The sequence below is a fragment of the Cherax quadricarinatus genome, chromosome 51, assembly GCF_038502225.1.
Source record: "Cherax quadricarinatus isolate ZL_2023a chromosome 51, ASM3850222v1, whole genome shotgun sequence".
Taxonomy (NCBI): Eukaryota; Metazoa; Arthropoda; class Malacostraca; order Decapoda; family Parastacidae; genus Cherax; species Cherax quadricarinatus.
Genome location: NC_091342.1, coordinates 11339933 through 11406828, shown reverse-complemented (window position 1 = coordinate 11406828; position 66896 = coordinate 11339933). Strand labels below are relative to the sequence as shown.

At 42.9% G+C, this 66896-nt stretch overlaps 2 protein-coding genes across 5 annotated transcripts; both read right to left on the bottom strand.

Annotated features, from left to right (window-relative positions):
- Window positions 1–42857: 42857 nt before the first annotated feature.
- On the bottom strand, window positions 42858–50474 carry LOC128694645 (transcription elongation factor A N-terminal and central domain-containing protein 2). 4 transcript variants are annotated; one of them, XM_053784811.2, is made up of 4 exons: window positions 50341–50474; window positions 48138–48313; window positions 45087–45228; window positions 42858–43754 (listed from the first exon to the last, which is right to left on the bottom strand). In XM_053784811.2, exons 2-4 carry the CDS (start codon window positions 48234–48236, stop codon window positions 43243–43245), a joined length of 753 nt encoding a protein of 250 aa, XP_053640786.1. In that variant the 5' UTR covers window positions 48237–48313; window positions 50341–50474; the 3' UTR covers window positions 42858–43242. The 4 variants fall into 4 exon arrangements, with proteins under 4 accessions (XP_053640786.1, XP_053640788.1, XP_053640787.1 ...); XM_053784813.1 differs by having other exon boundaries at window positions 50347–50438; XM_053784812.2 differs by having other exon boundaries at window positions 50266–50399.
- Window positions 50475–53587: 3113 nt separating this feature from the next.
- LOC138854162 (uncharacterized) lies at window positions 53588–66047 on the bottom strand. The gene is made up of 6 exons (XM_070095625.1): window positions 65539–66047; window positions 58225–58518; window positions 57422–57641; window positions 55672–55870; window positions 54163–54320; window positions 53588–53940 (listed from the first exon to the last, which is right to left on the bottom strand). The coding sequence occupies exons 1-6, from the start codon at window positions 66045–66047 to the stop codon at window positions 53653–53655; spliced, it is 1668 nt and encodes a 555-aa protein (XP_069951726.1). The 3' UTR covers window positions 53588–53652.
- Window positions 66048–66896: the final 849 nt, after the last annotated feature.

Genomic DNA, 66896 nt, shown 5'->3' with positions numbered 1-66896 from the left:
ACAAGACCCACACACGTACCAAACAGGATCAATACACGTATCATTCCTGTATCAGGCCAGGCATGTCACCACCAGCACCACAACACACACATAACGAACGTATTGTTTACAACGATTTAAATAGCCTGCAAACACTCTCGCTTGTTGCCAGGTGTCGCCTGCCTCTCTAACTTGCTTATCGCGATTAATTGTAGGTGACTACCGATACCTATCGATTATTATAGATAATTTAAATAATTACAGGTTGATTTATTTTTCTTTCATGTTAATGGGAGTAAAATGTTGATGCAGTTTCTTGTGGCCCACACGGGTTTACCGCTTTTAATATAATAATAATAATTACCAATAATAATAATAATAATTTAAAATAATTATAATAATAATAATTATAATAATTAACAATAATAATAATAATAATAATTAAAAATAATAATAACTATTATTATTATTATTATTATTATAATAATTAACAATAATAATAGCAATAATTAACAATAATAATAATAATTAACAACAACAACACCAACAATAATAATAATAATAATAATAATAATAATAATAATAATAATAATAATAATAATAATAATAATAATAATAATAATAATAATAATAATAATAATAACAATAATAATAATAATAATAATAATAATAATAATAATAATAATAATAATAATAATAATAATAATAATAATAATAATAACAATAATAATAATAATAATAATAATAATAATAATAATAATAATAATAATAATAATAATAATAATAATAATAATAATGAAAGAACTGAACCTCTTAAAATTACCTCCCCACATCGACTGTCTTAGATCACCTTCGCACAGGACTGACGAAGACGACGGCGCTGGACGTCTCAGCAGATAAAGGTGAGTCACTAGTGACCCACGTTCACCTGATCCATCAGGTGTTTTTTGTCTTCAAACTTTACAACTTAATTACCAAAACCTATTATAATAATTATTAACTTGGTTGCAAGGTATCGTTGCAGACTATTGCTGCAAGGTATCGTGTTGCAATATATAATTATCCTTTAAATAAATCCCGGTAAACTCTGGTTATGAGTCGTTCATTACTGCGTCTCACTACAGTAACAGACACGTTCATTACTGCGTCTCACTACAGTAACAGACACGTTCAGTACTGCGTCTCACTACAGTAACAGACACGTTCAGTACTGCGTCTCACTACAGTAACAGACACGTTCAGTACTGCGTCTCACTACAGTAACAGACACGTTCAGTACTGCGTCTCACTACAGTAACAGACACTTTCAGTACTGCGTCTCACTACAGTAACAGACACGTTCAGTACTGCGTCTCACTACAGTAACAGACACGTTCAGTACTGCGTCTCACTACAGTAACAGACACGTTCAGTACTGCGTCTCACTACAGTAACAGACACGTTCATTACTGCGTCTCACTACAGTAACAGACACGTTCATTACTGCGTCTCACTGCAGTAACAGACACGTTCAGTACTGCGTCTCACTACAGTAACAGACACGTTCAGTACTGCGTCTCACTACAGTAACAGACACGTTCAGTACTGCGTCTCACTACAGTAACAGACACGTTCAGTACTGCGTCTCACTACAGTAACAGACACGTTCAGTACTGCGTCTCACTACAGTAACAGACACGTTCATTACTGCGTCTCACTACAGTAACAGACACGTTCATTACTGCGTCTCACTGCAGTAACAGACACGTTCAGTACTGCGTCTCACTACAGTAACAGACACGTTCAGTACTGCGTCTCACTACAGTAACAGACACGTTCAGTACTGCGTCTCACTACAGTAGCAGACACGTTCAGTACTGCGTCTCACTACAGTAACAGACACGTTCAGTACTGCGTCTCACTACAGTAACAGACACGTTCAGTACTGCGTCTCACTACAGTAACAGACACGTTCAGTACTGCGTCTCACTACAGTAACAGACACGTTCAGTACTGCGTCTCACTACAGTAACAGACACGTTCAGTACTGCGTCTCACTACAGTAACAGACACGTTCATTACTGCGTCTCACTACAGTAACAGACACGTTCATTACTGCGTCTCACTGCAGTAACAGACACGTTCAGTACTGCGTCTCACTACAGTAACAGACACGTTCAGTACTGCGTCTCACTACAGTAACAGACACGTTCAGTACTGCGTCTCACTACAGTAACAGACACGTTCAGTACTGCGTCTCACTACAGTAACAGACACGTTCAGTACTGCGTCTCACTACAGTAACAGACACGTTCATTACTGCGTCTCACTACAGTAACAGACACGTTCATTACTGCGTCTCACTGCAGTAACAGACACGTTCAGTACTGCGTCTCACTACAGTAACAGACACGTTCAGTACTGCGTCTCACTACAGTAACAGACACGTTCAGTACTGCGTCTCACTACAGTAGCAGACACGTTCAGTACTGCGTCTCACTACAGTAACAGACACGTTCAGTACTGCGTCTCACTACAGTAACAGACACGTTCAGTACTGCGTCTCACTACAGTAACAGACACGTTCAGTACTGCGTCTCACTACAGTAACAGACACGTTCAGTACTGCGTCTCACATCAGTAACAGACACGTTCAGTACTGCGTCTCACTACAGTAACAGACACGTTCAGTACTGCGTCTCACTGCAGTAACAGACACGTTTAGTACTGCGTCTCACTACAGTAACAGACACGTTCAGTACTGCTTCTCACTACAGTAACAGACACGTTCAGTACTGCGTCTCACATCAGTAACAGACACATTCAGTACTGCGTCTCACTACAGTAACAGACACGTTCAGTACTGCGTCTCACATCAGTAACAGACACGTTCAGTACTGCGTCTCACTACAGTAACAGACACGTTCAGTACTGCGTCTCACTACAGTAACAGACAGGTTCAGTACTGCGTCTCACTACAGTAGCAGACACGTTCAGTACTGCGTCTCACTACAGTAACAGACACGTTCAGTACTGCGTCTCACTACAGTAACAGACACGTTCAGTACTGCGTCTCACTACAGTAACAGACACGTTCAGTACTGCGTCTCACTACAGTAACAGACACGTTCAGTACTGCGTCTCACATCAGTAACAGACACGTTCAGTACTGCGTCTCACTACAGTAACAGACACGTTCAGTACTGCGTCTCACTGCAGTAACAGACACGTTTAGTACTGCGTCTCACTACAGTAACAGACACGTTCAGTACTGCTTCTCACTACAGTAACAGACACGTTCAGTACTGCGTCTCACATCAGTAACAAACACGTTCAGTACTGCGTCTCACTACAGTAACAGACACGTTCAGTACTGCGTCTCACATCAGTAACAGACACGTTCAGTACTGCGTCTCACTACAGTAACAGACACGTTCAGTACTGCGTCTCACTACAGTAACAGACAGGTTCAGTACTGCGTCTCACATCAGTAACAGACACGTTCAGTACTGCGTCTTACATCAGTAACAGACACGTTCAGTACTGCGTCTCACATCAGTAACAAACACGTTCAGTACTACGTCTCACTACAGTAACAGACACGTTCAGTACTGCGTCACACTGCAGTAACAGACACGTTCAGCAGTGCGTCTCATTTCAGTAACAGACACGTTCAGTACTGCGCCTCACTACAGTAACAGACACGTTCAGTACTGCGTCTCACATCAGTAACAGACACGTTCAGTACTGCGTCTCACTTCATTAACAGACACGTTCAGTATTGCGTCTAACATCAGTAACAGACACGTTCATTATTGCGTCTCACATCAGTAAGAGGCACGTTCAGTGCTGCGTCTCACTTCAGTAACAGACACGTTCAGTATTGCGTCTCACATCGGTAACAGACACTTTCAGAACTGCGTCTCACATCAGTAAGAGGCACGTTCAGTGCTGCGTCTCACTACAGTAACAGACAAGTTCAGTACAGCGTCCCACTACAGTAACAGACACGTTCAGTGCTGCGTCTCACTACAGTAACAGACACGTTCAGTGCTGTGTCTCACTACAGTAACAGACACGTTCAGTACTGCGTCTCACTACAGTAACAGACACGTTCAGTGCTGTTTCTCACTACAGCAACAGACATGTTCAGTAGTGCGTCTCACTACAGTAACAGACACGTTCAGTGTTGCGTCTCACTACAGTAACAGACACGTTCAGTACTGCGTCTCACTACAGTAACAGACACGTTCAGTACTGCGTCTCACATCAGTAACAGACACGTTCAGTACTGCGTCTCACATCAGCAACAGACACGATCAGTACTGCGTATCACATCAGTAACAGACACGTTCAGTACTGCGTATCACATCAGTAACAGACACGTTCAGTACTGCGTATCACATCAGTAACAGACACGTTCAGTACTGCGTCTCACATCAGTAACAGACACGTTCAGTACTGCGTATCACATCAGTAACAGACACGTTCAGTACTGCGTATCACATCAGTAACAGACACGTTCAGTACTGCGTCTCACATCAGTAACAGACACGTTCAGTACTGCGTATCACATCAGTAACAGACACGTTCAGTACTGCGTATCACATCAGTAACAGACACGTTCAGTACTGCGTATCACATCAGTAACAGACACGTTCAGTACTGCGTATCACATCAGTAACAGACACGTTCAGTACTGCGTATCACATCAGTAACAGACACGTTCAGTACTGCGTATCACATCAGTAACAGACACGTTCAGTACTGCGTATCACATCAGTAACAGACACGTTCAGTACTGCGTATCACATCAGTAACAGACACGTTCAGTACTGCGTCTCACATCAGTAACAGACACGTTCAGTACTGCGTATCACATCAGTAACAGACACGTTCAGTACTGCGTATCACATCAGTAACAGACACGTTCAGTACTGCGTATCACATCAGTAACAGACACGTTCAGTACTGCGTATCACATCAGTAACAGACACGTTCAGTACTGCGTATCACATCAGTAACAGACACGTTCAGTACTGCGTATCACATCAGTAACAGACACGTTCAGTACTGCGTATCACATCAGTAACAGACACGTTCAGTACTGCGTATCACATCAGTAACAGACACGTTCAGTACTGCGTATCACATCAGTAACAGACACGTTCAGTACTGCGTATCACATCAGTAACAGACACGTTCAGTACTGCGTATCACATCGGTAACAGACACGTTCAGTACTGCGTATCACATCAGTAACAGACACGTTCAGTACTGCGTATCACATCGGTAACAGACACGTTCAGTACTGCGTATCACATCAGTAACAGACACGTTCAGTACTGCGTATCACATCGGTAACAGACACGTTCAGTACTGCGTCTCACATCGGTAACAGACACGTTCAGTACTGCGTATCACATCAGTAACAGACACGTTCAGTACTGCGTCTCACTACAGTAACAGACACGTTCAGTACTGCGTATCACATCAGTAACAGACACGTTCAGTACTGCGTCTCACTACAGTAATAGACACGTTCAGTACTGCGTATCACATCAGTAACAGACACGTTCAGTACTGCGTATCACATCAGTAACAGACACGTTCAGTACTGCGTATCACATCAGTAACAGACACGTTCAGTACTGCGTCTCACATCGGTAACAGACACGTTCAGTACTGCGTATCACATCAGTAACAGACACGTTCAGTACTGCGTATCACATCAGTAACAGACACGTTCAGTACTGCGTCTCACATCGGTAACAGACACGTTCAGTACTGCGTATCACATCGGTAACAGACACGTTCAGTACTGCGTATCACATCGGTAACAGACACGTTCAGTACTGCGTATCACATCAGTAACAGACACGTTCAGTACTGCGTATCACATCAGTAACAGACACGTTCAGTACTGCGTCTCACATCGGTAACAGACACGTTCAGTACTGCGTCTCACATCACTAACAGACACGTTCAGTACTGCGTCTCACATCACTAACAGACACGTTCATTATTTTACCTAGTTTATTTAAGTAGTTCATTTAACCTAGTAGATTTAAACTGGTGTTTCCCGTGACTGTGTTACCACACAGTCACGGTGTTACCACACAGTCACGGTGTTACAACACACTCACGGTGTTACAACACACTCACGGTGTTACCACACAGTCACGGTGTTACAACACACTCACGGTGTTACCACACAGTCACGGTCTTACAACACAGTCACGGTGTTACAACACAGTCACGGTGTTACAACACAGTCACGGTGTTACAACACACTCACGGTGTTACCACACAGTCACGATCTTACAACACAGTCACGGTGTTACAACACAGTCACGGTGTTACCACACAGTCACGGTGTTACCACACAGTCACGGTGTTACAACACAGTAACGGTGTTACCACACAGTCACAGTGTTACCACACAGTCACGGTGTTACCACACAGTCACGGTGTTACAACACAGTCACGGTGTTACAACACACTCACGGTGTTACCACACAGTCACGGTGTTACCACACAGTCACGGTGTTACAACACAGTCACGGTTTTACCACACAGTCACGGTGTTACAACACACTCACGGTGTTACCACACAGTCACGGTGTTACAACACAGTCACGGTGTTACAACACAGTCACGGTGTTACCACACAGTCACGGTGTTACAACACAGTCACGGTGTTACCACACAGTCACGGTGTTACAACACAGTCACGGTGTTACAACACACTCACGGTGTTACCACACAGTCACGGTGTTACCACACAGTCACGGTGTTACAACACAGTCACGGTGTTACAACACAGTCACGGTGTTACAACACAGTCACGGTGTTACAACACAGTCACGGTGTTACCACACAATCACGGTGTTACAACACACTCACGGTGTTACCACACAGTCACGGTGTTACAACACAGTCACGGTGTTACAACACAGTCACGGTGTTACCACACAGTCACGGTGTTACAACACAGTCACGGTGTTACCACACAGTCACGGTGTTACAACACAGTCACGGTGTTACAACACACTCACGGTGTTACCACACAGTCACGGTGTTACCACACAGTCACGGTGTTACAACACAGTCACGGTGTTACAACACAGTCACGGTGTTACAACACAGTCACGGTGTTACAACACAGTCACGGTGTTACAACACAGTCACGGTGTTACAACACACTCACGGTGTTACCACACAGTCACGGTGTTACCACACAGTCACGGTGTTACAACACAGTCACGGTGTTACCACACAGTCACGGTGTTACAACACAGTCACGGTGTTACAACACAGTCACGGTGTTACAACACAGTCACGGTGTTACAACACAGTCACGGTGTTACCACACAGTCACGGTGTTACAACACAGTCACGGTGTTACCACACAGTCACGGTGTTACAACACAGTCACGGTGTTACCACACAGTCACGGTGTTACCACACAGTCACGGTGTTACAACACACTCACGGTGTTACCACACAGTCACGGTGTTACAACACAGTCACGGTGTTACAACACAGTCACGGTGTTACAACACAGTCACGGTGTTACAACACAGTCACGGTGTTACAACACAGTCACGGTGTTACAACACACTCACGGTGTTACCACACAGTCACGGTGTTACCACACAGTCACGGTGTTACAACACAGTCACGGTGTTACCACACAGTCACGGTGTTACAACACAGTCACGGTGTTACAACACAGTCACGGTGTTACAACACAGTCACGGTGTTACAACACAGTCACGGTGTTACAACACAGTCACGGTGTTACAACACAGTCACGGTGTTACAACACAGTCACGGTGATAACACAACTAATTGTTGTAACTTTTCAATTCTTGCATCGGGAATCAATTACTTGCGGCAGCTGAATGAATTTGTTAAGTGAGTCAGTGTGAGTTATGTGGCTGAGTGGAAATGTGAGTTGTTGGATATTTCTCCATCTGGATGACCTGGATGACTTGGATGACCTGGATGACCTCGATGACCTCGATGACCTCGATGACTGGATGACCTGGATGACTTGGATGACCTGGATGACCTGGATGGGTCACTTAGTAAGCTATGAGGAACATATTACTGGTTGTAGTTGTGGTAGCAGTGGTTGTAGTTGTGGTTGCAGTGGTGGTAGTTGTGGTAACAGTGGCTGTAGTTGTGGTAGCAGTGGTGGTAGTTGTGGTTGCAGTGGTGGTAGTTGTGGTTGCAGTGGTGGTAGTTGTGGTAGCAGTGGTGGTTGTTGTGGTAGCAGTGGTTGTAGTTGTGGTAGCAGTGGTGGTAGTTGTGGTAGCAGTGGTTGTAGTTGTGGTAACAGTGGTAGTAGTTGTGGTAGCAGTGGTTGTAGTTGTGGTAGCAGTGATGGTAGTTGTGGTAGCAGTGGTGGTAGTTGTGGTTGCATTGGTGGCAGTTATGGCAGCAGTGGTTGTAGTTGTGGTAGCAGTGGTGGTAGTTTTGGTAGCAGTGGTGGTAGTTGTAGTAGCAGTGGTGGTAGTTGTGATACCAGTGGTTGTAGTTGTGGTAGCAGTGGTGGTAGTTGTGGTAGCAGTGGTGGTAGTTGTGGTTGCATTGGTGGTAGTTGTGGCAACAGTGGTGGTAGTTGTGGTTGCATTGGTGGTAGTTGATGTATCAGTGGTGGTAGTTGTGGTAGCAGTGATTGTAATTGTCGTAGAAATAGTTGTAGTTGTGGTAGCAGTGGTGGTAGTTGTGGCAGCAGTGGTGGTAGCTGTGGTTGCATTAGTGGTAGTTGATGTAGCAGTGGTGGTAGTTGTGGTAGCAGTGGTTGTAATTGTGGTAGCAATAGTAGTTTTGGTAGCAGTGGTGGTAGTTGTGGTAGCAGTGGTGGTAGTTGTGGTAGCAGTGGTGGTAGTTGTGGTAGCAATGATTGTAGTTGTGGTAGCAGTGGTTGTAGTTGTGGTAGCAGCGGTTGTAGTTGTGGTAGCAGTGGTGATAGTTGTGGTAGCAGTGGTGGTAGTTGTGGCAACAGTGGTGGTAGTTGTGGTTGCATTGGTGGTAGTTGATGTAGCAGTGGTGGTAGTTGTGGTAGCAGTGGTTGTAATTGTGGTAGCAATAGTTGTAGTTGTGGTAGCAGTGGTGGTAGTTGTGGTAGCAGTGGTGGTAGTTGTGGTAGCAGTGGTGGTAGTTGTGGTAGCAATGATTGTAGTTGTGGTAGCAGTGGTTGTAGTTGTGGTAGCAGTGGTTGTAGTTGTGGTAGCAGTGGTGGTAGTTGTGGTTGCAGTAGTGATAGTTGATGTAGCAGTGGTGATAGTTGTGGTAGCAGTGTTGGTAGTTGTGATAGCAGTGGTGGAAGTTGTGGTTGCAGTAGTGATAGTTGATGTAGCAGTGGTGATAGTTGTGGTAGCAGTGTTGGTAGTTGTGATAGCAGTGGTGGTAGTTGTGGTTGCAGTGGTGGTAGTTGATGTAGCAGTGGTGATAGTTGTGGTAGCAGTGCTGGTGGTGATGGTGATGGTGGCGGTGGTGGCGTTACTGGTGATGGTTGAGGTGGTAGTTGTGGTGGTGGTGGTTGTGGTGATGGTGGTGGTAGTTGTGGTAGTAGGGGTGGTGGTTGTGGTGATGGTGTTGGTAGTTGTGGTAGTAGGGGTGGTGGTTGTGATGGTGGTAGTTATGGATGCAGTGGTGATAATGGGGTGGTGGTAGTAGTAGCAGAAGTATTAGTAGTAGTGACAGTAATAGTTGTGTGAGACACAACCAGGATAGTAGACAGCTGTAGTCTACCTCACAACAGTAAACAAGTGTAGTCTACCTCACAACAGTAAACAAGTGTAGTCTACCTCACAACAGTAAACAAGTGTAGTCTACCTCACAACAGTAAACAAGTGTACTCTACCTCACAATAGTAAACAAGTGTAGTCTACCTCACAACAGTAAACAAGTGTAGTCTACCTCACAACAGTAAACAAGTGTACTCTACCTCACAACAGTAAACAAGTGTAGTCTACCTCACAACAGTAAACAAGTGTAGTCTACCTCACAACAGTAAACAAGTGTAGTCTACCTCACAACAGTAAACAAGTGTAGTCTACCTCACAACAGTAAACAAGTGTAGTCTACCTCACAACAGTAAACAAGTGTAGTCTACCTCACAACAGTAAACAAGTGTAGTCTACCTCACAACAGTAAACAAGTGTAGTCTACCTCACAACAGTAAACAAGTGTAGTCTACCTCACAACAACAGTAAACAAGTGTAGTCTACCTCACAACAACAGTAAACAAGTGTAGTCTACCTCACAACAACAGTAAACAAGTGTAGTCTACCTCACAACAACAGTAAACAAGTGTAGTCTACCTCACAACAACAGTAAACAAGTGTAGTCTACCTCACAACAACAGTAAACAAGTGTAGTCTACCTCACAACAACAGTAAACAAGTGTAGTCTACCTCACTCACTGTCTGCCTCTAATTAATTAAGGACAAATTAACAATTATTTCACGTTAATGACATATTTTAATTAAGTTTATTAACTAAGCAAGTGATAGAACAACAACAACAACAACAACAACAACAACAACAACAACAACAACAACAACAACAACAACAACGAAGGGAATTAACTTGGTTAATTGAGTCGAATTATAGTTAATTTAGCTCTTATTATTATTATTATTATTATTGTTGTTGTTGTTGCTATTATTACTACTACTCCTTCAGTAACTACTACTTCTACTACTACGATTACTACTATTACTATTATTTTCACTACTACTACTACTCCTACTGCTGATATTACTACTACTACTATTACTACTGCTACTACTACTATTACTACTGCTACTACTATTATTACTACTGCTACTACTACTATTACTACTGCTACTACTATTATTACTACTGCTACTACTACTATTACTACTGCTACTACTATTATTACTACTGCTACTACTACTATTACAACAATTGCATCTACTACTACCACGACTACTATTACTATTTTTACTGCTACTTCTACTACTACTACTATTACTATTACAACTACATCTACTACTACTACTATTATTACTACTACGACTTCTATTTACTACCACTACTATTATTGCTACTGCTACTACTAGTCGACCGAGACTATTGTACTATGTAAACTTTTTGACGCTATTCCAAATCTACTTTATAGTCATCATCTACCACATATAGTTTACAGTCATCATCTACCACATAGTTTACAGTCATCATCTACCACATATAGTTTACAGTCATCATCTACCACATATAGTTTACAGTCATCATCTACCTCATATAGTTTACAGTCATCATCTACCACATAGTTTACAGTCATCATCTACCACATATAGTTTACAGTCATCATCTACCTCATATAGTTTACAGTCATCATCTACCACATAGTTTACAGTCATCATCTACCACATATAGTTTACAGTCATCATCTACCACATATAGTTTACAGTCATCATCTACCACATAGTTTACAGTCATCATCTACCACATATAGTTTACAGTCATCATCTACCACATATAGTTTACAGTCATCATCTACCTCATATAGTTTACAGTCATCATCTACCACATATAGTTTACAGTCATCATCTACCACATAGTTTACAGTCATCATCTACCACATATAGTTTACAGTCATCATCTACCACATATAGTTTACAGTCATCATCTACCACATATAGTTTACAGTCATCATCTACCACATATAGTTTACAGTTATCATCTACCACATAGTTTACAGTCATCATCTACCACATATAGTTTACAGTCATCATCTACCACATAGTTTACAGTCATCATCTACCACATAGTTTACAGTCATCATCTACCACATATAGTTTACAGTTATCATCTACCACATAGTTTACAGTCATCATCTACCACATAGTTTACAGTCATCATCTACCACATACAGTTTACAGTCATCATCTACCACATACAGTTTACAGTCATCATCTACCACATATAGTTTACAGTCATCATCTACCACATATAGTTTACAGTTATCATCTACCACATAGTTTACAGTCATCATCTACCACATAGTTTACAGTCATCATCTACCACATATAGTTTACAGTCATCATCTACCACATATAGTTTACAGTCATCATCTACCACATATAGTTTACAGTCATCATCTACCACATAGTTTACAGTCATCATCTACCACATATAGTTTACAGTCATCATCTACCACATAGTTTACAGTCATCATCTACCACATATAGTTTACAGTCATCATCTACCACATATAGTTTACAGTCATCATCTACCACATATAGTTTACAGTCATCATCTACCACATATAGTTTACAGTCATCATCTACCACATAGTTTACAGTCATCATCTACCACATAGTTTACAGTCATCATCTACCACATATAGTTTACAGTCATCATCTACCACATATAGTTTACAGTCATCATCTACCACATAGTTTACAGTCATCATCTACCACATATAGTTTACAGTCATCATCTACCACATATAGTTTACAGTCATCATCTACCACATATAGTTTGCAGTCATCATCTACCACATATAGTTTACAGTCATCATCTACCACATATAGTTTGCAGTCATCATCTACCACATAGTTTACAGTCATCATCTACCACATATAGTTTACAGTCATCATCTACCACATATAGTTTACAGTCATCATCTACCACATATAGTTTGCAGTCATCATCTACCACATAGTTTACAGTCATCATCTACCACATATAGTTTACAGTCATCATCTACCACATATAGTTTACAGTCATCATCTACCACATATAGTTTACAGTCATCATCTACCTCATATAGTTTACAGTCATCATCTACCACATAGTTTACAGTCATCATCTACCACATAGTTTACAGTCATCATCTACCACATAGTTTACAGTTATCATCTACCACATAGTTTACAGTCATCATCTACCACATATAGTTTACAGTCATCATCTACCTCATATAGTTTACAGTCATCATCTACCACATAGTTTACAGTCATCATCTACCACATAGTTTACAGTCATCATCTACCACATAGTTTACAGTCATCATCTACCACATAGTTTACAGTTATCATCTACCACATAGTTTACAGTCATCATCTACCACATAGTTTACAGTTATCATCTACCACATAGTTTACAGTTATCATCTACCACATAGTTTACAGTCATCATCTACCACATAGTTTACAGTCATCATCTACCACATAGTTTACAGTCATCATCTACCACATAGTTTACAGTCATCATCTACCACATAGTTTACAGTCATCATCTACCACATAGTTTACAGTTATCATCTACCACATAGTTTACAGTCATCATCTACCACATAGTTTACAGTTATCATCTACCACATAGTTTACAGTCATCATCTACCACATACAGTTTACATATATTTTCCTGATCTTCTACAAACAAGGTTAGTAACTTTTAATCTGTGTTATGCTATAAGTCGGTTCAGTAAATAAGGTGGACCTTCAAACGAGGTCTTCTACCGATGGGGTCCTTCCCGACTTGTCGGTTGCGTCGTCGGCCTCCGGAAATAATGTAATGATCGATATTTTTGTGCTGAGGCCTACGTCAAGTGACGTTTCACACTATGCAACACTTGGGTATCTTTACTGTGGAGACGCTTCGCCACACTGTCTTCAACAGTCCACTACAAAGAAGAATGCTGAAGATCAAAAGGAGACTGAGGTTATCAGTCCCAGCTGACCCACTGACACACTATGTGTCCTTCTGGTTGTTCTGGGGCAGTTGGAGTGGCTTGGTTTTAGGACCGACGTGAAAAGACCGGCTTAGTGGGTTTTCAGTCTATAGAGACAAAGCCCCTTGTGGCTGAGTAGTGACGTGGAGTCCACCTGACTCTCGCTGACAAGGTTGTCAGTCAGGTATAATTCTGACTCAGATTTCGGCGTCTAAGTGGAGAGTGACGATGTTTTGTTGGCCTCCGAACGACTTTTAAGGCCTAAGAAGGCCTCTACCGGCCCGTTAATAGCGCAAATTGGAAGAATGAGCACTGACTGACAGTTACTAGATTAGTGAAGCGTAGAATGACCTTTAACTGAGTCACTCCCATGGTTTGTGGAATGACAGTAAGAAAGCAGACTGCTGCTGGATGGCAGACTGCTGCTGGATGGCAGACTACTGCTAGATGGAAGACTGCTGCAGGATGGCAGACTACGGCTGGATGGTAGACTACTGCAGGATGGCAGACTGCTGCAGGATGGCGGACTACTGCTAGATGGCAGACTGCTGCAGGATGGCAGACTGCTGCAGGATGACGGACTACTGCTAGATGGCAGACTGCTGCAGAATGGCGGACTACTGCTAGATGGCAGACTGCTGCAGGATGGCGAACTACTGCTAGATGGCAGACTGCTGCAGGATGGCAGACTGCTGCTGGATGGCAGACTACTGCTAGATGGCAGACTGCTGCAGGATGGCAGACTACGGCTGGATGGTAGACTACTGCAGGATGGCAGACTGCTGCAGGATAGCGGACTACTGCTAGATGGCAGACTGCTGCAGGATGGCAGACTGCTGCAGGATGGCAGACTGCTGCAGGATGGCAGACTACGGCTGGATGGTAGACCACTGCAGGATGGCAGACTGCTGCAGGATAGCGGACTACTGCTAGATGGCAGACTACTGCTAGATGGCAGACTGCTGCAGGATGGCGGACTACTGCTAGATGGCAGACTGCTGCAGGATGGCAGACTGCTGCAGGATGGCAGACTGCTGCAGGATGGCAGACTACGGCTGGATGGTAGACCACTGCAGGATGGCAGACTGCTGCAGGATGGCGGACTACTGCTAGATGGCAGACTGCTGCAGGATGGCGGACTACTGCTAGATGGCAGACTGCTGCAGGATGGCGGACTACTGCTAGATGGCAGACTGCTGCAGAATGGCAGACTGCTGCGGGATGGCGGACTACTGCTAGATGGCAGACTGCTGCAGGATGGCGGACTACTGCTAGATGGCAGACTGCTGCAGGATGGCGGACTACTGCTAGATGGCAGACTGCTGCAGGATGGCGGACTACTGCTAGACGGCAGACTGCTGCAGAATGGCAGACTGCTGCAGGATGGCAGACTACTGCTGGATGGCAGACTGCTGCAGAATGGCAGACTGCTGCAGGATGGCAGACTGCTGCAGGATGGCAGACTGCTGCAGGATGGCGGACTACTGCTAGATGGCAGACTGCTGCAGAATGGCAGACTGCTGCGGGATGGCGGACTACTGCTAGATGGCAGACTGCTGCAGGATGGCGGACTACTGCTAGATGGCAGACTGCTGCAGGATGGCGGACTACTGCTAGACGGCAGACTGCTGCAGAATGGCAGACTGCTGCAGGATGGCAGACTACTGCTGGATGGCAGACTGCTGCAGAATGGCAGACTGCTGCAGGATGGCGGACTACTGCTAGATGGCAGACTGCTGCAGGATGGCGGACTACTGCTAGATGGCAGACTGCTGCAGGATGGCGGACTACTGCTAGATGGCAGGCTGCTGCAGGATGGCGGACTACTGCTAGATGGCAGATTACTATGTCGCGCCGAATAGATAAAATTGATCAATTAGAAAGAACTCATTTAAAATTAAGTCTTTTCTAAAATTTTCTCTTACACGTTTAAAGATATATTTTTTTCATTTATGTTAATATAAAAATTAATAATTTTTTACCAAAAGAACCTTAGAAAACTTACCTAACCTTATTATAACAAGCGCAATTTAATTAAATAAATTTTAGATAAGTTTTCAATAATTTACTAATAAGCAAACACAATGAAATATATATTTTCGTTAGGCTCAGAATAATTTTTGCGAAATTATTGCATACACAAATTTTCTCTTGGCTTATTCGGCAAGAAGAGCGTTGCTATTTAAGCCAAAATCGCAAGTTTTATCTATTCGGCACAGCATGTATATATATATATATATATATATATATATATATATATATATATATATATATATATATATATATATATATATATATATATATATATATATATATATATATATATATATATATATATATATATATATATATATATATATATATATATATATATGGATAAGTAAAGTATAATGCACGGTTACAACCCACATGGAGAGAGAAACACACAAGGTTAATTGATCTGTATATTTCAATCCCCTTCTGGGATCCTCTTCAGCAGATACGTAAGTGAAATGAGAACAAGAATATATAGGGAAGGTTGCACCTCACCCCGTACAGATGAGTGGAGGGACGTGTCAAGTAGTGGCTGGGTGAGAAGACAGGTACTGAAGTACAGATGAGTGGAGGGACGTGTCAAGTAGTGGCTGGGTGAGAAGACAGGTACTGAAGTACACATGAGTGGAGGGACATGTCAAGTAGTGGCTGGGTGAGAAGACAGGTACTGAAGTGCAGATGAGTGGAGGGACGTGTCAAGTAGTGGCTGGGTGAGAAGACAGGTACTGAAGTACAGATGAGTGGAGGGACGTGTCAAGTAGTGGCTGGGTGAGAAGACAGGTACTGAAGTACAGATGAGTGGAGGGACGTGTCAAGTAGTGGCCGGGTGAGAAGACAGATACTGAAGTACAAATGAGTAGAGGGACGTGTCAAGTAGTGGCCAGGTGAGAAGACAGGTACTGAAGTACAAATGAGTAGAGGGACGTGTCAGGTAGTGGCCAGGTGAGAAGACAGGTACTGAAGTACAGATGAGTGGAGGGACGTGTCAAGCAGCGGCTGGGTGAGAAGACAGGTACTGAAGTACAGATGAGTGGAGGGACGTGTCAAGCAGCGGCTGGGTGAGAAGACAGGTACTGAAGTACAGATGAGTGGAGGGACGTGTCAAGTAGTGGCTGGGTGAGAAGACAGGTACTGAAGTACAGATGAGTGGAGGGACGTGTCAAGCAGCGGCTGGGTGAGAAGACAGGTACTGAAGTACACATGAGTGGAGGGACATGTCAAGTAGTGGCTGGGTGAGAAGACAGGTACTGAAGTGCAGATGAGTGGAGGGACGTGTCAAGTAGTGGCTGGGTGAGAAGACAGGTACTGAAGTACACATGAGTGGAGGGACGTGTCAAGCAGCGGCTGGGTGAGAAGACAGGTACTGAAGTACAGATAAGTGGAGGGACGTGTCAAGCAGCGGCTGGGTGAGAAGACAGGTACTGAAGTACAGATGAGTGGAGGGACGTGTCAAGCAGCGGCTGGGTGAGAAGACAGGTACTGAAGTACAGATGAGTGGAGGGACGTGTCAAGCAGCGGCTGGGTGAGAAGACAGGTACTGAAGTACACATGAGTGGAGGGACATGTCAAGTAGTGGCTGGGTGAGAAGACAGGTACTGAAGTGCAGATGAGTGGAGGGACGTGTCAAGTAGTGGCTGGGTGAGAAGACAGGTACTGAAGTACAGATGAGTGGAGGGACGTGTCAAGTAGTGGCTGGGTGAGAAGACAGGTACTGAAGTACAGATGAGTGGAGGGACGTGTCAAGTAGTGGCCGGGTGAGAAGACAGATACTGAAGTACAAATGAGTAGAGGGACGTGTCAAGTAGTGGCCAGGTGAGAAGACAGGTACTGAAGTACAAATGAGTAGAGGGACGTGTCAGGTAGTGGCCAGGTGAGAAGACAGGTACTGAAGTACAGATGAGTGGAGGGACGTGTCAAGCAGCGGCTGGGTGAGAAGACAGGTACTGAAGTACAGATGAGTGGAGGGACGTGTCAAGCAGCGGCTGGGTGAGAAGACAGGTACTGAAGTACAGATGAGTGGAGGGACGTGTCAAGCAGCGGCTGGGTGAGAAGACAGGTACTGAAGTACAGATGAGTGGAGGGACGTGTCAAGCAGCGGCTGGGTGAGAAGACAGGTACTGAAGTACAGATGAGTGGAGGGACGTGTCAAGCAGCGGCTGGGTGAGAAGACAGGTACTGAAGTGAAACTATAAATTTGGGTGGGAAGTTCCTTTGTGCTATGTAATCCCTGATGTTGTGCCGGAGTTCTGTGTTAGATTGGGAGCTGTTATGTACCTCTTGACGGCGAATTTTGAAATAACGTCTGGTGTCCACTGTCCTTATGAGATGTTGAAATTTGGATTGGTAACTATGAGGGTAGATTCTATAATTTCGCGTTTGTAGCTGAAGTGTGATTTTCTGTTTGATGGTGCCAGCTTCTCAATCAACATTGTGATTGTTGATGCTGACATGTTGAAAAATGGCTGAATTATCCTGTGCATAACGTATTGCTCTCTGGTGTTCAATGATTTTTGTAGATGGTTTTCAACCTGTTTTCTTTATGTATACTTAGTTGCATGCTTTACATGGTATCCAGTAAACTCCTGGTGTGTCTTGAGCTGCTCAATGTTTGTGTTTCTTGGAAAAGAGATTCCCAAGTTTGTAGGGATAGAACGTGATTATGTTGGTCACTTTGTTGAGACGATTGTATGTACCTTGGTGGCAGGGTACCATCAGTTGTGAGTCCTGGATGGGGTGGAGTTTTTGTTTAATAAAGCAGTCAGGGTTTCATACACAAATAACACGCACATAGAAGAAAGGAGCTTACGACGACGTTTCGGTCCGACTTGGACCATTTACAACATCAGTCAGAGTCTCCTAATTTGCAGAATTGTCTTCTAAGGACTTCTATTTCATGGTCTAACTTTGAGGGGCTGCATATCCTGAGTGCAAGAAAGAACAAGCTTCAGATGCTACTCTTCTTAATCTAGATTGAATAGTTGAGTAGGCTTCCTCTAAACTGAGAATTCAACCTGACTGTTACTTCTGGTGATCACAGCATCAAGAAATAGAAGTTGATTGTTTCCCATTCAACCCCAAACTGTATAGAAGGAACAAGATTGTTAAGATTCTCAACAAATATGTCAGAAAGTGCCCGAGGTGTTGTCTCATATGGTACAGACATGATCAACGTACCTGTACCAGGTCATGTCTGGTGGCATGATGCTGGGCAAGACGCCAGTATCAGTGTTCCATGTATAGATTAGCGAGTACCAGAGACAGTGCACTTCCCATACTGCAACCAACATTCAATCCAGATTAAGAACACCATCTCGAGGCTGTTTTTAGAGATTTATGGGCAGTTTAAGACTTTGAAGCGCAGTTTAAGAGGTTTATGGGCAGTCTAAAAGCCTAAGGCGCAGTTTAAGAGCTTTATGGATAGTTTAAGAGCTTGAAACACAGTTTAAGCGCTGCGCAGTTAACTTACACAGTAATGCACACTTATATATACGTAAATAAGTGAATTAATTGTGTTTTTACCTATTAAAATGTAAATGTTTCTTGCGAGGTGTTATTTACAGCATCTGGTTAATACTGTTATTTACAGCAGCTGGTTAATACTGTTATTTACAGCAGCTGGTTAATACTGTTATTTACAGCAGCTGGTTAATACTGTTATTTACAGCAGCTGGTTAATACTGTTATTTACAGCAGCTGGTTAATACTGTTATTTACAGCAGCTGGTTAATACTGTTATTTACAGCAGCTGGTTAATACTGTTATTTACAGCAGCTGGTTAATACTGTTATTTACAGCTGCTGGTTAATACTGTTATTTACAGCAGCTGGTTAATACTGTTATTTACAGCTGCTGGTTAATACTGTTATTTACAGCTGCTGGTTAATACTGTTATTTACAGCAGCTGGTTAATACTGTTATTTACAGCTGCTGGTTAATACTGTTATTTACAGCAGCTGGTTAACACTGTTATTTACAGCAACTGGTTAATACTGTTATTTACAGCAGCTGGTTAATACTGTTATTTACAGCTGCTGATTAATACTGTTATTTACAGCAGCTGGTTAACATTGTTATTTACAGCAGTTGGTTAATACTGTTATTTACAGCAGCTGGTTAATACTGTTATTTACAGCAGCTGGTTAATACTGTTATTTACAGCAGCTGGTTAATACTGTTATTTACAGCAGCTGGTTAACATTGTTATTTACAGCAGCTCGTTAACATTATTATTTACAACAGCTGGTTAACATTGTTATTTACAGCAGCTGGTTAACACTGTTATTTACAGCAGCTGGTCTCAGTAGTAGTAACCAGTTACCAGTAACCAGTGTACCAGTAGTTGACTCACTACCAACCGTCTCTGCCTGAGTCACTGTCTGTATTCATATTGTGCTGACCACAGCAGTATTCAAAGACCCCCTCACATATGGGTACTGTGGGCGGTCAGTTAGTTATACGAGAGAGAGCAGAGAGATAGGTACGGCTGTAAGGGCGCTCCCCACATTATTCGTAATTATACGTACTACCAGCCTACGTGAGTATTACTTTACCCTATCCACGTATCGAACTCCCATATGATACTGGTTAATACTGTTATTTACAGCAGCTGGTTAATACTGTTATTTACAGCAGCTGGTTAATGCTGTTATTTACAGCAGCTGGTTAATACTGTTATTTACAGCAGCTCGTTAACATTGTTATTTACAGCAGCTGGTTAACACTGTTATTTACAGCAGCTGGTTAACACTGTTATTTACAGCAGCTGGTTAACATTGTTATTTACAGCAGCTGGTTAACACTGTTATTTACAGCAGCTGGTTAATACTGTTATTTACAGCAGCTAGTTAACATTGTTATTTACAGCAGCTGGTTAATACTGTTATTTACAGCAGCTGGTTAATACTGTTATTTACAGCAGCTGGTTAACACTGTTATTTACAGCAACTGGTTAACACTGTTATTTACAGCAGCTGGTTAATACTGTTATTTACAGCAGCTGGTCAACACTGTTATTTACAGCAGCTGGTTAATACTGTTATTTACAGCAGCTGGTTAACACTGTTATTTACAGCAGCTGGTTAATACTGTTATTTACAGCAGCTGGTTAATGCTGTTATTTACAGCAGCTGGTTAACACTGTTACTTACAGCAGCTGGTTAACATTGTTATTTACAGCAGCTGGTTAACATTGTTATTTACAGCAGCTGGTTAACATTGTTATTTACAGCAGCTGGTTAACATTGTTATTTACAGCAGCTGGTTAACATTGTTATTTACAGCAGCTGGTTAACATTGTTATTTACAGCAGCTGGTTAACATTGTTATTTACAGCAGCTGGTTAACATTGTTATTTACAGCAGCTGGTTAACATTGTTATTTACAGCAGTTGGTTAACATTGTTATTTACAGCAGCTGGTTAACACTGTTATTTACAGCAGCTGGTTAACACTGTTATTTACAGCAGCTTTTTAACATTGTTATTTACAGCAGCTGGTTAACACTGTTATTTACAGCAGCTGGTTAACACTGTTATTTACAGCAGCTGGTTAACACTGTTATTTACAGCAGCTGGTTAACACTGTTATTTACAGCAGCTGGTTAATACTGTTATTTACAGCAGCTGGTTAATACTGTTATTTACAGCAGCTGGTTAATACTGTTATTTACAGCAGCTGGTTAATACTGTTATTTACAGCAGCTGGTTAATACTGTTATTTACAGCAGCTGGTTAATACTGTTATTTACAGCAGCTGGTTAATACTGTTATTTACAGCAGCTGGTTAATACTGTTATTTACAGCAGCTGGTTAATACTGTTATTTACAGCAGCTGGTTAATACTGTTATTTACAGCAGCTGGTTAATACTGTTATTTACAGCAGCTGGTTAATACTGTTATTTACAGCAGCTGGTTAATACTGTTATTTACAGCAGCTGGTTAATACTGTTATTTACATCAGCTGGTTAATACTGTTATTTACAGCACCTGGTTAATACTGTTATTTACAGCAGCTGGTTAATACTGTTATTTACAGCAGCTGGTTAATACTGTTATTTACAGCAGCTGGTTAATACTGTTATTTACAGCAGCTGGTTAATACTGTTATTTACAGCAGCTGGTTAATACTGTTATTTACAGCAGCTGGTTAATACTGTTATTTACAGCAGCTGGTTAATACTGTTATTTACAGCAGCTGGTTAATACTGTTATTTACATCAGCTGGTTAATACTGTTATTTACAGCACCTGGTTAATACTGTTATTTACAGCAGCTGGTTAATACTGTTATTTACAGCAGCTGGTTAATACTGTTATTTACAGCAGCTGGTTAATACTGTTATTTACAGCAGCTGGTTAATACTGTTATTTACAGCCACTGTAAATAGATATACCTGGCGGTGTATATACACTGATATACCTGGCGGTGTATATACACTGATATACCTGGCGGTGTATATACACTGATATACCTGGCGGTGTATATACACTGATATACCTGGCGGTGTATATACACTGATATACCTGGCGGTGTATATACACTGATATACCTGGCGGTGTATATACACTGATATACCTGGCGGTGTATATACACTGATATACCTGGCGGTGTATATACACTGATATACCTGGCGGTGTATATACACTGATATACCTGGCGGTGTATATACACTGAGATGTATGACTTGATAAAAGCTCTATACAGAGTGAATCAAAACATGACAAAGCTCTACGTAGAGCGAAACGTGATTTAATAAGCTCTGCAGTGAGAGGTGACCTGATGAAGCTCCACACAGTGAGAGGTGACCTGATAAAGCTCTAGACAGTGAGAGGTGACCTGATAAAGCTTTACACAGTGAGAGGTGACCTGATAAAACTCTACACAGTGAGAGGCTACCTGATAAAGCTCTACACAGTGAGAGGCTACCTGATAAAGCTCCACACAGTGAGAGGTGACCTGATAAAGCTCCACACAGTGAGAGGTGACCCGATAAAGCTCTACACAGTGAGAGGTGACCTGATAAAGCTCCACACAGTGAGAGGTGACCTGATAAAGCTCTACACAGTGAGAGGTGACCTGATAATGCTCTACACAGTGAGAGGTGACCTGATGAAGCTCCACACAGTGAGAGGTGACCTGATAAAGCTCTACACAGTGAGAGGTGACCTGATAAAGCTCTACACAGTGAGAGGCTACCTGATAAAGCTCCACACAGTGAGAGGTTACCTGATAAAGCTCTACACAGTGAGAGGTGACCCGATAAAGCTCTACACAGTGAGAGGTGACCTGATAAAGCTCCACACAGTGAGAGGTGACCTGATAAAGCTCTACACAGTGAGAGGTGACCTGATAAAGCTCTACACAGTGAGAGGCTACCTGATAAAGCTCTACAAAGTGAGAGGTTACCTGATAAAGCTCTACACAGTGAGAGGTGACCTGATAAAGCTCTACACAGTGAGAGGTGACCTGGTAAAGCTCTACACAGTGAGAGGTGACCTGGTAAAGCTCTACACAGTGAGAGGTGACCTGGTAAAGCTCTACACAGTGAGAGGTGACCTGGTAAAGCTCTACACAGTGAGAGGTGACCTGGTAAAGCTCTACACAGTGAGAGGTGACCTGGTAAAGCTCTACACAGTGAGAGGTGACCTGGTAAAGCTCTACACAGTGAGAGGTGACCTGGTAAAGCTCTACACAGTGAGAGGTGACCTGGTAAAGCTCTACACAGTGAGAGGTGACCTGGTAAAGCTCTACACAGTGAGAGGTGACCTGGTAAAGCTCTACACAGTGAGAGGTGACCTGGTAAAGCTCTACACAGTGAGAGGTGACCTGGTAAAGCTCTACACAGTGAGAGGTGACCTGGTAAAGCTCTACACAGTGAGAGGTGACCTGGTAAAGCTCTACACAGTGAGAGGTGACCTGGTAAAGCTCTACACAGTGAGAGGTGACCTGGTAAAGCTCTACACAGTGAGAGGTGACCTGGTAAAGCTCTACACAGTGAGAGGTGACCTGGTAAATCTAACATTCCTCTCATCTAACACTGTCTCAGCTTGTTGCAACAGTCGTTGCAACGTTGTTGTGCGTCGCTGTACGTCACCGTACGTCGTTGTACATCCCTGTACGCCACTATACGTTGTTGTAGGTCCCACACGTCCCTCCTGGTCGTTGTACGTCCCTGTACGTCAATATACGTCCCTGGACGTCGCTGTAAGTCCCCTTACGTCCCCGTACGTCACTGTACGTTGCTGTACGTTCTTGTATGTCACTGTACCTCGCTGTATGTCCCCTGTACGTCACTGGACGTCCCTGAACGCCGCTGTACGTCCCCTTTACGTCCCTGTAAGTTGCTGTACATCCCATGTACGTCCCTGTACATCACTGTACGTCCCTTGCACGTCCCTGTAACTCGAGAATGTAAATACCGCTGGCACTCGTGTATTATATTAACCCAGTTAATACACTGGTTGTTTACACAAAACGCGAAGAGGACCTGTTATTTAGGTTAAGGAATAAAGTACAGCCAAGACAGCAGTGTCTAAATGTACGTAACGAGACAAAGAGATTACTGGGTCTTAAAGCTTGAAGTATAAGCAACTGGAGTCTGTTCGCTAGATTAATATCTTCATTATGCACCCCATACCCATCCCGTGGGCGGTAGTCAAAGGATCACAGAGGTACAGAATGGCCCCAGAGACTGGGCCCCAAACTTGTGATAGCTGTGTAAGTCACAAAAGTAATGAACTATTTGCGTGTTTATATCTGGTCAGTTACAAATGGATAGGAAAAACAGTATTGTAGTTACCTTTGTGTGGGAGTAATGATGGTCGAGGTAGCCGCTGTAGAGGTATGTACCAGAGCCTGGCGGGCACTGGGTATACTGGTATACCTGTGTGCTCATATACCTGTGTGCTGGTATACCTATGTGCTGATAAGCCTGTATGTTGGTATACCTGTGTGTTGGTATACCTGTGTGATGTATACCTGTCTGCTGGTATACCTGTCTGCTGGTATACCTGTCTGCTGGTATACCTGTGTGCTGGTATACTAGTATACGTAGTGAGGATACCCACCCTCAGGAGGGTGTACAGTTTTTGTGTTGTATGTCTGTACACTTTCTCGTTATATCTCTCGCTCGCTTTTTCGATGTGTGTATTTACACCTGCGTATGTGCATCGTGGTCCTCCGGTTAACGGGAGGGAGGGAGAGATGGTAGACTAGAGGGAGTGAGAGAGAGAGAGGGAGGAAGGGAGAGAGAGAGGGGAGTATGTTGATGGTATACAGGGTGTGTGTCGTGAGGGAGTAGTAGTGTGGCACTGGCACTCTGAACGGCACTCCCACGCTGTATGAGGCACTCTCCTCTACTGGACCTCTTCCCCCTCCCTTTATTTCACCCCTCCTCCCCTTCCTTCACCCCCTCCCCATCCTCCTTCTCTTCCCATTGGTGGAGAAACTCCGCCCCCTGCCACCCACGCACACCCGCCCCGCCCACTCTCACCCACCCCTTCAACCGCTCCCTGCCGCTCATCCGCCCCCTGTCACCCTCTTCACTTGCCAACTCCGTCCCCTGCTACTACCACAGATGTTTGGGTAGGTCTCCTAGCACCTGTTACCCCCTGTTCTACTAGTATTAAATAGGTACCTCGGCGCTAGTCTCGTGGCACCTGCTACTACTGTTCTTCTAGTAGGAATAAGTAAGTAAGTTTATTCAGGTATACACAAATACAGTTACATAGAATTATCATACATAGCAGCATATGTGTAGAGAACCTAGGATAACCCAAAAAAGTCAGACAGAGTGACTTATTTCCATTGGGGTCACAGTCACCTTGTTGTTAGTCTCCTAGCACCTGCTACCCTTGTTCTTCTAGTAGTAGTCACCTTGGTGCTAGTCTCCTAGCACCTGCTACCCTTGTTCTTCTAGCAGAAGTCACCTTGGTGCTAGTCTCCTAGCACCTGCTACCCTTGTTCTTCTAGCAGAAGTCACCTTGGTGCTAGTCTCATAGCACCTGCTACCCTTGTTCTTCTAGCAGAAGTCACCTTGGTGCTAGTCTCCTAGCACCTGCTACCCTTGTTCTTCTAGCAGCAGTCACCTTGGTGTTAGTCTACTAAGTTTATTTAGGTACAGGTCCACATAAGTACAATTAACATACACAGTAACATATGTGTAAATTACCCAGAATAACCCAAAAAAGGTCAGACAGAGGGACTTATATCCACTGGGTTCCTTGTGGTATTATTTTAAGCCTAGCTGTAAGATATAGTAGAAACCAGCGGTAATAATAACCTAAAAAGTTAAAACAACTAAGTAACTGAACAGTAAAATGAAGTACAACATGAATATTGTGAAGTGAGTTATTTACATGGACATTAAGAGGATCAACTTGAAGTAATAGTTACACCAGTGTTAACTAGACGAGGAATAACTCTCATCTGTTTCTGTAGATTCGGTCATTAGGTTGTGTGATATACAGGGAGACAAGGACCACCAAGATTATGCTTGCGTGATACAGTGCAACAAGGACCACCAAGATTATGCTTGCGTGATACAGTGAAACAAGGACAACCAAGATTATGCTTGCGTGATACAGTGCAACAAGGACCACCAAGATTATGTTTGCGTGATACAGTGCAACAAGGACCACCAAGATTATGCTTGCGTGATACAGTGCAACAAGGACCACCAAGATTATGCTTGCGTGATACAGTGCAACAAGGACCACCAAGATTATGTTTGCGTGATACAGTGCAACAAGGACCACCAAGATTATGCTTGCGTGATACAGTGCAACAAGGACCACCAAGATTATGCTTGCGTGATACAGTGAAACAAGGACCACCAAGATTATGCTTGCGTGACACAGTGCAACAAGGACCACCAAGATTATGCTTGCGTGATACAGTGCAACAAGGACAACCAATATTATGCTTGCGTGATACAGTGAAACAAGGACAACCAAGATTATGCTTGCGTGATACAGTGCAACAAGGACCACCAAGATTATGCTTGCGTGATACAGTGCAACAAGGACAATCAAGATTATGCTTGCGTGATACAGTGAAACAAGGACAACCAAGATTATGCTTGCGTGATACAGTGAAACAAGGACAACCAAGATTATGCTTGCGTGATACAGTGAAACAAGGACAACCAAGATTATGCTTGCGTGATACAGTGAAACAAGGACCACCAAGATTATGCTTGCGTGATACAGTGAAACAAGGACAACCAAGATTATGCTTGCGTGATACAGTGAAACAAGGACAACCAAGATTATGCTTGCGTGATACAGTGAAACAAGGACAACCAAGATTATGCTTGCGTGATACAGTGAAACAAGGACCACCAAGATTATGCTTGCGTGATACAGTGAAACAAGGACAACCAAGATTATGCTTGCGTGATACAGTGAAACAAGGACAACCAAGATTATGCTTGCGTGATACAGTGAAACAAGGACAACCAAGATTATGCTTGCGTGATACAGTGAAACAAGGACAACCAAGATTATGCTTGCGTGATACAGTGAAACAAGGACAACCAAGATTATGCTTGCGTGATACAGTGAAACAAGGACCACCAAGATTATGCTTGCGTGATACAGTGAAACAAGGAGAGACATGTGTTTCCCTGGAGTGAGGCTCAGTTTACCATCACTGAAGCTTCAGCTTAACATCACTGAAGCTTCAGCATACCATCATTGAAGCTTCAGCTTAACATCACTGAAGCTCAGTTTAGTAGACAGCAGTGCCTGACAGCATCTTCAATGGTAGTAACCAGCACAATGGTACAGAAAGAATGAACTTGTATCTCCACCCCAACTTACATTGGTCACACTTCCCTCCTCCTAACCCCCCCCACCTCACAGGGTCATTGGGTGACCTAACTTCCCCTCCTACTTAACCTAACACTTCAACCTGACATAACCTCACTTGACCCACGTTTAATCTGAAATATATAAACCGTGTTGTTCGTGGCCATCGTCTAAGAGGCGTCAACAAGGTCACTCACAGAAATGTTTACCAATGACCAGGTTTAAGTGCTTGCTAAAATATGTTTTGGTTTTGGTTTAATAAACATAAAGTTGACTTGAGTCCAGATGATACACACACACACACACACACACACACACACACACACACACACACACACACACACACACACACACACACACACGCACACGCACACGCACACGCACACGCACACACACACACACACCTGACGACACTGGAGGACAGGAGGGATGGGGAGACATGATAACGACATACATAATACTGCGTGGAATAGACAGGGTGAACAGAGACAGGATGTTCCAGAGAGGGGACACAGAAACAAGAGATCACAGTTGGAAGTTGAAGACGCAGATGAGTCAAAGGGATGTTAGGAAGTACTTCTTCAGTCATAGAGTAGTCAGGAAGTGGAATATAGTCTAGCAAGTGAGGTAGTGGAGGCAGGAACCATACATAGCTTTAAGATGAGGTATGATAAAGCTCATGGAGCAGAGAGAGAAAGGACCTAGTAGCACTCGGTGAAGAGGCGGAGGCAGGAGCTGAGTCTCGACCCCTGCAACCACAATTAGGTGAGTACAGTACAATTAGGTGAGTACACATACACACACACACACACACACTCACACACACACACACCAGACCCAGGAAGAAGATCAAATACAGCCTCCCTCACAACTTCCTATAGAAGCCTCCCAACCAGGTCAACCCCAGTGCAACCAAATACTCTAAATCAAAACACCCATGCCACATCCAATGCCCCCACCCACTACATTACAAACTCCACCACTACAGCAACAACCCATAGTTCCTTACCAGGTCTCCCACTTCCCCAACCCCAATACACCTCCCAGACCAGTCTTAGAAAAGAAGTTGAGGGTGTGGTATACAAATGCAGATGGAATAACAAACAAGTATGAGGAGTGGCACGAAAGAATCAAGGAGACATCCCCAGACATAATAGCACTCACAGAAACTAAACTCACCAGAATAATAACAGATTCAATCTTTCCATCCGGATATCAAATCCTCAGAAAAGACAGAGGGGGAGGAGGAGTTGCACTGTTCATTAAAAACCAGTGGGGTTTTGAGAAAATGGAAGGAATGGATGGCACGGGCGAAAGGGACTACTTAGTAGGAACAATCCAGTCTGAGGGACATAAGGTGATAATTGCAGTAATGTACAACCCACCACAGAACTGCAAGAGGCCAAGAGAAGAATACCATGAGAGCAACAGAGCAATGATCGACACACTAGCCGAGGTGGCCAGGAGAGCACACATGGGGGAGCAAAGTTACTAGTTATGGGTGATTTCAATCACAAGGAGATTGACTGGGAAAACCTGGAGCCCCATGGGGGTCCCGAAACATGGAGAGCCAAGATGATGGATGTGGTACTGGAAAACCTCATGCATCAACATGTTAGAGACACTACCAGAGAGAGAGGAGAGGATGAACCAGCAAGGCTGGACATTGTATTCACCTTGAGTAGTTCGGACATCGAGGGTATCATGTATGAAAGGCCCCTGGGAGCTAGTGATCATGTGGTTCTGTGCTTCGACTACATAGTTGAGCTCCAAGTGGAGAGAGTAGCAGGAATAGGCTGGGAAAAACCAAACTACAAAAGGGGGAACTACTCAGGCATGAGGAACTTCCTTCAAGACATTCAGTGGGAGAGGGAACTCACAGGAAAACCAGTACAAGAAATGATGGACTATGTGGCAACAAAATGCGAGGCAGAGGAGAGGTTTGTTCCCAAGGGAAACAGAAATAATGGGAAGAACAGAACGAGTCCTTCGTTCACCCAAAGGTGTAGGGAGGCAAAAACTAGGTGTACTAGAGAATGGAAAAGGTACAGAAGACAGAGAACTCAGGAAAATAAAGAAATCAGCCAAGAGCCTAAACGAATATGCACAGATAAGAAGGGAGGCTCAGAGACAATATGAAAATGACATAGCATCAAAAGTAAAGACTGACCCGAAGCTGTTGTACAGCCACATCAGGAGGAAAACAACAGTCAAGGACCAGGTAATCAGACTGAGGAAGGGTGATGGGGAATTCACAAGAAACGACCAAGAGGTATGTCAGGAGCTCAACACAAGATTTAAAGAAGTATTTACAGTGGAAACCAGTAGGACTCCAGGAAATCGGAACAGGGGGGCACACCAGCAAGTGCTGGATGAGGTACATATAACCAAGGAGGAGGTGAAGAAGCTGCTATGCGAACTTGACACCTCAAAGGCGGTGGGACCAGACAACATCTCTCCGTGGGTCTTTAAAGAGGGAGCAGAGATATTGTGCGAGCCATTAACAAAGATCTTCAACACATCATTTGAAACTGGGCAACTCCCTGAGGTATGGAAAATGGCAAATGTAGTCCCAATTTTTAAAAAGGGAGACAGACATGAGGCACTAAACTACAGACCTGTATCACTAACGTGTATAGTATGCAAGGTCATGGAGAAGATCATCAGGAGGAAAGAAACAAGTGTATAATTGACAACCAGCACGGTTTCAGGGAAGGAAAATCCTGTGTCACAAACCTACTAGAGTTTTATGACAAGGTGACAGAAGTAAGACAAGAGAGAGAGGGGTGGATCGACTGCATATTTTTGGACTGCAAGAAGGCCTTCGACACAGTTCCTCACAGGAGGTTACTGCAAAAGCTAGAGGATCAGGCACACATAACAGGAAAGGCACTGCAATGGATCAGAGAATATCTGACAGGGAGGCAACAACGAGTCATGGTACGCGACGAGGTGTCAGAGTGGGCGCCTGTGACAAGCGGGGTTCCACAGGGGTCAGTCCTAGGACCTGTGCTGTTCTTGGTATATGTGAACGACATAACGGAAGGGATAGACTCAAAAGTGTCCTTGTTTGCAGATGATGCGAAGTTAATGAGAAGAATCAAATCGGATGAGGATCAGGCAGGACTACAAAGAGACCTGGACAGGCTACAAGCCTGGTCCAGCAACTGGCTCCTTGAATTTAACCCTGCCAAATGCAAAATCATGAAGATTGGGGAAGGGCAAAGAAGACCGCAGACACAATATAGTTTAGATGGCCAAAGACTGCAAACCTCACTCAGGGAAAAAGATCTGGGGGTGAGTATAACACCGAGCATATCTCCTGAGGCGCACATCAATCAGATAACTGCTGCAGCATACGGGCGCCTGGCAAACCTACGGATAGCGTTCCGATACCTCAGTAAGGATTCGTTTAAGACTCTGTATACCATTTACATCAGGCCCATACTGGAGTATGCAGCACCAGTTTGGAATCCACACCTAGTCAAGCACGTCAAGAAATTAGAGAAAGTGCAAAGGTTTGCAACAAGACTAGTCCCAGAGCTACGGGGATTGTCCTACGAAGAAAGGTTGAGGGAAATCGGCCTGACGACACTGGAGGACAGGAGGGTCAGGGAAGACATGATAACGACATATAAAATACTGCGCGGAATAGACAAGGTGGACAAAGACGGGATGTTCCAGAGAAGGGACACAGACACAAGAGGTCACAATTGGAAGTTGAAGACTCAGATGAATCAAAGGGATGTTAGGAAGTATTTCTTCAGTCATAGAGTAGTCAGGCCGTGGAATAGCCTAGAAAGTGATGTAGTGGAGGCAGGAACCATACATAGTTTTTTAAGGCGAGGTATGATAGAGCTCATGGGGCAGGGAGAGAGAGGACCTAGTAGCAATCAGCGAAGAGGCGGGGCCAGGAGCTGTGACTCGACCCCTGCAACCACAAATAGGTGAGTACAAATAGGTGTGTACAGACACACACATACACACATACACACACACACACACACAGGAGCTAGGGATCGATCCCTGCAACCTCAACTAGGTGAGTACACACAGGGTGCAGTAGGTGGAAGGTTACGTGGGAAGATGTGGGACTGGTCAAGATGGTGACGAGATAAATCATCTCTCAGTTAAATATGGTTGTTTCCTGAGGTGATGGTCTCCGCGGCCAGGTTACCAGCCAATTCTCTCAGTTGCTACTTTTGTTGACCAGATTATTGGTGGTAACTGCACCAAACTTAACATAGGCATCACAACCCGGTTGTTCAGGAACTGCCATGTGAAGTTATAAAGTTCCATCTTGAAGAGAGCTAAGGGGATATATTGTTAATTTTCCATATGCACGAAGGAAGCTTACCGAAAAGTCTTGGGCTCCTTGCACTGAGTTTTTTCTTAGTACACTTAGCGTATCCTTGCTTTTCATTAGAAGTGTTTGACATTTTGCGAAGCCTCTAGCTTTCACAGGGAACAATTCAGATTTGGCATCAATCCCTCCATAATTTTCCAAATGCAAATTATGCTATACCTTTCTCGCCTACGTTCCAAGGAGTATTACAGGGGACTTCCGGCATTTTCAGTAGCCCAAACACTTGACTGAGCTTATATGAGCAGCGAAGGCTCTCTGTACATTTTGTCAGTTCTGCAATTTCTCCAGAACTGAAGGAGCCGCTGTAACCATATCACAAATTCTACGTTACAGAAAAAGAAGGTAGCAAATTATGAGACGTGAGAAAAGTTCCGGCTTACGAGATCACTAACATGAACAGACAAAACATATTATCACGCCAAATTACCTAAAAAATATTAGATGTGTAAGGTTAAAGAGAGGCTGTTCCAAACACTGCCAGAGGCGCTTCTACAGAGAAAGTTGATAAACACCAACAAGACCGGAATGCTGTACGAGAATTGATATGTTTATATGAACCTGATAATAAACACTGAGTTTCTTTATCTCTCCAGAAACTTGTCATTACCGAGTGTTTGAGTTTTTTAAAAGGCAGACTATCGTCCAAGCAATATATACCAAGGAGGAGACCAAGACTGTGGTACACGCTACCAAGAGTGTGATACACGCTACCAAGAGTGTGGTACACGCTACCAACAGTGTGATACACGCTACCAAGAGTGTGGTACACGCTACCAAGAGTGTGATACACGCTACCAAGAGTGTGGTACACGCTACCAAGAGTGTGGTACACGCTACCAAGAGTGTGGTACACGCTACCAAGAGTGTGGTACACGTTACCAAGTGTGACACACGCTACCATGAGTGTGGTACACGCTACCAAGAGTGTGGTACACGCTACCAAGAGTGTGGTACACGCTACCAAGAGTGTGGTACACGCTACCAAAAGTGTGTTACACGCTAGCAAGAGTGTGGTACATGTTACCAAGTGTGGCACACGCTACCAAGAGTGTGGTACACGTTACCAAGAGTGTGGTACACGCTACCAAGTGTGGCACACGCTAACATGAGTGTGGTACACGCTACCAAGAGTGAGGTACATGCTACCAAGTGTGGTACACGCTAGCAAGAGTGTGGTACACGTTACCAAGTGTGGCACACGCTACCATGAGTGTGGTACACGCTACCAAGAGTGAGGTACACGTTACCAAGTGTGGTACACGCTACCAAGAGTGTGGTACACGCTAGCAAAAGTGTGGTACACGTTACCAAGTGTGGCACACGCTACCATGAGTGTGGTATACGCTACCAAGTGTAGCACACGCTACCAAGAGTGTGGTACACGCTACCAAGAGTGTGGTACACGCTACCAAGAGTGCGGTACACGCTACCAGGAGTGTGGGACACGTTAACAAGTGTGGTACACGCTACCAAGAGTGCGGTACACGCTACCAAGAGTGTGCTACACGCTACCAACAGTGTGGTACACGTTACCAAGTGTGGCACACGCTACCATGAGTGTGGTAAACGCTACCAAGAGTGTGGTACACGCTACCAAGAGTGTGGTACACGTTACCAAGTGTGGCACACGCTACCAAGAGTGTGGTACACGTTACCAAGAGTGTGGTACACGCTACCAAGTGTGGTACACGCTACCATGAGTGAGGTACACGCTACCATGAGTGTGGTACACGCTACCAAGAGTGTGGTACACGCTACCAAGAGTGTGGTACACGCTAACAAGAGTGTGGTACACGCTACCAAGAGTGTGGTACACGCTACCAAGAGTGTGGTACACGTTAACAAGTGTGGTGCACGCTACCGAGAGTGCGGTACACGCTACCAAGAGTGTGCTACACGCTACCAAGAGTGTGGCACACGTTACCAAGTGTGGCACACGCTACCAAGAGTGTGCTACACGCTACCAAGAGTGTGGTACACGCTACCAAGAGTGTGGTACACGTTACCAAGTGTGGCACACGCTACCAAGAGTGTGCTACACGTTAGCAAGAGTGTGGTACACGTTAACAAGTGTGGCACACGCTACCAAGAGTGTGGTACACGCTACCAAGTGTGTCAAACGCTACCATGAGTGTGGTACACACTACCAAGAGTGTGGTACACGCTACCAAGAGTGTGGTACACGCTACCAAGTGTGGTACACGCTAGCAAGAGTGTGGTACACGTTACCAAGTGTGGCAAACGCTACCATGAGTGTGGTACACGCTACCAAGAGTGTGGTACACGTTAGCAAGAGTGTGGTACACGTTACCAAGTGTGGCACACGCTACCAAGTGTGGTACACGCTACAAAGTGTGTGGTACACACTACCAAGTGTGGTACACGCTACCAAGTGTGGCACACGCTACCATGAGTGTGGTATACGCTACCAAGTGTGGTACACGTTACAAAGAGTGTGGTACACCCTACCAAGAGTGTGGTATACGCTCCCAAGAGTCTGGTGCACGATACCAAGATTGTGGTACACGCTACCAAGAGTGTGGTACACGCTATCAAGTGTGGTACACGCTACCAAGAGTGTGGTAAACACTAACAAGTGTGGTACACGCTATCAAGTGTGGTACACGCTACCAAGAGTGTGGTATACGCTACCAAGAGTGTGGTACACGCTACCAAGATTGTGGTACACGCTACCAAGAGTGTGGTACACGCTACCAAGATTATGGTACACGCTACCAAGAGTGTGGTATACGCTCTCAAGAGTGTGGTACACGCCACCAAGAGTGTGGTACACGCTACCAAGAGTGTGGTACACGTTACCAAGAGTGTGGTACACGTTACCAAGTGTGTGGTACACGCTTCCAAGAGCGTGGTACACGCTACCAAGTGACCAAGAGTGTGGTACACGATACTAAGAGTGTGGTACACGCTACAATGAGAGTGGTACACGCTACCAAGAGTGTGGTACACGCTACCAAGAGTGTGATACACGCTGCTAAGAGTGCGGTACACGTTAACAAGTGTGGTACACACTACCAAGAGCGTGCTACACGCTACCAAGAGTGTGGTACACGCTACCAAGAGTGTGCTACACGCTACCAAGAGTGTGGCACACGTTATCAAGAGTGTGCTACACGTTAGCAAGAGTGTGGTACACGTTACCAAGTGTGGCACACACTACCATGAGTGTGGTATACGCTACCAAGAGCGTAGTACACGCTACCAAGATTGTGGTACACGCTACCAAGAGTGTGGTACACGCAACCAAGATTATGGTACACGCTACCAAGAGTGTGGTATACGCTCTCAAGAGTGTGGTACACGCCACCAAGAGTGTGGTACACGCTACCAAGATTGTGGTACACGCTACCAAGAGTGTGGTACACGTTAGCAAGAGTGTGGTACACGTTACCAAGTGTGGCACACGCTACCAAGTGTGGTACACGCTACCAAGAGTGTGGTACACACTACCAAGTGTGGTACACGCTACCAAGAGTGTGGTAAACACTAACAAGTGTGGTACACGCTATCAAGTGTGGTACACGCTACCATGAGTGTGGTATACGCTACCAAGAGCGTGGTACACGCTATCAAGATTGTGGTACACGCTACCAAGAGTGTGGTACACGCTACCAAGATTATGGTACACGCTACCAAGAGTGTGGTATATGCTCTCAAGAGTGTGGTACACGCCACCAAGAGTGTGGCACACGCTACCAAGAGTGTGGTACACGTTACCAAGAGTGTGGTACACTTTACCAAGAGTGTGGTACACGCTTCCAAGAGTGTGGTACACGCTACCAAGTGACCAAGAGTGTGGTACACGATACTAAGAGTGTGGTACACGCTACAATGAGTGGTACACGCTACCAAGAGTGTGGTACACGCTACCAAGAGTGCGGTTCACGTTAACAAGTGTGGTACACGCTACCAAGAGTGCTACACGCTACCAAGAGTGTGGTACACGCTACCAAGAGTGTGCTACACGCTACCAAGAGTGTGGCACACGCTATCAAGAGTGTGCTACACGTTAGCAAGAGTGTGGTACACGTTACCAAGTGTGGCACACGCTACCATGAGTGTGGTACACGCTACCAAGAGTGTGGTACACGCTACCGAGAGTGTGGTACACGCTACCGAGAGTGTGGTACACGTTAGCAAGAGTGTGGTACACGTTACCAAGTGTGGCACACGCTACCAAGTGTGTTACACGCTACCAAGAGTGTGGTACACACTACCAAGTGTGGTACACGCTACCATGAGTGTGGTATACGCTACCAAGTGTGGTACACGTTACCAAGAGTGTGGTACACGCTACTAAGAGTGTGGTATACGCTCCCTAGAGTGTGGTACACGCTACCAAGATTGTGGTACACGCTACCAAGAGTGTGGTACACACTACTAAGTGTTGTACACGCTACCAAGTGTGGTACACCCTACCATGTGTGTGGTATACGCTGCCAAGTGTGGTACGCGTTACCAAGAGTGTGGTACACGCTACCAAGAGTGTGGTATACGCTCCCAAGAGTGTGGTACACGCTACCAAGATTGTGGTACACGCTACCAAGAGTGTGGTACACGCTACCAAGATTATGGTACACGCTACCAAGAGTGTGGTATACGCTCTCAAGAGTGTGGTACACGCCACCAAGAGTGTGGTACACGCTACCAAGAGTGTGGTACATGTTACCAAGAGTGTGGTACACGTTACCAAGAGTGTGGTACACGTTACTAAGAGTGTGGTACACGTTGCCAAGAGTGTGGTACACGCCAGCAAGAGTATGGTACACGCCAGGAAGAGTGTGGTACACGTTACCAAAAGTGTAGTACACGCTACCAAAAGTGTGGTACACGCTTCCAAGAGTGTGGTACACGCTACAAAATGACCAAGAGTGTGGTACACGATACTAAGAGTGTGGTACACGCTACAATGAGAGTGGTACACGCTACCAAGAGTGTGGTACACGCTACCAAGAGTGTGGTACACGCTACCAAGAGTGTGGTACACGCTTCCAAGAGTGCGGTACACGATACTAAGTGTGGTACGCGCTACCATGAGCGTGGTACACGCTACCAAGAGTGTGGTACGCGCTACCATGAGCGTGGTACACGCTACCAAGAGTGTGATACACGCTACCATGAGCGTGGTACACGCTACCAAGAGTGTGGTACGCGCTACCATGAGCGTGGTACACGCTACCAAGAGTGTGGTACACGCTACCAAGAGTGTGATACACGCTACCATGAGCGTGGTGCACGCTACCAAGAGTGTGGTACGCGCTACCATGAGCTTGGTACACGCTACCAAGAGTGTGGTACACGCTACCAAGAGTGTGATACACGCTACCATGAGCGTGGTACACGCTACCAAGAGTGTGCTACACGTTACCACCTACTGAACAATTTATCCTGGCGCCCACCTTGTACGAGAACAGCAGTGCAAAATACCACACTGAGGCAACAGCCTAGTAGTTCCTTATAGGAAACACAATTAGGTTATAGAGTGAATAGAGGGGTAAAGCAAGGGGACCGTCTTTCATATATCCTCTTTGATATTGTATTAAATGGAGCATTATTGGCTTTAAGTTTTCTGAATTCTAAACCTCGTCACCCACTAGTGTTACCTCGCCACCAACTAGTGTTACCTCACCACCCACTAATGTTACCTAGCTACCCACCAGTGTTTCCTTGTCACCCACTAGTGTTATTTTGCCACCCACTAGTGTTACCTTGCCACCCAATAGTGTTATCTTGCCACCCACTAGTGTTACCTTGCCACCAACTGTTACCTTGCCACACACGAATGTTACCTTGCCACCCACTTGTGTTACCTTGCCAACCACAAGTGTTACCTTGCCACCCATTAGTGTTACCTTGCCACCCACTAGTGTTACCTTGCCACCCACTACCTGGAGTTTACCTGGAGAGAGTTCCGGGGGTCAACGCCCCCGCGGCCCGGTCTGTGACCAGGCCTCCTGGTGGATCAGAGCCTGATCAACCAGGCTGTTGCTGCTGGCTGCACGCAAACCAACATACGAGCCACAGCCCGGCTGATCAGGAACTGACTTTAGGTGCTTGTCCAGTGCCAGCTTGAAGACTGCCAGGGGTCTGTTGGTAATCCCCCTTATGTATGCTGGGAGGCAGTTGAACAGTCTCGGGCCCCTGACACTTATTGTATGGTCTCTTAACGTGCTAGTGACACCCCTGCTTTTCATTGGGGGGATGGTGCATCGTCTGCCAAGTCTTTTGCTTTCGTAGTGAGTGATTTTCGTGTGCAAGTTCGGTACTAGTCCCTCTAGGATTTTCCAGGTGTATATAATCATGTATCTCTCCCTCCTGCGTTCCAGGGAATACAGGTTTAGGAACCTCAAGCGCTCCCAGTAATTGAGGTGTTTTATCTCCGTTATGCGCGCCGTGAAAGTTCTCTGTACATTTTCTAGGTCGGCAATTTCACCTGCCTTGAAAGGTGCTGTTAGTGTGCAGCAATATTCCAGCCTAGATAGAACAAGTGACCTGAAGAGTGTCATCATGGGCTTGGCCTCCCTAGTTTTGAAGGTTCTCATTATCCATCCTGTCATTTTTCTAGCAGATGCGATTGATACAATGTTATGGTCCTTGAAGGTGAGATCCTCCGACATAATCACTCCCAGGTCTTTGACGTTGGTGTTTCGCTCTATTTTGTTGCCAGAATTTGTTTTGTACTCTGATGAAGATTTAATTTCCTCATGTTTACCATATCTGAGTAATTGAAATTTCTCATCGTTGAACTTCATATTGTTTTCTGCAGCCCACTGAAAGATTTGGTTGATGTCCGCCTGGAGCCTTGCAGTGTCTGCAATGGAAGACACTGTCATGCAGATTCGGGTGTCATCTGCAAAGGAAGACACGGTGCTGTGGCTGACATCCTTGTCTATGTCGGATATGAGGATGAGGAACAAGATGGGAGCGAGTACTGTGCCTTGTGGAACAGAGCTTTTCACCGTAGCTGCCTCGGACTTTACTCTGTTGACTACTACTCTCTGTGTTCTGTTAGTGAGGAAATTATAGATCCATCGACCGACTTTTCCTGTTATTCCTTTAGCACGCATTTTGTGCGCTATTACGCCATGGTCACACTTGTCGAAGGCTTTTGCAAAGTCTGTATATATTACATCTGCATTCTTTTTGTCTTCTAGTGCATTTAGGACCTTGTTGTAGTGATCCAATAGTTGAGACAGACAGGAGCGACCTGTTCTAAACCCATGTTGCCCTGGGTTGTGTAACTGATGGGTTTCTAGATGGGTGGTGATCTTGCTTCTTAGGACCCTTTCAAAGATTTTTATGATATGGGATGTTAGTGCTATTGGTCTGTAGTTCTTTGCTGTTGCTTTACTGCCCCCTTTGTGGAGTGGTTCTATGTCTGTTGTTTTTAGTAACTGTGGGACGACCCCCGTGTCCATGCTCCCTCTCCATTATTTTGCCACTCGCTAGTGTTACCTTGCCACCAACTGTTACCTTGCCACCCACTAGTGTTACCTCGTCACCCACTAATGTTACTTAGCCACCCACTAGTGTCACTTTGCCACCCACTAGTCTTACCTAGCCACCCACTAGTGTTATCTTGCCACCCACTAGTGTTACCTTGCTACCCACTATTATTACCTTGCCAACCACTAGTGTTACCTAGCCACTCACTAGTGTTTCCTTGCCACCCACTAGTGTTATTTTGCCACCCACTAGTGTTATCTTGCCACCCACTAGTGTTACCTTGCCACACACTAGTGTTACCTCGTCACCCACCAATGTTACTTAGCCACCCATTAGTGTCACTTTACCACCCACTGGTGTTACCTTTGCCACCCACTAGTGTTACCTTTGCCACCCACTAGTGTTACATAGCAATCCACTAGTGTTACCTTGCCACCCAGTAGTGTCACCTTGCCACCCACTAGTGTTACCTTGCCATCCACTAGTGTTACCTTGCCTCCCACTAGTGTTACCTTGCCACTCACTGGTATTACCTTGCCTCCCACTAGTGTCACCTTGCCACCCATTAGTGTTACCTAACCACCCACTAATGTTACCTTGCCACCCACTAGTATTACCTTGCCACCCACTAGTGTTACCTTGCCACCCACTAGTGTTACCTTGTCACCCACTAATGTTACTTAGCCACCCACTAGTGTTACCTAGCCACCCACTAGTATTGTCTTGCCACCCACTGGTGCTACCTTTGCCACCCACTAGCATTACTTTGCTACCCACTAGTGTTACCTTGCTACCCACTAGTGTTACCTTGCCACCCACTAGTGTTTGCCACCCACTGGTGTTACTTTGCTACCCTTGCCACAAGCTGGTGCTACCTTGCCACCTGCTAGTGTTACCTCTCATGGTGCCATTATACTAGTGATGGATTATTATACCAAGAATTAACATGACCCTCCCCTTCCTCTGATCAAACCCGGATGCCTTCCATTTCCAAGGGTCTGTGGCCCTAACAGGTTTAGTGCTCCTCCACCCTACCACGACTATAATAATTTCCCTTTATGTTTTAAAAACAACAATACTTTATTAATTCAAAAAATAAAAATAATATTTCCTGAAAAAAATCATTTTAATTTTCAAAACTTTACAAAAGTTTAAAAAAATGTCTAATTTGTTCTCTGTATAATTACCTTCATGTCGTGGGAGTTCGTGAGGAGATATTGGAGTAAGGACTACACACGGATTGTCTTGGAGGAATATAATTAAGAGTCTTGAGGAGAACCCAGTCTAGCCTGGCACTGAACTGAGAGGGTGGCTTCTAGCTGGTGGCACACATGTGCAGGACTCGTGATGTTATGCAAGGAGGGAGCCTATTTATATACACAGTAATACTACTGACATTTATACATAACTCTGTAGATAAAAAGCTTTGAAATACTACTGTATTTGCACTTATAAATTAGCATACTCCAGGTCCCTAATTAACAAATGTGCAGTTATATTAACATACTCACAAGGGAACGCTAAACCTACAGGATTTTTATTTTCATGGTTGAGCGCTAAGCCCATAGGTGTCATACTGTCATACAGAGCTTTAAACCCATAGATGTCATACAGCACTTTAAAACCATAGGTGTCATACAGCACTTTAAACCCATAGGTGTCATACACATTTAAACCTATGGGTGTCATACAGTGCCTGGGGGTAATGGAAGACATTCAGGCTTGATTCAAGGAATTGGAGCACCCTCATCAACTGTGCAATTATCAAAGAACTCTAGTACAGTACAGGAGGAACCAGCATGTACAGCACAGCACAGCACCTATTATCGGTATTTCACATTTTCATTGGCTTTCAACTGAGCCACTGCTCCACCCACTGGTGACAATTGCCAGCAGATGGAACATAATAAACAATGGCTCAATTTGAAGCCAAGAAGAATGTGGAACACCGAAAATAAGGCGCTGTGTAAGCAGGGCTCTCCTGTATATTTTATGTTTGTTAAACAATTCTTTTTTGTAACAATTGCAGATATTTCTTTTTTGTATCAATTTCACTCTCTCTCCACTTTTATAACTCGAAAGATTTCTTAAAAGCTGCTTTCTGTCCATATTATTTCATAATTATTACACTTAAGCACTTAATCAGTATGAATCACACAGCTTTACTTCAATGAATAAACATTAAATACTCCATTTTAAAATGCTTTAAAATTCAATTGTTTCTTGTTTGATATTTAAATTTGTGACTTGTCTTTAACAAAATGCTACTCATTATTTTTATTATAATTGTCCTTTTTCCTGTTTCATTGGCCTTCTCCCACCAAAAAGGAAACACATTCACCATCATTCATTCAATCACTGTCTTGCCAGAATTGTGTTGACTTCACAATTCAGATTATCATCCTACTGCAACATCCCTACCCCTCCTTCAGAGTGCAGGCACTGCCTTTTCTATCTCCAGGACTCTCAAGTCTGGCTATCCTATTTTCCTAAAATCCTTTATAAACATTACCTTGCTCACACTCCAACAGCACTCGGAAAAGGTTCATTAATTTCAGATGTTACCTATAATACAGTACACTGCAGGATGTTCAAGATTATTTTAATACACTTAAGGTAAACTCTATGTATACATCATTATAGGAACACTACCTGTATTGTTAGTTTTATTATCTATGCTTTAACAGAACACAAGCAATAAATACTGTAGTCATTTGTTTTTAAGCATTATAATAATGGAGGAAGACTGACTGAGCATTAAGTACAGTGTAAACAGTCATGTCAATATATCTTTGGAAAGATAGATAATTATTATATTCACAAAAAATGCATCAAACCAATGAGGGTTATTAACAACTGAAAAACTGAGGGAAGCTAACATTGGGAGGTAGTAGAAAGGTCATACTTATGATTTATGCTAGCGCACTCGGCTCACTCACTGAGGTCTGGAAGTCAGTCCCCCCGGTATGGCTGGAAAACATTAGGACATCTTTCCAAAAGACACCTGTTGTCCCTGTTCACCCATCAGTAAAATGGGTACCTGGGTGTTAGTGGACTAGTGCAGGTTGCATCATGGGACAATATTTACCTAATTTGCCCAAAATGCTCTGCATAACAAGCAGCTTTCTATATAGTAGTATGTCACTGATGTCAGCTAGGCCTGTATACCTCATAAATGTACTTGTAGTAATAAAGATATTATTAATATTGACGAATATGCCTCGTTCTTTGGATTACCCTTTCTTTCTGAAAAAAAGTCAACATATTATTAATACATTCAGGGAGGAGGTTGTAACATTAAACCTGTAGGTAATCAGGTTCAATCTAATTAAGTGAAGGTCAGGTTTAATTCGTTGCATCAGTCTTTCACCACCTTCCCTGAGAGAAACCAATTTGTCAAGTATTTCCTTCTGTTGCAGATCCAGAGATTAAGACTCAGCACACACTCACACATCAATGATCTACAAATTATTAAGTTTTTCTGTGGAAAGGTTATTAAAACTTGCTTTCTTATACATATTTATAGTTTGAAAATATGAATAACTTTTGACAATACAGTATTCACACACTTTTTATATTTAAATGTAGTCAAAAATATATTCTTATTTATGAGGTTTCTTACATTAAAATGTTAAACTGATATTTTTTCAAGTTAATAAATACAGAGTAACTGAGACATTAATAAAAAAGCTAGGAGTCATTAATTGATACTTTACAGAAAATTAGTTTAAAATTTACACTAAAATAATTAAAAAATAAAAACAGGTTGAATAAATAAGTCTAAAATCCTATCATTCAAGGCTTTTACACAACAGGTTCATGAACAACCCTAAATGCCTATAACATGCAACTATTAAAGATAAAAAAAAATTCAACCAAATTACAATATGATCAGCTTTTCAGGTGTTGTTTTATAAGTTCTGCTACAGGTAAGGCTGATGAAGTAACTGAGTATCTCACATCACTCTTGTGCCTGAGAGTAAATACAAGTTTCCTGATGGTGCGACGGTAAGTATTGTTAACTAGTCTCCGAGTCGCCTGATAAACATCTCGCTCTATGTACTCTGCGAGCACTTCAATGGAGTCATAATTGTCTTTGCTACAGCCATGTTTCATCTTTTCATCTGCCTTCTTTGATTTACATTTTTCTTGATCATTTTCTGTCTTGTCTCTTTGTGGTTCATTATGTTCTTGCTGATCTCCACCCTCAGTTTTCTTTAAAGAATCCAGTAACATTCGTCGTGCAGTCTTGCGAAAACTTTCTGTCTTAGGGTCACATTTGACCTCTATCAGTGATCTGTTGACTTTACTGAGTATATGTTCCTTCCACAAGCTATAAACTTCCTTTGCTGCTTCTGCAACATCTGTATCCTTGGACTTACACAACCTGTGAACTGTTTTTCCTGGAATTTGGAAAGATAAAACATTAATATTTTCAAATGAAAAACGAAAAAACAACTATGAAAATATATTCTAGTAATCACCTATCAGTAAAAAATAAGTGCAGTACCTGGGTGTTAGCCAACTGGTGTGGATTGAATCCTAGGGACAAAATTGACCTAATTTAACCAAAATACTCTGCATAACAAGCAGCTTTCTATACAGTAGTTAGTCATTGATGTCAGTAAGGCCTGTATACCATGTACTTGTAGACATAAAGATTTATTATTGTTATTACAAGTACGACAATCATAACAGCAAACATCATGTGATATTTTTAATTTGATTAATAATTACAGCACAAAAATTCCCAAATTCTGATTTATTACTGAGGATATATTAAAAATAATCCCTTCTCCTGTATATATTACTAAATTTAAAAGGTTAAACTTTCATTTTTTCTTTTGACCCACCCTGCCTCAGTGGGATACAGCCGGTCTGCTGAAAGAAGAGGATATATTAAAAATAAAAATGCATTAACTCTAAAAACAAAATGCTTATCCACTCTCAGCAAAGATTGGTAATAATGCTGTGTAGGTTTTAACATAGTACAGCCTCTCCTCACTTAACAACGGAGTTCAGTTCCTAAGACCAAGTCAGTGAACGAATTCATCGCTAAGCGAGGAGCATACTATAATGGCAGTGGGTTTGTGTCAGCCATCTTTGATATTATTTTAATGTCACCTTTGTACCATTTGTACATTTCTGGCATATTTTTGAATGTTTATACAGTAGTGTACTGTATATTGTATTAAAAAGAAAAGAGGAAATCAGCTCTAATGTACATTATTGAGGTAAGCATACTGGTCAGAGAGCCCGTTGTAAGTCCGAGTGGTTGGTAAACAAGTACGTTGCTAAGTGAGGAGATACACATTTAAGTGAGGAGCGGCTGTACTCCTATTTTAGATAATGTACCTGAAATAGCTCTGAGGATCATTGTCTGTAAAATGAAATAATACAGGAATATGAATTAAGAAACAATTAAGTTAGGAGAAATGTAAGCAGAATAATGTCAGAAGTTTATAAGATTAAACCTACCAGCTTACATGCGCATAAGACACAGAAAAGACTGGTAATCCTGCCAGAATGCAAAACATTTAGCAGGCTTCTGTTTCATACTCATATGTCAGGATGGCAGTAGTCTACTTCCCTAATATTATAACTGAAAAAAAAATCACATGGACCTTAATGATAACAAATAACCCACATGCTACACAGGTAATGTGATAATGCAGTCATCCTCACAGGACTCCAATTTCACTTTGTTTTATATGTACATATATAAAGGGACTAACCTATTTGTGTTTTAATAAGAATTTCCTTTGCTGGCTTCTTGCACTTCAGGTGTTGCAGTGTGTCAACCTTCAACTCTGAAGAAGTGTCACTTCGTTCCAAAACAACTTTTGCTCTCTCCAGCTCTTCTATTATTACAACGCCCTGAAAATAGAACAATATATTAAAAAATGCATAGTAAGTCAATATTATTAATCAAAAACATCTTAATTAAAATCTGGCCTGACAAGATAGTTAAATATATTATTGTAACCACAAATGAGTGGTATTGATCAATAACAACACTGTGCTAGCCAAGGACCTGAACCCTTGTTGTACTGGCCCACCATTGTGAGTGAGAACCACATGACGCCTTAAGCCACAGGACCACTCAATCCTACAAGAACCAAGCACACAGCCCAGAGCTGTGTTTTTGGTCCTCGGACCTAGGTAAAAACACACAGCTCTGTGCTGTGTGCTTGGTTCTTGTAGGATTGGGTGGTCCTGTGATTTAAGACGTCATGTGGTTCTCTCTCACAATGGCAGGCCAGTACAACATGGGTTCGGGTCCTTGGCTAGCGCAGTGTTGTTATTGATAGTTAAATATATACAAAGGTACGATATATACTTTTTAATCATATAAGCTGTTTCTTGCCAAGACAGAGTGACTCAAAAAGGAAACTCATTCACCTTCACTCATTCAATAGCTGCCTTCCCAGAAGTATGTGAACATCACAATTGAAGCCCACCAAACTGACACATCCCAATTCATCCTTCAGAGTGCAGGCCCTGTATTGTGAACAACATTTAGACAAACAGAATGCCTATAATAAAAATAACAAAGAGGAACCACCACATGCATAGGCCTACTCTAACAAAGGCCCACTGGGTCAAGATATCCAGCATCACTATGTTTACATAAGTCAAAATAAACATTTTTAGTTAGCTTGTCAGTACGACCCTTCATGTGAATGGAATACTAGTGGAAAAACAAAGTAGAAAATATTTATATAATTAAAAAGAAATACTGTATACAAAATAGCTAAATAAAAGTTGGAGGCAGCATACACAAGAAAAGAGCAGAAAGTAGCATTTTATTCCAAGGAGTAATACACAAATAACCTGAACGTAGGAGAAAGAAACTCATGACTGATGTTTCAGTCAGACTTGGATCATTAACTTTCATCATAAGTTTCTTTCTCCTATGTACAGGTTATCTGTGTATTGTTCCAGTCACAGTATTGTGCTTTTTTATCCTTTATTCCAAGGAGTATTACCAACAGATATTAAGCCATCAGAAAATAACAAGTAGGGAACAAAAAGAAACAAAAGCACCCATCAGCCTGGCAGGACTACTAGTATCTTCTTTCTGCCTTTTAAACGTACAGTGAGATGGCAGACAAACTGATGCGTAAAAAAATCTTAATAGACTCTTTTCACATTTAGCAAGCACTTTACATATCTGTTTCTTAATAGCATTACTTTTCTATTTCTTTTCAATATTTTGGGGGCCTGGTCTGAGACTACACTACAGGGTGGTGATTTTTTTTTTGTTTTGTTTTTCAACAGGGTGGTGATACCAGGAGATATTAACGAACTTAAGATAGCCCTCATCAAAAAAGCTTTCTTTAATTTAAAACCAAGGCTAAGAGACTGAACACCTTCAAAATGTATACCCAGCAAACTATGAATGTCCAAACCTTTAACAATCTTTCTTCTTTCAACACACCGGCCGTATCCCACCGAGGCAGGGTGGCCCAAAAGGAAAAACGAAAGTTTCTCCTTTTTCATTTAGTAATATATACAGGAGAAGAGGTTACTACCCCCTTGCTCCCGGCATTTTAGTTGCCTCCTACAACACGCATGGCTTACGGAGGAAGAATTCTGTTCCACTTCCCCATGGAGGTAAGAGGAAATAAACAACAAGAACAAGAACTAGTAAGAAAATATTAGAAAACCCAGAGGGGTGTGTATATATATGCTTGTACATGTATGTGTAGTGTGACCTAAGTGTAAGTAGAAGTAGCAAGACATACCTGAAATCTTGCATGTTTATGAGACAGAAAAATGGACACCAGCAATCCTACCATCATGAAAAACAATTACAGGCTTCCGTTTTACACTCACTTGGCAGGACGGTAGTACCTTCCTGGGTGGTTGCTGTCTACCAACCTACTACCTATAACCTTTAACAATATAGTTGATAAATCAAGATTATAATCCAGATTAACTATCAAATTCAGCTACTACCACTGCTTCTGACCTCTCCTTCTGTCAGACCCCTTACAGATCCCTCCTTTCCTCAGGTATATTCTGCCTTGAAAAAGCTTATTGTACAGGCAAAACACTGCCTGAAGAGTTTCCAATTACAGTGCTGCTTTTGCATTATCATCATCCACAGGCTATGGTAAGTAAAACACAGATTGCTAAGGAGTCTTTATTGGTATAATGTTTTACCATAAACTAGTTATAGCAAGTATATGATAAAGTCAATCTGTGGTAATACATGTACACTGTACTGTACCAATAGAGACTCTTTTGCAATCAGTGTCTTACCACACTGATAATGCTTTGCCATTTCTCTGGAGTCTACAAGCTATACCAAGCTGCCTACTGGCCAGTCATTCCAGATAATCAGGTAATTTAGTCTGTTTTTAGAATGTCTACCTATCAACAACACATAAAAACCTGATGGGTCTTGGTCCTCAATAACTGATGGGCATTTTCAGTAATCTCGGAGGCCACAACCACATTCTTGCTATCAAATATTTTAGGAAGATAAAGTAGAACAAGCACCTCTTCAGCAACTTTTTGTGTGTCCAATTCCATAAGATCTTTGTTGGAGAAAATGTCGGTATGAGAGTCTAAAATCTCTGCCACATCTTCCAACCCTACTCCAAGGTCAAACTGATTGACCATTTAATCTACATTCTGTTGAAAATGGTATAAAATAATGACAAGCTGATGAGTAAGACATGTGCAATGTTCTCCATCACACCGCATAAGATCCTCATAAGAAACAAAAATAAACTAGTTACAATGCAATTTATTTTTTTATGAGATTTGAGAAATACCTTAAGTGATTCAATAGTTGCTTGCTTCAAATGGGAGCCCTTTTTCGTAGGACTTACTACTGGTGAGCCTCTTGGTCTGCGAATGACAAACTTATCCATACTTAAGACTGCCTTCTAATTATCCTATGGAAGGAAGACTGTTCTCAACAATTCACTTTCCTTTGTATGACATAGATCTGAAATAAAAAATAAATACATAAGAATATTATCAGCAGTGTAGCACAGACAGAAAATAATCTAAGGTTCATAGGTTTTAGATTTAGCTTCCTTCAGTCCCAATGTTGAATGACACTTACAGGTCTAGTACATTCTTATGATTATAAAAATAATAACTTAAGTTTGTCCTTAAAATGTTATGTTACACCAATCAAACAATAAAAAAAAATACTAAAGAGCCAATACACTCTCTGGTTGGCCAAGTTGGCCGAAGCTTCCGAAGTCATCATCAAAGTATTACAGTAGACCTTGAAACAGTTGCAATTAAAAACAAGTCAATGACTTTACTTTATGTTGGCAATGAATTAACTTACATTGGCACATAGTAAATAAGTGATTGGGCTTGGCATTTATTTTGATATCTATTTATGGATAGCTGAACAAGAGAAGCAGGTGGTCAACAGATGATATAAAATACTGAAAATGGAAATAAGACACACATACAGTCCTAGGATAATTTATTGAGGAAACATTTTGCCATGAATGGCTTCTTCTGGGAAAGGTGTTAAGAGGGAATACCTGTATGTCTCTCCTCAAATAAGGATGAACTGACCTTTCTGACTGTGAGCTGAATGCTCTACCAACAGTAATGGTACATAATACATAGAAAAAATAACTAACTCTGTACATCAGTGTAGGAAATATATTTTAAATATTGACCCTGCCAAAGTTGGATCGAGATTCATCAGTCTCATTCATTCATTCCTATTATTCCCCATACATGACATTAATATTACATTCACTGGGGAGTACTGGGAGATTTTGTTTGAATTTTTAACTAGAAGGGTTAGCCACCCAAGATAACCCAAGAAAGGAAGTCAGTGCGTCATCAAGGACTGTCCTATTTTCATTGTGGTCCTTTAATTTTTCCCCCGGGATGCAAACCCACACCAACTAAAACCCATGTACCTACTTACTGCTAGTTTTTTTTTTTTTCTTTAAAGATTAGCTGGTATTCTCCCGGCCCGGGCCTTTTCCAAGTGGTGGCCCGGCCTCGGCTCCCTCTTTAGGTAGTGTCTGAGACCTAAGTCTCCCATGGGAGGAGGCACAAGTACCTCCTCATCTTTGGGACCAACTGTCCCCAGGCCTAGCCACAAGCTAGGCCTCTCTGGTCTGCCATCCCCGCCCCAAGGGGGTAAATGGGAATGACAGTCTTATGAGCTAAAGGCTTGGGCACAGGCACCTACCCTACCCTAGAAGGGTTAGGCATGGTGTCGATGAGAGTACTGCTAGGTGAATAGGGACAGCAGGTGTAAGGAAATATGCCCAATGTTTCCACCCATGCCAGGGATTGAACCATGGACATTCAGTGTGAGGAGTGTGTCTCATAGGAATCAAACAGTGCCTGGGGGGATGAGAAGCATCAGAGTCGCTCAAAGGCAGAGGATATCATAGATCCAGTTCCTCAGATCAAGACCCCATCACGAGCATCAAGGCACCTCCCTTATACAAATACAAATCTTTATTTCAAAATTACTGTACAAATAATATGAAGGCCCACACAACTAACCCATACATGAATGTCATAGTTCACCTTGAGAAAGGTTGAAGAATGAGACACTTAGGGTAGGTATAATGTTTGTCAGGAAACAGGACAAGTGTTTCCTGACGTGGGTCTTAGTTATATGATGACCCACAGCTGGCGATTTTGGTCATCTGACCGAGGCCTTCCGCTGGCTTACCCCTCTATCCATTTAAATATTATTTATGATTATAACTCTTTTATATTATTTCGACACATGCAAAGTTTGGGCATCTTTATTCTGGAAACGTTTCGCCAGCCAGTGACTTCATCAGTCTAAAACAGAGAAAATCCGGACTGAAGAAACCACTCGCTGGAGAAACGTGTCCACATTAGACTCCCAAATGTTGCATAAGTATCACATTCTTCAACTTATCGGTTTACTAACACCATTTACATCACTAAGGCAGGTTCCTGGTGGCGGTGGCAGCAGCAACACTTGTAATATACAACAGTACAACTCACACTCACAAACTTTGAAAATTGAAACCAACAATTTTATTGTTGTTGTTTATATTAAGGGCCAACACAGCACAAGCTGTATTGTTGAAAATTATTTAAACTACTGATAAGTTCAAGATTAAGACACAAGTGCAACAGTTGGGTATCTTTACTGATGAAACGTTTCACCTACACAGTAGGCTTCTTCAGTCAAATACAGAGGCAGCAATAGTAATGAAATAAAGATGATGTAATTAGTCCATTGACCTTGAAGGAAAAGTATTTGAGGTGGTCAGTCCCTCAGCTTCCAGGGTGAGGCTGCCAGAAATGCCTAGGCATGCTAGCAGCTTTCTTTGTAATTAATATTTTGTAATATGTAAACAATGTAAGCTTGCAAGGAAATCAACATTTTCATTATCTGCTCTCTGTAATTTAAGAGAGGTTCCTTGATGCCGGTAAGGGGCTCTTGATCCACGGAATTAGACCTACTGTAGTCCAGAGAGAGGTATCCCATAACACCAGCCCCATGTACCTCACTGGTCCGAGGGAGGTATCCCATAACACCAGCCCCATGTACCTCACTGGTCCGAGGGAGGTATCCCATAACACCAGCCCCCTGTACCTCAGTGCTCCGAGGGAGGTATCCCATAACACCAGCCCCCTGTACTTCTGTGGTCCGAAGGAGGTATCCCATAACACCAGCCCCCTGTACCTCAGTGGTCAGAGGGAGGTATCCCATAACACCAGCCCCATGTACCTCAGTGGTCCGAGGGAGGTATCCCATAACACCAGCCCCCTGTACCTCAGTGGTCCGAGGGAGGTATCTCATAATACCAGCCCCCTGTACCTCAGTGGTCCGAGGGAGGTATCCCATAGCACCAGCCCCCTGTACCTCAGTGGTCCGAGGGAGGTATCCCATAACACCAGCCCCCTGTACCTCAGTGGTCCGAGGGAGGTATCCCATAATACCAGCCCCCTGTACCTCAGTGGTCCGAGGGAGGTATCCCATAACACCAGCCCCATGTACCTCAGTGGTCCGAGGGAGATATCCCATAACACCAGCCCCATGTACCTCTGTGGTCCGAGGGAGGTATCCCATAACACCAGCCCCCTGTACCTCAGTGGTCCGAGGGAGGTATCCCATAACACCAGCCCCCTGTACTTCTGTGGTCCGAGGGAGGTATCATATAATACCAGCCCCCTGTACCTCAGTGGTCAGAGGGAGGTATCCCATAACACCAGCCCCATGTACCTCAGTGGTCCGAGGGAGGTATCCCATAACACCAGCCCCATGTATCTCTGTGGTCCGAGGGAGGTATCCCATAACACCAGCCCCCTGTACCTCAGTGGTCCGAGGGAAGTATCTCATAATACCAGCCCCCTGTACCTCAGTGGTCCGAGGGAGGTATCCCATAACACCAGCCCCCTGTACCTCAGTGGTCCGAGGGAGGTATCCCATAACACCAGCCCCATGTACCTCAGTGGTCCGAGGGAGGTATCCCATAACACCAGCCCCCTGTACTTCTGTGGTCTGAGGGAGGTATCCCATAACACCAGCCCCCTGTACTTCTGTTGTCTGAGGGAGGTATCCCTCGTGTCTCATAACACCAGCTTCCTTTACTGCACACAAAAATCCTCATAGTTGTGCCTCACGAGACAGTGGCTGCAGCTTCCTCGAAGGAGAGCTGTGTAAATAAGATACATTCACATTTAAGACATTTGTTGAAGGAGACGTTTGGTCAAGGGTGTTTTTTATTTTCAATTCTAATACAGAGGTAATATATATATATATATATATATATATATATATATATATATATATATATATATATATATATATATATATATATATATATATATATATATATATATATATATATATATATATATATATATATATATATATATATATATATATATATATATATATATATATATATATATATATATATATATATATATATATATATATAGCGGAGGTATGTTAGGCGTGACCCAGGAACACAGGTTGGGAACGAGTAGACAGCCGGGTTGGATATGAGTAGACAGAGTCGTCTACTTCGTGTAATAAGACGGGTTGGATATGAGTAGACTCCCTAGCATGGATCAGTAGACCAACTGTAGTGCTTCTCCACTCGTATGTTGAGTAAAAAATTATAGAAACACAAAGGCAGTTATTGAAAACTTTATTCATTGAACAGCAGGTATTAGGAGAAGTCAGGTGTAAGGAGAGGTCAGGTGTAAGGAGAGGTCAGGTGTAAGGAGAGGTCAGGTGTAAGGAGAGGTCAGGTGTAAGGAGAGGTCAGGTGTAAGGAGAGGTCAGGTGTAAGGAGAGGTCAGGTATAAGGAGAGGTCAGGTGTAAGGAGAGGTCAGGTGTAAGGAGAGGTCAGGTATAAGGAGGAGTCAGGTGTAAGGAGAGGTCAAGTGTAAGGAGAGGTCAGGTATAAGGAGAGGTCAGGTGTAAGGAGAGGTCAGGTGTAAGGAGAGGTCAGGTATAAGGAGGAGTCAGGTGTAAGGAGAGGTCAAGTGTAAGGAGAGGTCAGGTATAAGGAGAGGTCAGGTGTAAGGAGAGGTCAGGTATAAGGAGAGGTCAGGTGTAAGGAGAGGTCAGGTATAAGGAGGAGTCAGGTGTAAGGAGAGGTCAAGTGTAAGGAGAGGTCAGGTATAAGGAGAGGTCAGGTGTAAGGAGAGGTCAGGTATAAGGAGGAGTCAGGTGTAAGGAGAGGTCAGGTATAAGGAGGAGTCAGGTGTAAGGAGAGGTCAAGTGTAAGGAGAGGTCAGGTATAAGGAGAGGTCAGGTGTAAGGAGAGGTCAGGTATAAGGAGAGGTCAGGTGTAAGGAGAGGTCAGGTATAAGGAGGAGTCAGGTGTAAGGAGAGGTCAAGTGTAAGGAGAGGTCAGGTATAAGGAGAGGTCAGGTGTAAGGAGAGGTCAGGTATAAGGAGGAGTCAGGTGTAAGGAGAGGTCAAGTGTAAGGAGAGGTCAGGTATAAGGAGAGGTCAGGTGTAAGGAGAGGTCAGGTGTAAGGAGAGGTTAGGTGTAAGGAGAGGTCAGGTGTAAGGAGAGGTTAGGTGTAAGGAGAGGTCAGGTGTAAAGAGAAGTCAGATGTGAGGAGGGATCAGGTGTAAGGAGAGGTCAGGTGTAAGGAGAAGTCAGATGTGAGGAGAGGTCAGGTGTAAGGAGAAGTCAGATGTGAGGAGATGTCAGGTGTAAGGAGAAGTCAGATGTGAGGAGAGGTCAGGTGTAAGGAGAAGTCAGATGTGAGGCAAAGCAGAAATTTATATTATTTCTTCAAAATAATTTTAACAGTAGGACACATAATTAAAGCGACTTTAACTATGTGATGCAGTAGTCATCGCTGAGGTTAAGGAATCTATTACATACATAATTCATTAACATGTCAACATATTTTTCAATAATGATGTAGCCAACATGACCACCATCGTCACATCTCCATGTCCGGTCTGGAGAAATTTTATTATATTTTCGACAGTGTTGAGAGTAGGCGCTGGAGAGAGGCACAGTACTGTCCCACACAGCCACCTCGCTGCCCACTAAACAAAACCTGCTGAAGCTGTTGTACACGTCCATGTTTTCATCACTGAGGAACACCAACTTATTCGCCTGGAAGGAAAAAATGTTTCTTTAAGTAATGTTAGCATAAAGTCTTTATTATGCACCCCATACCCATCCTGTGGGTGGCAGTCAAAAGATTTCAGAGGTATATAATGAGCCCAGGGACTGAGGCGCAGTTTAAATTTACTAAAGTCTATGGTCAGTACTGCATCTGAATACTAAAATAAGACAATAATCCAGAGGGTGAGAAAACTGCAGTTTTAAACGTACAGGTATATAGTCTTGGTACTTGAAGACGACTCTTGTGTAGCGTGAGAGAGACTTAAGATGCTTCAGGAGTCCCAGTAACTGGTGGTCCTTCACCGTCTCAATTAAGCCCCGGTTAATGCCTGTCTTCACTATCTCTTTCACCCAGTGTAAGACTGAGTCTGGGAATGAATTTAATATTAGTAATATTGGTAGAATTACCGACGAAATGTTAGGTAAATGGACACAGATGCAATTAATATGACATTTTATAGTGGCAACGTTTCGCTCTTCAGTAGATTTGTCACAATAAGATGTCACATTAGTTACATATATCCTCATTTACCTAACATTTAATATTAGTTTAAATTATTACTGAATCTGAATATCACATCTCTGCTACCTGGGCACATAGACCTTCCTTGAATTATAATTTGTTGCAAGTACCAATAAATGTTGCAAGAATCAATAAACTGTTGCATGAATCAATAAATCTGGAGGACACGTGTAGAGGCTTCAACTTCATAAAGTGTATAATACCAAAAGATCAAAATAAATAAACAAATAATGGTGTGATCTTCATTACTAATTATTATGAACTGCAGCTTAGCTGATAATCTTAGAATACAATATATACTTAAATAATACAATAGATTATCATAAACACTTTGAACATAAATAATTCCGTGAAGTTAATGCATGCAAGACTCCAGAAAGTCAGTGAAATAGGTAACCAATATGTTTATTGATATGTAGCTAGTGGAACCTAATTAGCAGTGATAATAGTCTATAAAAGAGTTTGATAGATACAGAGAGGGAGAAAGAGAGAGTTGTGTGATTCTTATTTCATTAAAATTTACGATAGATTTTAAAGTTTAAAAGAGTTGGGAAATCCTGGTGAGTGATACTGCCAGTAACTGTATGGATAAAAGCATGTAAAGAGTCTTTCCCACCCAGTCAGTAAACATAGGTCTTCCCGTCCCAGACACCGTATAATTTATATTTGCGAGTTCAACTGACGATGCCAGAAGACCAGGTCACCTCCTTATTACACTTTTATATTTGGAAGAAGTGAGTCCAGAGCGAGGGTATTTACGACATGGGGGTTCTTCCCTTAGCTCGGCTGGAAACGCATTCAGCTCACACACTGAGGTCCGTGGTTCGATCTCCAGCACGGGCGGAAACACTGGGGCGTGATTCCTCAAGACACCTGTCGTCCCTGTTCACATAGCAGTAAGTAGGTACCTGGGTGTTAGCCGACTGGTGTGGGTCGCATCCTGGGGACAAACTTAACCTAATTTCCCCGAATTCGTCTATATAACAAAGGGCTTTCTATACAGTATGTCAGCTAAGTCTGCATACATTATATCATGTACTTGTAGAAATAAAGATTACTACTACTATTACTACATCTTCCCCTCTACCGTCTCCCTCACTTTACACTCTCATGGGCTCAGCACTTGACGTGAATATAATTATAATTTGATTTAGTCTTGTGTATCGGAAGCAAAAAACAGTTGAGGTGTGACTTACCACTAATAAGTAGGAGAGATGGTGGGTGCAGGAGGTGTGGTGGAGCGAGCCACTGGTGGAGCAAGTCTGCTAGAAGGTGGTGGAAGGGATCCCAGTGGAAGGTGAGTCTCAGGGGAAGGTCCAGGTGAACTACATCTATGGTTTCATTGTGGTACTTCCAGGGCTTCTCGTAGATGAGTTCGATGTCTTTCCACACGTTCTGTGAACAAGAACCACAGCCACAAGTTGTGACTTATTTATTTACCTTATTATTATAATTACTTATTCTTTGATATACATTGTAAATATTCTATAAATTATTTATTATATGTATGGTGTGTGTGTGTGTGTGTGTGTGTGTGTGTGTGTGTGTGTGTGTGTGTGTGTGTGTGTGTGTGTGTGTGTGTGTGTACTCACCTAATTGTGGCTGCAGGGATCGATTCATAGCTCCTGGCTCCGCCTCTTAACTTCTCGCCCTTCACTTTGGTACTCACTTGATTGTACTCACCTAATTGTGGTTGCAGGGGTTGATCCACAGCTCCTAGCTCCGCCTCTTCACTGGTGTGTGTGTTTCTGTGTGTGTCTGTGTTTATCTGTCTGTAAGAATATGAAAATCAATTCTTGCTAACCCTGAAACTGTATTTTATTACCCTAACATAACAGATAATTGTATAATCATTAGTTAAAACATACACTGACACTCTTGATGCATTTGGTGTACACACAATTCCTTACAAAGACTACAACTATCATACATAGGCCAAAGAGGTAAAAAATTATAACCGTCATTGACAAACTAGACGATCTTTTAGAAATACTTAAGACAGTTCAACAGTGCTGCAAGACGTCAAGAGTCGTAACAGTAATAGTTGCATCACTGCAAGACTTGAGAATCAACAATCTGGTTGATTAGGCCATAAACCAGGAGGCCCTCCCTGCAATACGTAGCCTTGGATATATGTCAAGTATCCTACCTTGTTCAATACAAACATGACGTCTGTAGCCTCTGGTGATGCCCAACATGCTCCAGCTCCACTCCTTTTCCAGTTCTTCGAAGTCACGGTATCTTCATATTAAAAAAAGTCCTGGAACAATTCTTTTCTGCCTCAAGGTGAAGGTTTGAGAGTTTTACTAATTATAGTAAAATTCAGTTGTGTAAGATTTGTTGTGTTGACTACACTGCTTGTTAATGATGGAGATTTACCTGTGCTAAAACTCTACCCCGGAAATAGAAAAAATATAAAATGCACGAGAGTGTAAGATTATAAATCCCTTCGATATGATAAAGTTAATAGGGCATTAATGTTGTGAAGAACCACGGACAATGAGTGTCCGTGGTTCAATCCCCGGCTGGGTAGAAATGCTGGGCATGTTTCCTTACACCTGCTGTCCCTGTCCACCTAGCAGTAAGTAGGTACCTAGGTGTTAGTCGACTGATGTGGGTCGCATCCTGGGGAACAAGATTAAAGGACCACAATGGGAATAAGACAGACAGACTTTCTTGGGTTATTCTTAGTGGCTAACCCTCGGGTTAAAAATCCTAACAGATTTAAATTATCTTTAAGAAACAAGCATCAGTCTTGTTAGTGATTAGACTAGCCAAACACCTCTGCCGGTCTCCATCTTTCTAAAATAATCGTTTTCCAATCTGTTTTTATTTTTTAAAAGTTTCTCTCCATAAGATGTATCAGCAGGTCTGGTGACATGTCTTCGCAGGCCAGAGGTCATGTCACTGTGCCACACTAGTCATGACACAGTCAGTAAGTCTCACCTTCTTAAAGGAAGTCAGTCGATACTTCACTCTTGGACTGATAATTCGCTTGACAAGCAGCTCAAAGACGTTTCTGATGTGGGAGTCTCCCAGCATCACCCAGTGCTGACCCCGACCACCCATGTTCTCCTCTTCAGCTGTTTCTTCTATTGTTGCTTCTGTTGCTGGATGCGTTCTCCTCCATCTTGGTTGTATTCTGCTAGCTGCTGACTGCTTGTTCCTGTTGAAGTATTTATATGCTCCTCAGTACGAGAACACTGGATATTAGAGATTAATACCTGAAATTTCATCAGAGATATATAAGCGCATCCGTATTGTTCAATAAAGACTCACCACATAGACTGTCAAGTCGCACTGTCCGCCCAACATGTCTAAATATATTGTCCTGTCAGAGTGCAAGCAGGATCCACTTCAACATCTAGACTGTCCCAGCACACTCTTACTGACCTCCTCGCTGAAAGTCCCGCCTTCGACGTAGACTTCATCTTTGACTTTATAATGGAAACTTGACTTATTTCACCAACTTTTATTTCAATTTTACTTTTGCACGATCCCCCACCTCCACTAACTCTGGTCTTTGTACATCCCTTGCACACTCTTTATCCTTTGCACATTCTTATTTTCTCTCATACTTCCTCGCAGAACTGTATGACCCCTACAGGTTTATTGCTTGAATTTATTATTATCACAATAATCACCATGTGGATGACGTCTAATGATACAATTAATAGAAATTAAAGGCTTGACAACCAACAATGATTACACATCTTTCTCACTATAATTGCAATAATTATACTACGTACCTTTGTTTTGTGAAATATTGTGTATGAGTGCTTGTGTTGGCACATTGCAGTATGTTGCTGCCGTTGTTCTCAGCGTAGTCGAGCATCTTGCAACAAGTGTTGATGGCTGTCAGTCCTGTGTACTGGTAACACTTCTCAGACAATGCCGCAGCTGTTGTAACCTTGTCTCCCGGTACTCTCCCAGTACCTGTAATGACCTGATCTGGACCAGCAGCATCTGGACCAGCAGACCCTGGACCAGCAGCAATTGGACCAGCAGCACCTGGACCAGGAGCACCGAAAAACCAGTACTGGCTGGTGAATATATAACACACAGTATACAGGTAAACCAGGACTGTCAACACAACCAGACTGAGGCAGCAGCTCCTCGGTGTTTTACTCTCAAGTGGCATGGTATCGTAGAGGTTGGTCATCCTGATGAATGATACAACAATACATATATATATATATATATATATATATATATATATATATATATATATATATATATATATATATATATATATATATATATATATATATATATACTTAAGATTTTTGAATACAACTTTAATATTAAAAGTCTTAAGAAGAGAAGGCATATCAACCAAGTTTTCATGGTAAGGGAGAACCAACATATTTTTATGTGTAATAAAGTTGGTAGAATTACCGACAATATGTAAAGTAAAAGGACACAAGTGCAACTAATGTGACATTTATTGTGGCAACGTTTCGCTCTCCAGGAGCTTTATCAAGCCATTACAAACAATACATGGACACAGAGGGTATATAAAGGCTCAGAGTGAGGTGTAATACTAATGAGGTACCATTTCGATGTTCACTAGTGGTGGTAGTAGTAGTAGTAGTAGTAGTAGTAGTAGTAGTAGTAGTAGTAGTAGTAGTGGTAGTGACAAAAGTAATACAATATGGTAGAGCAATTAATTCGTACATGAGTAAAAGGATATAAAAGCTATTATTTGGGTAACATAAAAATAGGTTGGACAAATATAGACTGGAATGAGGCAGCTTGTTTCAGTGTACACTCTCTGTGCTTTGTGTAGTATAACAGGAGAGACTATGTGATGGCAGGGTTTACTGTTTTCAGGAGGATTCTTGCTAAGACTTCGGAGATGGTGAAGCTGCCGTTGTTTTGTTTAATTGTATTCGAAACAGTGATCAGTGCTGATTCGAGGCACTTGCGTCTGCGGAAATTAGTTTCTTTGATCACTAATTGGGCGTCTCTGAATTTCATGAGATGATTGGTGGAATTTCGGTGTTGTACACAGGCGTTGTTCAAGTTATCATTCCTACATGCGTAAATGTGTTCATTGAGGCGGATGTCGAGGTTTCTGGCTGTTTCACCTACGTAAATCTTGTCACAGCCTCCACAGGGTATAGTGTAAACTCCTGCATTGACTGGTTCGTGGTGCTTGGATTTTGTCCTGGTTATATCCTTTATTGAAGTGCTAGAAGCGATGGCGACTCTGGTGTTAGCTTGTGAAAGTACTCTTGAGACGTTCAGTGCAACCTGACTGTTGGGAAGAATTATAACTTTGCTGGGAGTAGTGTTGATGCGTGGAGAATTTATGATCTGAAGAGCTCTTTTCTTGCAGTCTTTGATGAAAAAAGAAGGAAAATGTAACTCTGTGAATGTTTGGTGAATGTATGTACACTCCTCGTCAAGAAACTCAGGACTACAAATTCGGTATGCTCTTAGGAAAAACCCGATGATGATGCCTCTTTTGGTCTTGGTATCTTGACTGGAATAGAAGTGTGTGAGATCATTTTTATTGGTGGGTTTCCGATAAACTTGAAATCTTAGGTTGTTGTCTACTTTGTGAATGAGGACGTCGAGGAAAGGTAGCTTGCCATTGGACTCTTCTTCTAGTGTAAACTGGATCGCCGGTTCAACTGCTGAGCCTTGCCTGAAGATCCCGTACATCAAAACGTTTTGGAGTTATTACGAGGACATCGTCCACGTAACGTAACCAAGTGACGCTTGAAGGGATGATGTTGGCGAAGTGATCGGACTCTAGGTGTTCCATGTATAAGTTGGCTAGGACGGCACTTATGGGGGACCCCATTCCCATGCCGTAGGTTTGTTTGTAGAGCTTGTTATTGAAAGAAAAACAGTTGAAATTAACACAGAGTTCAATTAAGTCAACAAAATCTCCGGGAGGTAGAGGAAGATTAAGGTCCTGATTGACTTTACGTCGTAGAACCTCGATGGCTTTTTTGGTAGGTACTTTTGTGAAGAGGGAAGTCACATCCAAACTGCTTAGTTTCTTGTTACGGATGGAGAGGTTACGGATGCGGTTGAGAAGGTCACCTGAGTGTTTAAGATGAGCGGGGCTGATGGTCCCCAGAAGGCAGGAAAGATGTTTGGCAAGAACTCCGGCTAGTTTGTGTGGAGCACTGCCTATTCCTGACGTGATTGGTCTGAGTGGAATATTGTGTTTATGGGTCTTGGGTAAACCATACATGTGTGCTGGTTTAGGGTTGCTTGGTAACAAGTACAGAAGTTTCTTCCCTTCTCTAGTGCGTTTGAGTATTACACCTCACTCTGATCCTTTATATACCCTCTGTGTCCATGTATTGTTTGTAATGGCTTGATAAAGCTCCTGGAGAGCGAAACGTTGCCACAATAAATGTCACATTAGTTGCACTTGTGTCCTTTTACTTTACAACATATTTTTAGTTGAATAAGGCTGGTTGTCCCTTTTTGGATTGTAAAAAGTATTTCTAGCAACTTTAAAAGATTTATCAATTACATTTCTTGGGTATTTTAAATCATTACCTATTTCATAAATTTTGGATATTTCCTCATCTATGAACTCAGGACTACAAATTCGTAAAGCTCTCAAAAACATTGATGAGAAAACAGAGTTTGACTATCTTGATGCGAGGAATAATAGTGGACATAGGAACAGTTATTTGTAGGTTTTCTGTAAATTTTAAATTCGAATTCATTATTACCCTTAATAATTAAAACATCTAGAAAAGGCAATGAGTTATTTTCTTCAAACTCAACAGTAAAGTTTATAGAATGGGCTAAGCTATTTAATTTTCCAAGGAAATAGTGTATATCTACATTTTTGGGCATAAGACACAAAATATCATCAACATATCTGAACCATTAAGCTCTATTAGGGAGAATTGTGTTAAGCAACCTTGTTTGGAATTTCTCTAGTCTTTCAGAGTGGTTGTTTTGCATATATATATATATATATATATATATATATATATATATATATATATATATATATATATATATATATATATATATATATATATATATATATATATATATATATACATATATATGCAAGGAATTAGCGAGAGCATGCAAAATATACACAAACACTGATCTCTGGATCAAACGTGTAGCTCATGCTACACGCCAAGGTATTGTCCAGTGTGGGTAGATTGGTAAAGCACTGCGTACCTTGTCCTAAGGTTCGTAGGTTCGAGTCTCCTTCAGCCAGAGATCAGTGTTTGTGTATATTTCGCATGCTCTCGCGAATTCCTTGCATTGTTCAAATCTCTGGTAAGGCTGATGCATGCAGGGGATGAGATGGAAAGCTGTAAGCCTTCTCCCTGAAAGCTGGCTGCCTTGGATCAAACGTGTAGCGCATGCTACACGCCAAGGTATTGTCCAGTGTGGGTAGATTGGTAAAGCACTGCGTACCTTGTCCTAAGGTTCGTAGGTTCGAGTCTCCTTCAGCCAGAGATCAGTGTTTGTGTATATTTCGCATGCTCTCGCGAATTCCTTGCATTGTTCAAATCTCTGGTAAGGCTGATGCATGCAGGGGATGAGATGGAAAGCTGTAAGCCTTCTCCCTGAAAGCTGGCTGCCTTGGATCAAACGTGTAGAGCAAGCTACACGCCAAGGTATTGTCCAGTGTGGGTAGATTGGTAAAGCATTGCGTACCTTGTCCTAAGGTTCGTAGGTTCGAGTCTCCTTCAGCCAGAGATCAGTGTTTATATATATATATATTATATATATATATATATATATATATATATATATATATATATATATATAAATGTGTGTGTGTGTGTGTGTGTGTGTGTGTGTGTGTGTCTGTGTATGTGTGTGTGTGTGTGCAGAACAAGCCACATGTGGATTGCATAGCTTGCAACATTATAGAGCTCCTGACGATGCAGTCTCTTGCGTTGTCAGGAGCTATGCAATGTTGCAAGACAGCAACAGATCGGAGGGGAAATTCTCTGAGCAAGGCAAAAGGTATCAGTTGCAGCCCATGACAAAGAGTGAGGACTGTCCCCTCACACCCTTCCAGGGTAAGGGATGGTGGTCACCTCTGAAGGTTACAGAAAGAAACTGACAGAATATTAAGGAAACGCAGCAGTCAGCCAAAAACCGCATCTAATCGATATCAACTGATCTATGGCCATATAGAATCATTTTACCTAAGTGGTTAATATACCCCCAAACTCAAGCTATATGTAACATTCCAATATTATTCAGATTCACTAGTTGACAACATATACTATAATAAGTCAGAGAATGTTGCAGAAGTGCCAGAAGAGAAAGGACACTACAGAGATCTCTGCATATTTACCTACCATCCACACATTTACTTATCCTGCTCCACGACAATTGCACTTTTCCTTAACAATAGGACCACAGAGACGATAAGTCACTCTACCCGACTTCCTTAGGCTATCCTAAGAAACTCACATGTACGATATTATGTAAGTTGTAGTCACATCAACTTATGTAACTATACCTGTATGCAGAGCCTAAGTAGACTTATTAACAATCTGGAATTCCACCGGAGACCACGTTTCACTGTATGGCGGAACGTGATCTCTGGCGGGCGAAACGTGTGAAACAGTCCATCATAGTCTACTCTCACAACGAAACCAGGATAATTGGGAATCTAAGTTGTTTGCCATCATGATTCTTAGAAATCTTTTAAAGATTTTTTTTGTGATATGGGACGTTAGAGCTATTGGCTCATAATATTTAGCTATTGCTTTGCTGCCACCTTTATAAAGTTGGGCTATATCCGTTGCTGAAAATAATTGTTATAGGAATGCAGTTAGAAGCATGAGTAGATCTATAACCCACTATGATAACATGAACATAGATAAGTATGTTTATGGAGCAACTTGCAATGTGAACAGACTGACTGATGTTGTAGTGGCCAGGCTTAGGCTTGGTTACAAGTACTTCTGGCAGTTTGGGAGACACACAGATGATGATCAAACTAAATGTAAATTATGTGATCAGGCATATGGTCACTGTCTTGAACACTATGTGCTTAATTGTCCACTTACTGAGGAATACATAGCCAGTATAATAACCTATGTGACATATCAAGGTATCTTATTAATGAAAATAAGATACCAGATATACTAAGCAAAGTTGCTAAATTTGCTTGTAACAGATAAGTGAACTGAAGATATGAAGATATAAACCCATATGTACACCTGTTAACCATTTGGGGCCTAGTTCCTATGCCTTTTGTGTATCCATATGCTCTCGCGCTACCGTCCACAGGATGGATATGGGGTGCACAATAAACTAGCCACGTCGATGGCAAAATCTCAAATCTTTTAGCGGTTGTGGGATTACACCGGTGTCTATACTCCCTCTTCATAGCATACTAAGGAAAATTCTCTCCGGCCCTTGGAGCTAATGCAAAATGAAGCCCACAGAATTATTTTTGGCTGTCCTAAATCTACCCAAGTTCTTAATATAAGGAAGGAACTTGGTGTTACTAGTATCAGTGAGAGAATTTTTAAGATTAACACTGTATTAGAATGTTAAGAAATGAACCAGACACTGTTACTAACATTCTTACTAAATGTGGCCCGGTGGTCTGGTGGCTAAAGCTCCCGCTTCACACACGGAGGGCCCGGGTTCGATTCCCGGCGGGTGGAAATTCCGACACGTTTCCTTACACCTATTGTCCTGTTCACCTAGCAGCAAATAGGTACCTGGGTGTTAGTCGACTGGTGTGGGTCGCATCCTGGGGGACAAGATTAAGGACCCCAATGGAAATAAGTTAGACAGTCCTCGATGACGCACTGACTTTCTTGGGTTATCCTGGGTGGCTAACCCTCCGTGGTTAAAAATCCGAACGAAATCTTATCTTATCTTAAATACACAATAATCTATATGGGTTGTGAAAACATGCAATTATATCAAGTTTAACAACTTACACGAACTGAGTACCACACGAGGGTGTACCACAGTACCACACTACCGTACAACTCCTCAGTACCACACGAGGGTGTACCACAGTACCACACTACCGTACAACTCCTCAGTACCACACGAGGGTGAACCACAGTACCACACTACCGTACAACTCCTCAGTACCACACGAGGATGTACCACAGTACCACACTACCGTACAACTCCTCAGTACCACACGAGGGTGTACCACAGTACCACACTACCGTACAACTCCTCAGTACCACACGAGGGTGAACCACAGTACCACACTACCGTACAACTCCTCAGTACCACACGAGGATGTACCACAGTACCACACTACCGTACAACTCCTCAGTACCACACGAGGGTGAGCCACAGTACCACACTACCGTACAACTCCTCAGTACCACACGAGGATGTACCACAGTACCTCACTATGGTACACCTCAGTCCCACACAAGGGTATACCAAAAAGGGTGTACCAGACGAAGGTATACACCTTGGTTTCAACATTCCTGAAACACAAATAGACTGGGAGGAAGAGTTACAGGAAATATTGTTGATGATGCTATATCAAGCTTGGCAGGAAACTCTTGGTGATATTGAGACGGGAATGGTGAGGGACGAGGATGAGGATGGTGAAGGAGGAGGATGAGGATGGTGAAGGAGGAGGATGAGGATGGTGAAGGAGGAGGATGAGGATGGTGAGGGAGGAAGATGAGGATGGTGAGTGAGGAGGAAGAGGATGGTGAACGAAGAGGAAGAGGATGGTGAAAGAGGAAGAGGATGGTGAAAGAGGAAGATGACGGTGAAGGAGGAAGAGGATGGTGAAAGAGGAAGAGGATGGTGAGGAAGAGGATGATGAAGGAGGAGAGTATGGTGAGAGAGGAGGAAAAGGATGGTGAAGGAAAAAGAGGATGGTGAAGGAGGAAGAGGATGGTGAGGGAGGAGGATGAGGATGGTGAATGAGGAGAATGAGGATGGTGAGTGAGGAGGATGAGGATGGTGAGGGAGGAGGATGAGGATGGTGAGTAAGGAAGATGAGGGTGGTGAGTGAGCAGGATGAGGATGGTGAGTAAGGAGGATGAGAATGGTGAGTGAGAAGGATGAGGATGGTGAGTGAGGAAGATGAGGATGGTGCGCACTTCATCATGTCTGCTCTAGAACACTCCATCATGTCTGTTCTAGAGTACTCAGTCATGTCTGCTCTAGAACACTCCATCATGTCTGCTCTCAAACACTCTATCATGTCTGCTCTAGAACACTCCATCATGTCTGCTCTAGAGTACTCAGTCATGTCTGCTCTAGAACACTCCGTCATGTCTACTCTACAACACTCCATCATGTCTGCTCTAGAACACATCATCTCTGCTCTAGAGTTCTTCATCATGCCTACTCTAGAACACTCCATAATGTCTGCTCTAGAGCACTCTATCGTGTCTTCTCTAGAACACTCCATCATGTCTGTTCTAGAGTACTCAGTCATGTCTTCTCTAGAATACTTCATCATGTCTGCTCTACAACACTCCATCATGTCTGCTCTACAACACTCCATCGTCTCTGCTCTATAACATTCCATCATGTCTGCTCTAGAACACTCCATCATATCTGCTCTAGAACACTCCATCATGTCTGTTCTAGAATACTCAGTCATGTCTGCTCTAGAACCACCCACTCCATTGTGTCTGCTATAGAACACTCATTCATGTCTACTCTACAACACTCCATCATGTCTGTTCTAGAATACTCAGTCATGTCTGCTCTACAACACTCCATCATATCTGCTCTAGAACGCTCCATTATGTCTGCTCTAGAACACTCCATCATGTCTACTCTACAACACTCCATCATGTCTACTCTACAACACTCCATCATGTCTGTTCTAGAATACTCAGTCATGTCTGCTCTAGAACACTCCATCATGTCTGCTCTAGAACACTCCATCATGTCTGTTCTAGAATACTCAGTCATGTCTGCTCTAGAACACTCCATCATATCTGCTCTAGAACACTCCATCATGTCTGCTCTAGAACACTCCATCATGTCTGCTCTAGAACACTCCATCATGTCTGCTCTAGAACACTCCATCATGTCTGTTCTAGAACACTCCGTCATGTCTACTGTACAACACTCCATCATGTCTGCTCTAGAACACTCCATCATGTCTGCTCTAGAACACTCCATCATGTCTGCTCTAGAACACTCCATCATGTCTGCTCTAGAACACTCCGTCATGTCTACTCTACAACACTCCATCATGTCTGCTCTAGAACACTCCATCATGTCTGCTCTAGAACACTCCGTCATGTCTGCTCTAGAACACTCCATCATGTCTGCTCTAGAACACTCCATCATGTCTACTGTACAACACTCCATCATGTCTGCTCTAGAACACTCCATCATGTCTGCTCTAGTCATGTCTGCTCTAGAACACTCTGCTCTACAACACTCCATCATGTCTGCTCTAGAACACTCCATCATGTCTGCTCTAGAACACTCCATC

Excerpts from the sequence above, each read along its gene's own strand:
- LOC128694645 (XM_053784811.2), bottom strand. The coding sequence starts at position 48,236 with ATGGATAAGTTTGTCATTCGCAGACCAAGAGGCTCACCAGTAGTAAGT. Across the intron at positions 45,229-48,137 it reads CAACTATTGAATCACTTAAG|GGCGTTGTAATAATAGAAGA; the intron begins GTATTTCTCAAA and ends TTCTATTTTCAG. Across the intron at positions 43,755-45,086 it reads TCTTATTAAAACACAAATAG|GAAAAACAGTTCACAGGTTG; the intron begins GTTAGTCCCTTT and ends TCCAAATTCCAG.
- LOC138854162 (XM_070095625.1), bottom strand. The coding sequence starts at position 66,047 with ATGACTGAGTATTCTAGAACAGACATGATGGAGTGTTCTAGAGCAGAT. Across the intron at positions 58,519-65,538 it reads TCTAGAGCAGACATGATGAA|CCAGTACTGGTTTTTCGGTG; the intron begins GTGCGCACCATC and ends TATATTCACCAG. Across the intron at positions 55,871-57,421 it reads GACTGACTTCCTTTAAGAAG|AACGTGTGGAAAGACATCGA; the intron begins GTGAGACTTACT and ends TCTTGTTCACAG.